Below are 51,261 nucleotides of genomic sequence, written 5' to 3' on the forward strand. Positions count from 1 at the left end.
CTTTGTACTATTTTATTCTTCAGATCTAAGACTACAGGTATAAGTGAAAAATTAAGCCTTAATGTACACAGCTACCATGCTGGGGTTGCCTGGTCTCATAAGCCAAAAAAAGTTCTCATACTTAAATCTAGTATAATGTAGTAACCCTGGGCAGCCAAACGATTTTAATTGAAGATGTGAGCAGACAGAAGGTATTTTACACAAACCCTCTTGAGCTCTTGGATCAAATGCCAGCATATTGAGGGCCCGGAGAAGGGTCTTCCCATGACTCTGGACCTTTGGCATCTGCCATCAAGATAACTCCTCTTGATCTGGTTTCTGTTCACCAGCTGTGCACAATTTGGCAGGATATCCTATCAAATAGCCTGACCAACTCCACATGGCCTGTGATTAGTGCGCCTGTGCAGAGGAGCATTTACTAAGGTGGCAGTTGGGATTGCTAGTTTCTAACCCTCGAGAATCGGTGTGTTCTGTCCCAAAGAGCCATGTATTCAGAGGGCTTTGTCACATGATGTGTGAAATCCCAGACAATGAGGAGCCATCAGTACACACACTGTGGTTTCCTTCTCTATTAGCACTGAGTTCTCCTGCTCCACTTCAGCCACTGAGTCACCTGTTTTAAGACTCTGGGTGGGGAGGGCTCCAAACAATGTTCCTTGATAAGAATTGGGACCAAATCGTAAGTAAGCCCATCCTGAGACAACCTTTTTCCTGCAGCTCTGAAAAGAAAAAGAACGCTGACACCAAAATAACCAAGATGAAAAGGAGGGAAGAAATACAGCTGAAAGTGAAGAAATGACACAGACCTCCCACATACACACTTTAAAAACTTTATTTATATAAAAAACTCATTTGTTTTTAAAAGCATTAATGAGAGAGAAAGAAAGAGAGAGAAGATACAGAGCAGAAGACATGCCCCTTAGTAGTGTTCGGTGGGAAGGTAGGATTTTTGGTTTGCTGAAATTGAATGTTTAGTGTTTTTATAAATGAAAGCGGAAAAAACAAAACAAACAAACAAACAAAAAACAGTTAAAGGTCCCCAAAAGCCCATGGCTATTCTATTACCCACGCCCCACCGAGAGAAAGAGCACCAGGAAGAGCAGAGGACAAGAGAAACCAAGAATAGAGCCAGGTCTGTGTGGGGGAGGCTCCCTGTGCAGTGTCCTCTGAGGGCCATGGGAGGAGAGGCTCTGTTTGCCAGAAAGGGTGGACTGGGCAGGAAGACATGGGAGGGATGGGGGTAAGATCTGGGAGGGAAGCAAAAGGTTTAAAAAAAAAAGAGTTGTAATGCATAGGGGAAGGGGTTGGTGGGCTGTGCACTTTTCTCCTACCCCATAGCCTCAATATATTAAGGAACAGGACAAGAGGGATAAAGAATTCCAGTTGCATTGAATAGATTTAATAGATTAAGGAATTGAAGGTAAATCAGGAAAAAAAAGTTTACAAAAAAAAAATACCCCACATAGTAGCAGATTCCAAATTGTAGTAGTCCCTACAACTGGAAAGGGTGTAACAAAGGCTAAAGAACTGGGACAACTAAGGAGCAGGAGTCACGGCACTCCTACTGCTCGCCTCGCTTTGAGACTTACCACGATGGGATATTCAATCCCAACTGTACACTGTTAAGCAGAAGCCTGCTGTGGCTAAATCAGAGGCTACAATAACGCCCAAGGGGACTTGAGTTTCCTTAGGTCACCACTCCTTTCCTTCAGCTACCGAGGGTCAACAGTGGGTAAGAAAATAACAAAATCTAACTTGCGAAATCATGAGAAATGAGACTGCAGAGGCAAAGAAAGGCACGTGGAAGAGAGGAAGGAGATGCACCCCAGGCCAAAGGCACGAAGAAGAGGCAAAGCCAGGGCAACTCCTACCGTAGAAGGGCAGAGGGGCAGGAATTATGTACAAGTCTGGTAGTTGGCCAACAAATCCAGGGAGGGGGAGAGGGGAGAAGGAGGGACAAGACCATAAAGAAGAGAGATGGGGAGGGGAAGGTGGGGAAAGCCAGCTTGAAGCTTCCTGCCAGCTTCAGACTAACCGCTTCATGTACATTCCTTCTACTTCCTCCCAGAAGTTCATCTTCTCCGCAACAATCGCTCCATTTCTTCTCAACCAAAGTGGTCCATGGCATTCTCTTTTCACACAGCCTTGCAAACAGCCAGGTCATTAGCAGATTCATCACAGGGTAAGAGAGGAGGGTTGAGGACAGCCTTGGTCAGGGCAGCACCCCAAGGTTGGCCTGAAGCTGACAGAGGAGATGGAGTCTGTAGGTCCTTTGTGGTCCCTGCCTTGGACAGGAGGAATAGGAGTTCCTAATCCCAGTTGAGGAGTACCTCACTTACTTGAGGGCCCTTGCCAGGTGGAATGTGCCAATGTTTCCAGCTTGACTTCAAAAACAGCCACTGGATAAGGGAAGAACTCACACTTCCCATTACCCAACACAAAATTAAAAGTTCCCTCTCCACCGAAAAGATAGTCTTGATTAGAAGTCATCAGTTTGTCAGAGTGCTGACTACTGCATATACAGCGTGCAATTTTCAGTTCTTCCCATGGCTTCCAGTGAAGAGTTCCACTCTCCCCTCCCTCCACACAGGCCAAGAGTCCGGGGAGGGCTGGCAAAAAGAGCTAATCTGCAGCAGTTTCTCAAGATACGCAAATAGCTGAGTCAGGTTTCTTGGGGAAACGAGGTAGGGGATGGAAGGACAGGACAATTAAACTTCAGTGGAAGATGTTGGGAACTGGTGGAATGAAGGCAGCCACTCTGGGCTGTAGGGGTAGGAGGCAGCCTGGCAGTTGGCACAATAGTCCAGCGAAGAAAGGAAAAAATCATCAGTCCATTTCACCACCAACAAATAAAAGTAATATATTCTAAGCCCAGATGCAGCAGCAGAGCGGTGCTAAATCTTCTGCTGTAGGGAAAGAGAGAGAGGGCTGTCAGTAAGGCTGAGCACAGAAGGCCTGGAGGAAAACAAGGCAGCCGAGCAAATCAGGAGGCAGGAGAGCAGCACACAGCAGAGAACCACATCACCCGCTGCATCCCAGCCTTTGAAGAGGTCAGGATCACAGAAGCAGACATCCTTGGGCCCCACGTGGCTCAGACAGTGTCTCAGGCCTGATCAGGTCAGCATGATTGGAAAGAGTAGGCACACAGAGGCCTCCTTCTTGAGGACCATTTTAGGGGTGACTGGAGGACATACCATGGGGGAGTAAGACACTTGGTCCCCCTCATCATCCAAAACCAACACATCCAACTCTTCCTCCAAAGATTCCTGCCCCTCGTCCTGCTGTGAACACATGCAATTTGTTAGTAAGAGAGCCGAGATAAGAACTCTAACTGTGTGCCAGCTAGGAAACCCCCAAGTGTGTAGACAAACACTGCTAAAGTAGAAGGGTGAGACCCTCGAGGTTAAGTGAGAACAGGGTAATGTATAGCAGAACAGATTAATGTTAGTCTTGTCAGTAACGCTTGCAAAGACGTCCTCCAACACAATCAATGAACAACACCCCAAGAAACTTCAAGATGTATCAAACTTCTACTTTTTTCCTGAAAACACCTACCAAATAAAGATATTACCTTTCTCTTTTCTTTCCCAATTTCAAGTACCACACAGTTTCAAAATACTATCAGCCTCATAGACACAGCTGTGTATAGCAAGGATTTACCATCAGGGGTGCTCCCTTCAATGGCTCCATATCACCCAGATCCCCAGATCGATCCAGTGTTCTGTTGTGGTCTCCTCTTTCATTCAGTGTGGAATAGTTGTTATCTAGAGGGAAAAAGTAAAGAGACAATATATTCCGTGTAGCATACAATGTATATGAATTAGGCACCTCAGTAGAGAAGTAAGCTGTTTCCCATGCTCCACAGCATTAAAGACTGATGCTTTAATATTTAAACATGACTTGAATATAATGGGGAAGATAATGTATGTGGTGGGCACACCCAGTACTAGGGATGCGTTCAATGGTAGAGTGGTTGGCCTAGATTCAATTCCTACCACTGCAAAAGCAAGAAAAGGATAACAGTGCAGGACAACACTGTGCCATGGTGGGTGACGTCAGGGATCAGGCTGCTTATGACAGCCCTGAAAGGAGAAGACAGAAATGAGTTGCAACTGGAAGGAACCGACAAAGCAAACACAGCGGGAGTTCAGCCTAGGGGAATGAAAAGAAGTTAGAAGAGCAAAGGGGAAGGACATTCCAGCAGAAGGCTTAATACACCCAAGGCTTTTAAATAATGCAGTGTTAGGTGCTCTGATGCAAAACTACAATTGCAGGGCTGGGGAGGTGAAGGGTGAATCCACAGGTGCTCAAGGCCATCCTCAGCCACACAGTGAGTTCAACTCCAGTCTGAGAGATGGGCAGAACCTAAGAACAAGAGAGTAGGACAACACAGGAGGCCCAAGAGTTCAAGGTCATCCTCAGTTATATTGTAAGTCCAGAGCAAACTGGGGCTATGAGACCCTGCCCCCCCCCCCAAAAAAGGAGGCAGCAAGTGATCAGCTGAACTGAAAGTAGAAGAAAGCACAGAGAGCGGTCAGGGCAGATTATATGGATACATCCAGACTTTCTGAGAACATATGTTGAAAGAGGGGCATCAAGAGTGCAAGGTCAGGGCTGGAGCGATGGCTCAGCAGCTAATTGCTCTTGCTCTTGCAAGGCTCTGGATGCAGCTCCTGTCACCCACACGGTGGCTCACAACCACCCCTAACTCCAGTCCTAGGGTCTGACCTCTGAGGGCATGAAGCACCGCACATGGTAAACAGACACACCAGCAAAATACTTACACTAAAATAAATAAAATACACTAGGCGTGGTAGCACAGGCCTTTAATCCCAGCACGGGAGGCAGAAGCAGAGATCCCTGTGAGTTCAAAGTCAGCCTGATGTACAAAGTAAATTTCAGGACAGCCAGGAACACACAGAGTGATCTTGTTTCAAAAAATAAAAAGATTTTTAAAAAAAAATTTTTTTAAAGAAAATTTAAGAAAGGTCATTTCATCCACAGAAACAAGTAAAAATGTAGAAAAGACCAGCTTGTTCAAATTTTATTATATTTTCAGGTAGCCTCTCAAATGAAGATTATTAATCACAGTCCTTCAGGGATGGCAAATGGCAAGGGTGTTTAGAGGGATAAAAACAGGCAGGGGAGAGCTATCTGTAATCCCAGCACTTGGGAGGTAGAGTCAGGAGGACCAGGAGCTCAAGATCAGCCTCAAGTACACTGAGTTCAAGACCAGCCAATGTGAAGTGAAACCCTGTCTCAAAAAAGAAAGGAACACAGAAAAGGAGAAAACACCTACTCACCCCAATTAAACACTATTCTGCAACATTAGACAGGAATTCATCACCTACCTAATGACTTTGTGTTTGACCCCATATTGCTCATTGGAATTTCTTCCCGGTCAGGTTTCTTATCTACATGGAATTAGAAAGTTATCCAAATGAAAATTCAATACACCAAAATCTATATAAACAGACATTTCTCTCTGGCATGCCATCCTTCCCTAGCTTTATTCAAATAAAGCTTTATTCAGCACATACACTGTGGCAAGTACTAACCATAACTACAGTTGTTACAGGAAAGACCTCACAGAACTTTGAACTCTTTCCTATAGAAACCTAAACACAGGAAACATTTCAGAGGCCAGAGACGGCTCAGAGGATAAAGGTACTTGCTACCAAGACTGATGGCCTGAGTTTGGTTCCTGAAAAACCTTGTGGAAGCAACTGACTCGTACAAGCTGTTCCGACCTCCACCCACACAAAATGCTCTTCAGCAACCTGAGCTGTTATATCTAAAAGCCCTTTTAGTCTTAAAACTTATGACAGTCAAGACTGGAAATGTGACTCAAAAGTAGATAAGGCATTAGCCTTAGATTCAGTCCCAATCACTGACACACACATACAAACATACACACAGGAAATAAATTAGGGTGCAAAGGATTTTTATCAGTGTGGAATAAGTACATATTACTATATTCAGAAATGTAAACATCTATTCCACTTAGAAATAAATTTATTACACAATCATAAACTTCTTCAATTTAGAAAGCATTGTGTGTGGACAGGCAAGGTGGCTCAGCAGACCAAGCACTCGCTGTGTACGCCTGACAGTCTGAGTCTGACACCCAGAAACCATGCAAACCTGCAAGAACCAGCTCCACAGAGCTTTCCTCTGAGCTCCATATAAAAGCCACACTGTATGTGCCCACAACACATATCATGTATATAATAATAATACTACTACATTTAAAAGACAAAAAAAAAACCAAAAATAAAGTGGGGAGAGCACTGTTTAACATTTTTGTACGCCTCTTTTAACTTTTAATGTCACATTCCCACGATTTTGGCACCTAGAAGGCAGAGGCAGGAGATCAATGCAAGTTCCAGACCAGTCTGGTTCTACAAGAGTTCCAGGTAACTGTGGGGGCTCATGGCAAGACTCTGCCTTAAGAAAAACAGAAAAAATAGATGGGTTACCCTGTCTTGCCCTTTACTCAGAAGATTTTGAATGTCATGGCACTGTCTCCCTGCAAGATAATGGTTTACAGAACTATGCAAAAGTTATAAAATTAACTCACTTAAATATGCATGCATATTTTAAAAACATTTATATCATATTATTACTTTATAATCATAAAAGCCATTGTTATTTCTATTCTTAACACCTTATTTTTTAATTTTTCTATTATTACGTCTTGTGTGTGTGTCTATCCATACTATGACATGGATTTGAAGGTCAGAGGACAACTTTCAGTAGTCAGCTCTCTCTCGGGAAGGAAGTTAGGTTGTCAGGCGTGGAAGAAAGTGAGTTTACCTGTTTAGCTACCTTGATGGCCCTAGTAAAACCCTTTTAAGTACTGGGAAGTCATCAAGCTCAATAACATGGGTATAATTCTCTTTGTTTTTGTTTGCTTGTTTGTTTATGCAGACAGGGTCTTATTCCACACCTCTGGTTGGCCTAGAGCCCCCTATGTAGCCCATGTAGCTTCAAACAAAGGGCATCATCATACTGTTTACTCAGGTAGCAAATACTGAAATACTGTCCAGTTTTTGATTGTTTTTTTTTTTTTTTTTGAGACAAGGTTTCTCTGTGTAACGCTGGTTGTCCTGGAACTCACTCACACCAGGTTGGCCCCAAACTCAGAAGAGGTCCACCTGTCTCTACCTCTCAAGGGCTGGGATTAAGAGTGTGTGCCAACACCGCCCAGCTGGCCCTTCTTTTTAACCAAAGTGATAAGATTTCCACATTTATTTCTGAGGAAATGCTTGCCAAATAATCATGTCTTAGCTGCGCCATAGGGTAAAGTAGTACTCTTTAATAAAAAAGCAGCCAGTCTAATAAGTAGACCTACAGTCTGCCTCTAGACATCACAAGTGCTGCACATGTTCTCATTCGCACTACACATCAAAACGATGTGCACTTGGGGACACTAGTGTCTACAGTTCCATCAAGGATGCTCTTGAGTGAAGAGAGCTTTTTATAGAGTATATGGTAATGAAAGTAATTTGTTCAGTAATTTGCTGCTATGCTTCTTCATGCTGAGCAACCAGCAGCAAGTACCACTGTTTGTATGCCATCTGTGGTGTTTGCAAGACATCACAGCGGCTGGAAAGATGGCTCAGTGGTCAAGAGCTCTGACTGCTTTTCCAGAGGTCGAGAGTTAAATTCCCAGCAACCAACCACATGGTGGCTCACAACCATCTGTAATGAGATCTGCCACCCTCTTCTGGTGTGTGGGCATACATACTTTCAGTGAAAGAGGTGTGTGTGTGTGTATACAATACAAAATATATAATTCATGTATGGTAAAGTGGTTTACAAGCTCTAAGTCAGTTAGGGACATAGAACACTTGCCTAGAAGGCCTGAGTTCAATCCCTAGTACCAGACAAACATGAAACACAAGCACACACACAGTGCTATAACCTAAAGTAGTAATAGCGGTGTACTAGAAGTAATAGACTTTCTAGTTGTCAGGAATGTTTAGTTTTTCAACTGGAAAAACACTAATAATTGCCCTAGCACTTTAGTCAACAGGACACAGAATTTTAAAAGAGAAAGAAATTAAACAGAAAAACTATGCCTCGCTCTCTGAGTCCAAAGGGAAATAAAGGAGCCACAGTCAAGCTCACCTTTTGGTTGTTTTCTTTTGAGACAAAGTTTCACTAGTCAAGTCTGGCCTTGACATACTGATCCTCCCTCCTCCACCTCAGTGTCCTGGACTGGGATTACAGGTGCGTACCACCACACCCTTCCCTGCCTGTTTTAGTTTCTAAGTGCAAACCTCTTCTCTTTCACATTAGAATCCTGAGGCAAAGCACTCTTCAGGGTCTAGCTCATGTAGAAATAAATACACATCCCACTTCTTGGTCAACAAGACATTAAGCAATGGCGGGAGCACTGAAAAGGGAAGGGTGCACTCTCAGTTACTGTACCTGATTTCTGGTTCCGGTCAATGAGAGGGAGAGTGCTATCATCGTATGAATGGCTGCTCTGGCTTCTCGATGCATTGTTTAGATTCACCTGGAGGCAGACATAAAACCCAATGTCATAGAAACCTGAATATACCCACTTCTTTCTGCCCCTCCTCCTAACCATGCACCTCCTGTTTCAGAAGCTCTTAAAGACCAATGATTTCCTTCTCCATGATCGCCTGCCCAAGCCCTTACTCACATTCTTCCTCTGATGGGCTTAAATCTCTAGGTTCCTACTGACAACTATAACTCTTCAGAACAAGAATCTGAGGGTAGGCAGTGGCACTTATCTATAATGCTGGTACTTGGGGGACAGAGGCAGAAGAATCAGAGAATAGTAAGTACACAGAAGGGTCAGAGTGTATGGGGAGGGGTCACAATGGCTGTGTATCACCTCCACCTGCATCTACTGCGTGTTCAACATCAAGAGAGCAGAACTACACCAGCAAAAGTGAACTGGGCACCACTGGATGAAGGTAGTGTACCAATAAAGTCTTCACTATCAGAAAGACTTGGGTTCAGAAGAAACCAAAGACAGAGGCACAGCTGAGGACCAACGGGGAAGAAAAGTCAAAGCTCTGGTCAAGAGTATTGGACCTGGAAGTCTGATTTCTTCCACCCTTCCTTTTCCAATGGCTTCCGAAGCTCCTTGTAGCCCCAGATCGTCTGCAAGACAAGAGCTGCTGCCCGAATTTCTTTTTCTGAGCGATTCCTATGGAGGAAAGTAAAACCATACACAGCTTGGCTCCAAGAACAGGGAATCTTGAACCTGTACCCTCTAACACAGTGGTTCTCTTCCTAATACACAGCCCTTTAATACAGTTCTATATGTCGTGATGATGCCCCCAATCATAAAATTATTTTCGTTGCACTTCATAACTGTAATTTTGCTACTATTATGTATCACATTGTAAATATCTGTGTTTTCTGATAGTCTTAGATGACCCCTGTGAAGGCTCATTTGACAACCTCAAAGGGGTCGTGACCCATAGGTTGAGAACCACTACTCTAACAGCACAAGAATATAAAAATGTAAAAATGGGTGAAATCAAATTTTCGCCAAATTGTATATTCTGTCTGAAACACTGACAAAGTTTTGGATAATGGATGTAAGAGTCCATTATCATTGTAGAGACCAACATTAAGAACGAAAACAGACCAAACCCTCTCCACATGTCACAGGGTAATGTAAGGGAATCTGCATCAGTAGAGGGCAGCTCCTTTCAGAAAACTCTTCTCTTGTACTCAGATTCTCCCAGCACTGATCAAGTATAAACTCACCCTGATTTGTTGATCAACACCAGCTTCTCAATGCCCTGGGTCTCTCGAAGCTTTTTGGCAGCTTCCAAGTTCTCAGCAATAACTTCATTGATGGTGTTCAAAATAGAAACCACAGTGTCTTCAGAGAAATTCCAGGAGGAGTTCTGCTGACCTCCTGGCAGATTCTTTACCAAGTTAGGAATGGCATGTTTGCCTATAGCAGAAGACAAAAGTAGCCCAGGAGGGAGAAAAGGCAGTCAGGCCAGGAGGGGCATACAAGAGTTAGGAGGAGCCTTACAATACCCTTTAGAGAAATCAGGTCAAGTGCAATTTCTAGCCATACAAATCAACTTCATTATTATGTAAGATTCTATCAAAAGGACAAAGAATACAAGATAGCCATGAACTCACTGCCCTTCCTCCTTCCTCAAAAGTACACTAAGACAATGTGATGCTGGCTATTAAAATATACTGTCTGGTCTCTTCACATATACTAACGAAAATAGTATGTCCAGTATTATTATACGATAATTCAATGGGACAGAGTTTTTATGAATTTAAAAATATCGATAACTTGGGTTCTGCCACTACCTAACTGTATTAATCTTGGGCAAATGAAAAAAATAGAAAAATTCTTAACAATACCTAGAGAGAAAGAAAAAAGCAGACAGTCAACAAATAACCATGGCTACAATGTTTTTGAAGAAACATCCCCACCTTGTGCTCTTTTAAGAACCACTAAACCGTAAACTTTCACTAACACTCAGATACATAAAGGAAGATTTACAGAATCCTTTTCAGTTGGGCTGAGCGCTTTCCAGCACTCAAGAAGCAGAGGCAGATGGATCTCTGTGAGTTCAAGGTCAGCCTGGTCTACAAAGCTAGTCCCAGGACAGGCTCCAAAGCTACAGAGAGAGAAAGAAAGAAAGAAAAGAATCCTTCTCTTGGGTGACATCAACAAACAACTAAACATTTTGCTGTGCTAGCACTGATTCAAACCCTTACCAATTAACTCTTTGTTCCGAGCATCCACAGCCAGGTTTCTCAGCGCCCCGGATGCAGCTTTCACTACTCGCTCATGTTCGCTGGTCAGGAGGTCAGCTATGGCAGAGAGAGCCTTCTCCTGACGCAGAGCAGAGCGGATGTATCGACCATACTAGGAGCAAGCGGTGAAAAGATTACAAATGGCAGCAAACAACTGACCTAGTTTCCTATCTCCAAATCCGTTCTCTCAGAGGTACTCACTGTCCAGCGTCCAGCACACAAATTCTGGATGGCTCCAGCAGAGGCTTCTAGGATGGCAGGCGTCTTGCTCTCCTTAAGGAGTGAAATGTATATCCGCACCACTTCCGGCTGAAATAAGAGTTCATAGCCTGTACAAGAAAGGGCAGGACAGAACATGCTGACCAATGCTGACAACCAGCTTCTCCATCATGGTGCTCCTTCCACTTCCCATCAACTCCAGAGCAAACTCAGAGGCTTCATCCCACATCTCTTTCTTCTCAATAAATAGAAGAAATAGAGGATGTCACATTACATCCTCCTCCTTCCTCCTTGACTTGTATTCATGGCTAACTTAAGCCTTGTTTTCACCTTGAGCAATCAGGCTTAATGATTCAACCTGTCAAACAAATTACTTCTGATTTAACTCAGTAATTCTCCCCACCATGAAAACACCTAAATGAAAGGGACAACCTGAGATTTAAAATCACTTAATCAACATCTTTTGTATTTAAGGAAAGCTAGCAAGTTTATTTCATCAATACAGTGGGTCCAAAAATCTAAGCTGTGATAGAGATTTCTTCTAATAGTAAGATTCAAGATCAAAAAACTGCACTTGCCACTTAACTAGCTAAGTCTCTGTCTTTTCTTTTTTGAAGCATTCTCTCACCCTCTATCCCACCCTGGTTTTCAAGTCACAACAATCCTCCTGCCTTAGCTGCCCAAGTACTAAGTTTGCAGGCATGTACCATTACATCCAGCCTAGCTTCTGACTTGAGATTAAATACTGTGAATTTTCCCAATACCTTCAATAGCACTTCAAATCCAACAAGAGAGAGAATTGTTAATATAGTGCATAAAACATGTCACCACGCGCAAAAGCCTTATCTCAGATCTCTGTGGACTGAGGAGAAGGATAACTTACCTCGAGCAGGACTAGTTCTTTTAGGGAAATCCACGGTATCATTTGCTGGATCCTCTGTGGGCTTTTTCCCTATAAAAATGGGGGAAGGGTAGAGAGAATTTGGTAAGGAACTTTTAAAGAAAGTAAAGATTTCATCTCAAATAGTTTTTCATTCTTCAGTCAGAATCTTCATATCAGGGATGCAGCATCAAAAGAGTCAAAGGGAACCCCACACACACCTGCCCCAACAGGGGTGATGCAGAAACTAGGACCAAAACCAGGCAGTAGACTGGTACAAAAAGGATAGCCACTCTTGCTGCATTAACTGAGTTCTGCTAACAGAGACTGCTGTCTAGACCAGCATGTCGAGACCACAGCCCAGAAGAGCTACACTTGTTCCAGTGCTTTTCCTGCGTGCATCACAGGGAAGGTTACACAAGGAAATATTAGGGAAGGAAAAAACCCAAACATGCAGATTAGAAGGAGACAAGCGCCTTAAAAGACTGCACTCACCTCTGGAGAACCACTCATCTTCCAGCGCATCACCAAGGTGGAAAGCGAGGAGAGAAGGGAAGGAAGAAAACGCAGGAGAAAGATGTCAACAGGATCGTGGGCGAGAACACAAGAAAGCAAAGGAGGAGGAATAGGGAGGAAGGCCCCAGATTAGTTGAGTTCTTGTCCTTCACTGCCCCATATACCAATTCACTAAAAACCATCACTCACCACCACCACCACCACCACCACCAAAGCACACAGCACAAGGGAGCAGGAGCAGAGCAAAGGGACATGCCTCCACTAGGTAGACGTCCGGGCGATTTGTAAGAGCCTTAGAGCTAAGTGTTCCTCCTTGTCCCACACTAAAAACAGAAACTACGACTCACCTTTACCCTTCTTGGCCCCAAAGCAACTGGCAGCATGTGGCCCAGTATTGTTAGCCACACTGGGGAGTGCCTCTTGGTAGCGTTCTGCCTGTGGGATTTCACGGTGAACTTGATATGATAAGTTCCGAAGCAGGCAAACGCAGTTCTCCACAAGCTGAGAGAAACCAAACGAAAGGTTCAGTTGAAAGAGACAACACCTGTAATGACTTCCAAGAAATTCTGGCTCCATAATTTGAATATTAAAATAGCAACCCTAAAAGGTGTCCCAGGCTCCTCAAAACCCCTGCTATCTTCAGAAGGTCCAACTACAGACACAATGGCTTCTGCAGCGATTTAGTGACGCGGCATCTAGTGATGTTCTCCCTACTTAAGGGGGAGGGGCTAAAGAGACTATCTTTGTATCCGTCCGGTTGCTGGACAACAAGTCAGGCATGGTCCTGAATGTACCTGTAAACCCAGTGCCATAGGAACAGAGACAGGATCGCTGGAGAGTATTTGCTGCCAGCCTAGCCAGAGAAAATTACCTCAAAGTGAGATCTTTCCTCAAAAGAATAAGGCAGAGAATGCCTCAGTGAAAAGGACACCAATGTTCTCCTGGCCTCTCTTGTGTACTTGCAAACACACAATCTTCTCTTCTTCTAAACTAAATGCGCATGTTAAGGAGAAGGGGTTGGCCTGAGTATTTTATACTATCTGACAGCCTGAAGTGGTAGATCTAAACCACAGTTGCCATGTGAACAAAATTCACTCAGTCAATAACTTACCTTGCTGTCTGAATCCTTCTGCCCAATTTCTGCCTGAACAATGAAAATGAGGGCATCAACTAAGCCATCGCATTCCCGAAGCTTCCGGCGAGCTTCACTCCTCTCTGAGCTTACATTTCTAAGAGAAAACACAAAGTTCTGAAGATGACTCACGTCCCTGAAGTCATCCCTTTGATATCTTTCCCCATCTATTCTAAAGCTTCCTTAATGCTTTTTCTATTTCGTACAATAAACAGTTCGTACTTATTAAAAGCAAGGCACTGCAGTTGGAAATTGACTGCTAGTCTGTCTTCTAAACTTTTTATAAGCTTGCGGTCAGGTTGAAAAATGTATATCAAGGGCTGGAATGGGCAGTCAATCCCCAGCACCACATGGTGGTTCTAGCCCCAGAGGACCTGACACCCTCTCTTCAGGCATCATCAGACACCAGACACATAGGTGGTGAACAGATAAATATGTAGACAAAACACCCATACACATTAAATAAATAATTAAAAATTGTATACCACAGCCCAAAATGATAGTCCACACCTGTGATCCTAGCACTTGGGAGGCAGCAGCAGGAAGACTGAGACTCTGAGGCCAGATTGGACTTATTACAAAGCAAACCCTATCCACCTCCTCCACCACCACACACAAGTGTGTGCATGCAGGCATGTGCTTGTGTGCACTCACATGTGAGTAAAAATCAGGGGTAGGAATACAGCTAAGTATAAGCTTACCCAAGTACATACAAGGCAATGGATCCAATACCCAGCACCACAAAATGGAGGTTTGTGGTGAGGGAACACCAACATAAACGTCAGTAAATCCAGACAGAAGAGTCATTTATTACACAGAAGTACAAATCTAGGTAGTGACAAGGTGCCTGATTGGAAATGCAGATAACTGAGACAGGGACTAAGACACACTCCAGCCCAGAACCAGATAAGAACCTTAGATGTGGGAGGTTCTACACAAGCATTTACCTAATTAGATGAACAAAGTCAACGAGAGCGGGAGGAAGAAGGGAGGGAGTAAATACAGGAGTAGGTAAGCAGGGTGCACACAAGAAAGCAGCAAAGGCAGGTAGGCTGAGGTCAAACACAGCTCAGAGTGGAAGCTTGAAGTAGAGTAAAAGCTTGCCTAGCAAATGCAATGCCCTGAATTTGACCCTCAGTACAACAAAATAAAAAATAAAAGAAGCAAACAAAAAGCAAACCATCAACTTCTAATTAAAAAAAAGAAAAAGAAAAAGAAAGACATTATATCACTCCGCAAAAATCAACACTGTGATGTGTATGTGCGAACCCAGGCTGCACCTTACCTGCCTCCAGACTATTCCCTTTTTGAGACAGGGTTACAAAGTACCCAGCTAGTCTTGGGCTCACTCTAGCATAGGCAGGCTACTAACTCAGTCTCAGAGAGGTTTACAAGCCTGTACTACCAAGCCCAGCAAGTATTCAATTTCTATAATCTCAAAAACAAACCCTTCACTTACCTAAGGCAGCCGGCTGTGTTAGTGAGCACCGACTCCCATTCAATGTGCCGTGGCTTACAATCCTCATTGGGTTCTCTCTCCCAGCCAGAGTGTGGAATGATCACTTCGTCCGTTAAGGCGTGCAGCGCATGGTCCACAATCTCCATTTTGATTGAGTCATGGGATGAGAGATTCCACAGGGTTCCTGGCAGGGACAAGTCATCAGAGGGCTCTCCAGCGCCCGAAACAGGAGTCTGAAGAGTGTCCGAGAGCGCCCTGTCCTATTCCTTCTTCTATGCCCATTACAGAGTCTACATGACTCCATGGAGTGTTAGCTAGGCTTCTTTCTGCTTATGACCCACGGTAAGATATATTTTATTCTGTAGTTCAATACAGACACACAGGCATGAAATAAAGGTTTACAAAATCATATTTACCATAATTCATGCTCAACAGTCTATTCCAGCTTCTCTACCTCAGCAACACTGTCACTTGTCACTGTGGTCCACAGAATTCTTTGTTGTGGGATGCTGACGTTGTTTGTCTATTGCTGGACGTTTACCAGCTAACTAGTATCCTTAGCCTTTATTCATTACATGTCAAGGACGCTCTACTCCACCCCAAATTATAATAGCCAAAACAACTCCGACAATGAAGATGTCCTCTGGGGGCCAAAATATTTTGCCAATCAAGAATCTGCTATTTATCTTTCTTTCTTTCTTCTTGTAATTATGATCATGGTCCCCAACACTGTGCTCAGTTCACACTAATGGATCACCCCCTGTACAATCTGGAAAATATTATTCTAATTAACGGACCACAAGCTCAAGTTTCTAAATGGAACAGGCAGGTTGAATCAAGACAGGCACACATTTAAAACAAATTATAAGACTGTGAATAAATGGCAACTGACATTCAGTTTCTGTGTTTGGAAAACAAACTCCTCTACTACTATAGTTGATCAAAAATAACAGAATGGGGGCTGGCGAGATGGCTCAGTGGTTAAGAGCACTGACTACTCTTCCAGAGGACCCGGGTTCAATTCCCAGCACCCACATGGCAGCTCACAGCTGTCTGTAACTCCAGTTCCAGAGAATCTGACATCATTATACAAATAGTTAAATAAAGTTTAAAAAAAAAATAACAGAATGTGTCAGATATGGTGGTTGCATGCCTTTAATCCCAGAACACAGGAGGCAGAGACTAGTAGGTCTCTGTGGGTTGAGTACAGCCTGGTCTACATAGTAGTTCCAAGACAGCCAGGCAAAGACCCTGTCTCAAAAATCCAAGAGAAAAGGGCTGGAGAGATGACTTAGCAATTAAGAGCATTTGTGGCTCTTCCAGAGGATCCACGTTCAATTCCCAGCACTCACATGGTAGCTCACTGTAACTCCAGCTCCAGGGTACTCAACTTACTTATACAAGCACACATACAGCCAAAACACCAATGCACATAAATCAAAAAACGAAACAAAAACAAGAGAAAACACACATGCATTCAGAATGTGCCGTAGATTACTGCATGTATCATGTGACATCCAATCAAATCTGTGAAGCAGATTTGACCCAAAGGCCACTACTCCAGAACCTATAATCAAAAGTTAATAGACTGGTCAGGCATGGTGGGACATGCACTTGGGAGACAGAAACAGGCAAATGTTTTCAAGTTCAAGTCCTGCCTTCATAGTGAGTTCTAGGCCAGCCAGAGTTACACAGTGAGACCCTGTCTCAAAATTAATCAATTAATTAATTGAAAGGTAATGGACTGGAAACCTCTAGATGCCTGCCTCTCTAACAGTGACTCCCAACCCAGCACTCACCAGTAATAACTTCGGTCAGGTCCATATCACGAGCCTTCCGCAGCAATCGAACCAGGGCAGGAACACCATCACAGTTTTTTATGGCAATCTTGTTATCTTGGTCACGTCCGAAAGAGATATTCTTGAGAGCTCCACAGGCTCCAAGGTGCACTTCCTTTTTGGGATGGTCTAACAATCCTACCAACACTGGGATACCCTTGAGCTTGCGCACATCAGTCTTCACCTTGTCATTGCGATAGCACAGGTGTTGCAGGTATGCGGCAGCATTGGACTTCACAGCATCCAAGCGGAAGCCTAGCATGGCAATCACCTCCGGCAGCTCAGGCTGTCTCCAGTTTGAAGGTGGGGGCATTCCCTTTCGCAGACTATCCAAGCTTGCTAAACTTCCTCGCTCATGCTGAGCCAAAGGAGCCCAGTAGTACTGATCTGGGGGCACCTCCTCACCAATCATGTCTTCATAGCTCCTGCAGTTTTGAAAGAACCAAGAACCAAGCAGTTAAATCAGGCTTCTTAGACATTCCTGTTACCCATCATCTTCAAGATAGGATTAACTCCAGACTACACAGAGACAATATATCTCTTTTGTATGGTCAATTGTAGTAATTTTGTGTGTGAATGTTAAACATTCTTGATGGCCCTCCTTCTTATTTTGAGGCAGAGTCTCTCACCAAATCAGAGGCTCGCAGATAAGCTGGACTGAAGGCCCTGAAGACCCAGGACCCTCCTGTCTGCTGTCCCATGCTGGGGTCAGTGTGAGCCACCACAGAGCTAATTCAGCACTGAAAATCAAACTTCAGTCCCCATGCTTGTGGGGAAAGCATTCTACCAACTGAAACATCTTCCTGGTCACAATTTTAATTTAAAAGTAATCTGTATTGAGACTAAAACTTTCTTTCCCTTCTTTCCTGTGAAGTTTGCTGGCTGAGAAAGCTTGAAAACATTAATCACTAAAACAAGTCCCGAGGCCTTAGCATTTACTTGAATGACATGTGACAGCTATTAACTTCTCCATAAGGAATGAAATAAATCCCTGGGCAGAAGAGCTAAGCAAGGTGACTGGTTCCATGTCACCTAAGTAAGTCAACAAAGCCTGAGAACAGGCAAGGCTTCTGAGTCCACCACTGGGGAGGCAGAGACAGAATCACAGACCTGAGCCCAGATGGGTCTATATAGTAAGTTCCCGGTAATCTGGGGCTACAAACCAAGATTCTATACGGTCTCCTCCCACCTCCACCCTCCAAAAAAGAAATAATAATAATAAGGAAGAAAGGAAGAAACTCTGAGGATCACTCTTAAATCCTAGCTGAACAGGAAACAAGGCGCTATGCACAGGAAACAGCTAGTAGAACAAGACCATTAAGCATATTTCATATTAAGCTTTTCCTTGCCCTATTTTGGAAATTACAAAGGAGGATCTGATCAGGAAAAATGAAGGGCTTCTTGCTGCACTGTTGAGGACTTGGCTTTAGCACTAATGAGGTATAAACTTAAACATTAAATGTCACACACGTTTCAACACAGACTAGTATGTTCCACAACTTTTCCTGCTTCAGTACCACCATCAACCACTAGAGGGGGAGCCTGCCATACTCGCCTTCATTCATTAAGACCAGGAAGGAAGAGCCCCATTATCTGTGCCATCTCACGGAGTGGAAGCCACAAGGGAGAAGAGAATCTATTGTGCGGGGAAAGCTAGCCTGATCAGATGGCCTGCCCAACAGGTACCAACACTGACCATTAAACAATGAGGAACTTAGTGGGACAAATCATTTAGTTAAAAAATAAATAAACCTTAAGTCACTTTAAAATTTAAAATGTCACTGAAACAAACTAAAGGAAGTTGTTTTAAAAGCAAATTACTAAACATTCTCTGAAAGAGGACTTCCTCTGAGTAAGAGAAAATAGGACACATGTAAGAAAACCAATCTGTTCTTCACGAGAGGACGGTGTTCCAGGCTGTGTATGTTGAGCAGATTTTGCTTTTCTTGTTTAAGCGCCAGTTCTAGAGGATCTGACATCCTCACACAGATACACATGTAGGCAAAACTCCAACACACATAAAATAAAAATAAATAAATTAAAAAAAAATTCTTTCCTTTTACAAATAACAAAACTGCCCAAATGATCAGATAACTTGCTTAAGGCTACACAGATAATGGCAGAGGAACAGCTAGAAGCAGTTTTCAAGTTCAGTGGCTTTCCCACTAATTACTGCCTCACTGTCTACGTTTGACCTTGCAACCGTTCTTGTAGGCCGGACAGGAAGCAGAAGATGTTTTTGCTAGTCAAGCAGGTTTCTAAGCCCAATGCCACCCTGGAACAAACCCAAGAGCCAAGCCCCAAACCCTCTCTATGTGAACTGCCACTTCAAGGGACAACAGGGAATGGCTTGGCCATCCACACCCAACTGTGTCTAATCTCTCTGCTAATGAGGAAGTCCAAGCAAGCAGACCTGCACTCCAGCCCCACTCCCTGGGCATACTATTCCAGTGATAGCTGCTATCTACCCAGGCTAACTAACACCAGCTGAGAGCTGGTGCCCCATCAAGAATAAAAGGTGAGTCACATGGGAGTTGAATTTGCTAACCACAACGTCTAAAGAGTGTCAGTGACTCAGGCTTAGATAATAGGGCCTCTACTCCTGTCCCCAGACTAATTCAGTTTATGGTTAGCCAATACTACCTAATATATTCGGAAAGCAAGTGCCAAGACCTTTGCTTTGAAAGGTCATGAACCTACATGCAGAAATTGAGCAACAGCTGCCAGGGCACCCTCACTATATCAAGATAAATAAAAATCTTGCCTTAATTTTTGACTTAGAAAATATAGACCCTGATTTATTCTAAACTAATGTTTTCAGCCCAAGACCAAGCATACTTTTTGTACACAAGAACTAAGAATTTTTAGAATAACCTTTTATAAATATGAAAATCAAATAAGAGATATGACAGAAGTACTAATGCATAGCACACAAAGCCTGAACTGGGTCCTTTGGGGGGGGCCTCCCAGTCAGCCAGCCAGCCAGGTTGACACATGCCTCTCATCCCAGCACTCACAGTGATACCCTGTCTCAACAACAGAAATAAAGGGAAGGGAAGAAGGAACAATGGAGGGTGGTTGGAGGGTGGGAGGGAGTCTGCATCTTTCAATCACATTCTAAATGCGCTTCCAAAGCAACTGCTCAAACAGTCACCCTTCACGCCCCAAAGACCCCAAGGAGTAAGTCCCCTCAGCATAGACAGCTAGCTGCTCAGGGACCTTCGGGAGCATCACTAGTGGACCAGGGACCATTCCCTACTCATTACCTCATAAACCTAACTAAATACAAAGGGCCAGGGCTTCTGTGACGACAAGACTGACTGTTTATAAACATCGGGATTAGAACTCCAGCAAGGACAGTCCTCAAACAATCTTAATTGTGTCTAACACCAAAAAAGTAGCTCAAACAGTTCTCAGACGCAGGACTGTGAGCGCTGCCCGGCGCCTGGCCTCACTCTTTGTGCTGCTCCGTCCTCCATCACCGAGAGATCTCAGGCAAAAATCACAGCGGAGCAACCAAGGCTCTTCTTTAGAACAATAACTAATCACTTTTTGGATTTAGAAATCTACAGGATAGTCCAAACCGGCCTTGAACTTAACTGCAATCGTCCCAGCTCAGGCTCCTCAGCAGTGGAATTACAAGTGTAAGTCATCACACCTGGTCACAGATCACTTTCTCACCAACTGTGGTGACAACACTTGTAATTCCAAGACTAAGAAGGTGGAGGAAGAAGGCAAGAGTTCAAGGTCATCCTTTACTACGTAGCCAGACTGGAAGACAGATTGAGACCCTGTCTCAAAAAGCAGTAAAAAACCACTTAGTGTAACTAAAATGGCTCTAAGAACAAGAAAGGAAGACGGCAAGTCTACGTGCGATGAGTTCCACGGAGGAGAGAAAGTGGTGTCCAGAGGTGTCGCTGACCCCGAAAGCTCAGAGGACAAAGGAGCCTTTTGTCCCCACTTCCTACACACCTGAGGCGTCGGCGAGGATCCGAGGGTGTTCCTGTCCGGCGAGCAGTGCCGTAATCGGACATCATGCCGTAATCTAGGTCGTCATAGCCCATGCTGCGCTGATCATCCTCCAGCCCGTAAGGCTCTGGATGAAAGCGATGCAGATCCACACTGCTCCCCCCTACTCGAACCTGGGGCTGGGGACCATAGACATCTTGTCTACTGGGTGCTCGGTAGCCTTCCATGCTGGGTCTATATCTCTCCTCAATCCGGGTCACCCGGGACAGACTGCCATAGTTATCACTTCCGCCCGGATAGCCGTCTTCGTAGTGCCGGCCGTACCCATCTGGAGGGTAGTGGAAGTTCCTAGGGAGAGTTGCCGTGCCCGCCTGCCCCACATAGGGACCAGGTCCCCCATTGCCATTCTTTCTGAAGTCACGGCCCAGAGTCTGGATATAGCTGTTGGAGACGGAGGCATCCACAGGCAGCCCATCTGGTCCCATGGGGACTGGCTGTACTGTCCGTGTTGTCACCGTCTTCACAACTTTCTTAACCTTCAGATAAGGAGTGAGAAAAAGAAAACCAATTATTGAAGGAAATGAAGAGTCTAAGTTTAAATACTACACTATCCTAAGAAGAAAAAAGAAACCTCTATCTCCTATCTTTACCTACACATTTCTTTCACCCCACAGACCCCCAACGTGGGAAGCTGATCTAGCTGTCATACTCCACTCTCTTCCCCTCCATCACATGCCCTGCATTTCTTTACCTTTTCTGGACCTGAACCCACCCACCTGGTTAACTCTCCACTAAACACCACAGATGGCCCATCACTCTACGACATGTAAATCCCAGCTTACGGTAGTCTCCGTTCGCCGAGTGGTCCCATCGTCTGAGGTCTCCACAGAAACAACAGACATGGCTCCTTCAGGGTCCTCCTCTGTGTAGGTTTCCACAATCTGCCCTGGCTCCTGCATCCTGGGGATAGTGCTATACAGAAGGTGGTTGTGATCCTACAAGAGAGAAGCGACTTAGAAACAACTAAATCTATGTAGTAACAATCCATCCTAATAAGAAACGTTAGCACTCTAGAGATAGGACATCTTCACGCATCTCACATTGGCCCCGGAGTTTTCAGAAAGACTGGTTGTCCTCTTCTAAACTTGTAAATGGCAGGGCATGGTAGTTCACACCTTTTAATCACTGCACTCAAGAGGCCAAGGCAAGCGTATCAGTGAGTTTGAGGCCAGCCTAACTTATAGCCAGCCAGGACTACACAGTGAGTCCTATCACAATAAGGTAATAACTTGTATTTTGAGAAATGGAAAGAGGTAACCGAAACCATGCTGACATTCTAGTGACAGAAACAGCAACAGCAGCTCTCACTTCCCATTCTGGTCACCTACTCGAATACAAACTGTGTTAACTGTTACATCTGAGTAACACTTCAAGAGAATAGCATACTCAATAAAGATCTTTTAAGATTTAAAAAGATAATAAAATAATCAAGAGGGTTTTGTTTTGCTTTAGGTGGCACCAGTAGCTGCACCTGGTGCAGGCTAGGCGAGCACTCTACCAAACCACTGAATAGTCCAGAACCCTCTTCTTACTTTTACTCTGGGACAAAGTTCCAGTAATTCCCCAGGCAGACCTTCAACTTCTGATCCTCCTGCCTCAGCCTCCCAAGAGACTGGAATTAGATTTGCACCATCAGCAAGAGTTATATTTCAATTTGTTTTATTATGTTATTCATCAGATACTCCTCAGTCAGATTGCAGGTAAGCATCCCCTTTCCTGTACCTCTACCAAAAAACTGCAGTACCTGAGCATCAAATGAGGATACAGGAGTACCATGATAAAAGCCAATGATTTTTTTTTAAATCAACAAAACTATATATAATTTGGAACAGAACCTTTTTACATTCCTAAATTAAAGAACTAATTAATGAGTATTTACAATAAGCACTCCAGCACACCAACATGATCACAAAGCCTGGAGAAGTAAAAAGATATAAATGAAGCCATCCAGACCTTAAGTCAAACAATTACCTGGGGTCCGTTGAGTTTCAAATCTGAAAATTTCTGTCTCTCAAGGTCAGCATCGCCCATAAACCGGCCGTTCTGAAACATAGCCCACAAGACAATTCATTTTCTGGCCTTCCTTTGTTCTTTCAAACACAAACATCTTTCTCTCCAAACAGGAAAAAAAGAAAGAAAGAAAAGGAAAACAGAAAAGGCTTTCAAGAAGGTGCTTGTGTGGCCTCAAACCCTTGCATCGGTATTCAAAGACCCATAACACTTCTTAATCTGAATTTACCACGTTCTCAACACTGGACAAGGCTACAGTTCTGGAAGACGGGGGTCTCTGGAACATAAGAATGCCAAATGTCATGAGCACACAGGGTTTGAGGTCAGGAGTTTCACGGATGTATCCCTAATGTCTTAGTGCTTGGCACATGAGAAGCATTCAAAAACCATGTGCTGAATAAACAGCACAGAGTCCTCCTACACACAACCTCTTTGGAAAGTCCTAAGACTATAAGAAAAGTGGGGAAAAGCTATGTTGGGTGTATGTGTGTGTACCAAAAAGCCTTCTTTATTGTTCTAGAAATCTTCATGCATTGTTACCATGGGAAACCCCCATTCCAGGAGGCTTTTTAAAGAAAGAAGAGTTAACTCTCCATTTCCAAATATGAAGGGAAGAACTCAACAGTCCCCTTCAAGGAGAACCTTCATATCTTTATCAAGTCACAGCCCCAGAACACACCCTAAAATGCTCTATCTTTAGCACCAAGAAAGACACAACCTAATGACACTGTACACACAAAAGCGCGTTTCTTGTTCCTTTCCCAGCAGAACACAGAAGACCCAGCAGCTCAGGAGACTCTTCCTCCACCCATTCCCCCTTTACATAGACTACAATGCTGCAGGGGTAGGAAGTTAAACATGGCTTTCAGGAAGAAGGAAGGGTGTGGTTTCATTGCTGAGCAGAGGTTAAAAATAAAAGAACAAGAGAGAAACCACTAAAGCCTGGGATTCCCCACCTCTAAGCCTGAGCAGCCCGACTTTCCTTCAATCTATCTCATTCCTAACTCTCTACTCAAGTTCCTGTAAATTTCCCTGAACACTGCAGTCTCTTCTAAAATCCTGGTTATTCACAATTCAGATTACGCCCACCAGTTTAAGGATTAAACAAGCAGCTGGACATGATTGTAATCCTAGCACTAGGAAGGCAGAGGCAAGAGGATCACAAGTTTGAGGTCAACCTGAGCTACATACCAGTATCTTGTCTTCAAAAAATCAAAAGTCTGGAAATGTTGTTTAGTGGCCTGGCACACAAAAGACCCTGGGTTCATCCCCTCCCCTCCTCATACGTTAGTGAATAAATAGTCTAGGATGTAACTCTGTGGCAGAGCATTTGCCTAGCATGGTCAGAGCTCTAGAGAATGTCCCTAGCACCACCAAACAATCTGTTAGCAAAGCTGAGCCATAAACTCTGCTCTAATTCCACTCAGAGAGCTCTTTAGAGGCAGTCACGCATGTGTGTGCACACGCACGCACACACGCATACACGCACGCACACACGCACACGCAAAACCTCAGATAGATTACATCACAGTAAAGTCAGACCTAGGCCATAGGAAACAATATACTTCTTGTTTCTAACAGCAGCCCTTCCAAGTCCATCACAGAGTCAGTCTATCCCAGAGACCACCAATGGCTCCCGCGGTTACCTGGGAAATAGTAGCATATTACTCCCTCTTCAACTCCAATCCATAAAGATTAACAATGACTCCTCCTTCCAAAACACGTTTTACACACCCAATAAAAAGCACACAAGTAAAATCCGGACCAGGAATATACAATCTACCAACACTATAATGCTTTCTGAGAACAAACTGTTCTCTGGATGAGACTGAACTGAGCTAGAAGCTCAAGCTGCCCATTTTCTCCGACCACTAAGCAGACATTCTTTCCCTAATTTTTGACCCTAAGAAAAAGGATATCTCAAAGAAAACAGAAGTGACTTGAGTGAAGCTCCAAACTGTATTACCATAACTAGACCTGCATCCCTGCCCAGAAAACCCACTCCAGCAAAACAGGAAGTCTCTCGGGTTCTAAAGTCCCCCAGCTCAGAGCAACAACAAATCCCTTATCTCTTATTCATTGTTTATCATACCCCTGGCACAGTTCATCAGAAGTATACACACTGGACAGCCCAGGGCCAGAGGTGGCATCTCATTAAGGATCCATAGGCTTCTCTTATGACCATGCCAAAGTCCTACCTGAGGGTCTGATGGAGAGAGGGTTACCTGATGCCGACGGGTGAGGGTGCCGTTGGCCATGAGTGTGTTGGCATCTTGTGGTGAGACCCGGACGCGTTCCAGTTGCGCCGAGACATGGCGCCGTTCCTCCTCCAGCGCCCGGGTCAGCTTCTCAAACTGGGCCTCTTGTTCCTTCACAGAGGCCAAGATGCTGGCGGTCGACTCCACCTCTGAGTCGTCCATGAAGGGCAGGATAAAAAGTGAGGTGGACCACAGAGGGAGTAGGAAGGAGGGAGTAGGCCCCCCTCACTTCACACTAGGGAGGGGCAGTAAGAGAAAGAGAGAGATGAGAAAAGATCACAGGTCAGAGAAGACAGACGCATTGTTAATCCCCAGTGCCAAAGACGCCCTCTGTAGTTTTATTGCAGTGCAGATAGCAAGACACCGTCAACCAAGCTTGAGAGCCCATCACCAGCATCTTCTCAGACAGAGTCCTTGGCCTAGCCTCTTCTATACTCCACTATCAACACCAATTGGAAGAAACGGTGGAAGCTCCACCAAAGTCTCTACGCTGTTGGCAGGACAGGGAGACTCTGGCATGGGATTAAAATTAGATTATTTCTCCCTGGAAAATTTTGCAGGCTTTATTTTAATCAAAGTCTTAACTCCCTGGTACAGGTAAGCACTGACTGCCCTGCAGGGACAAGCTCCTCGAGATAACGGGGCAGCAGATCTAACCTCTCCCAACCCTGAACACTACAAATGTAGGAGAGTGGGGAACTATACTAAACTAAAATCCAGTTAGGAAATGGAAATGTGCCGAGCAGTGGTGGTGCACACTCAGCACTCAGAAGGCGGAGGCAGGAGGAACTCTGTGAGCTCAAGACCAGCCTGGTCTACATATCGAGTTCCATCCAGGACAGCTAAGGCTACAAAGAAACTCCGACCCCAGGGGGAAAAAAAAAAGATAGATAAGGCCTCTATCATGTTTCATGCACTTCTGAAGAAGTAGGTCTTTCTATCTTCCAAAACTACATAGCATTATAGAGGGCAAATATGTTAACTAAACAGCAGAGTGACAGAAATCATGTCACTGCATAAAAAGGTTTAGCCTCTAGCCCTGTCTGTGGTGTGTCCTGTAATCCTACCTTTTCAGAAGGCAAACGATCACAACCCAAGGCCTGATTGAGCTACAGAAATTTGTGGCCAGCTTGGGCAACTTAGCAAAACCTTGTCTCAAAAAGTTTTTTTTTTGTGGCCAGGTGTAGTGGCTCATGGCTTTAATCCAATCACCCGGGAAGCAGAAGAAGATGGATCTCTATGAATTTGAAGTCAACCTGGTCTACATATCAAGTTCCTGGACAGCCAGAACTACACAGCTGTCTCAAAACTAGTAAATAAAATGTATATTGTTTAATGGCAAACTAGGAGGAATTTTTTTCCTCCTCCTGTATTCCCTTTCCTCTTACCAATACCCTAAGGAGAAGAGGACGCCTAAAATTTTACTTTTTAATTCTTAACAAACATATATCCCATACACACCTGTTAAGAGAAGGGTCGTAATTGATTGGTTTAGCACAGAGAACAGCCCAGTCTAGATTCACATAAGTCATGGAAGCATCCCGGCCACCTCAGCAAGCAGCAAGCAGGAAGGAGAGAGCTGCAGAAATACGTGGAGGAACATGAGAATGGGGGAAAATAAACTACACCCAACTACACCTACCAGAGGGGTAAGGGAGAGCATTAGAAATGACAGGGAGTTATTTAAGATACAATTTGGAATTGCTTAATGTAACAATACCCTTTAAACTTTGCTGTGTTCAGATGTCTAGGCCTTGGATATAGGTAAAGCACAGATTGTACTGTTACCTAGAGTGTCTCTACTTTTAATTCCATGCAGAATCAGACCAGGTTATAATGTAGATAAAAACCCACTGTTGCCCTCTGTTCCAGGCAACCAATTTGGGGGTGAAATTTGTTGTTGGAATGCCCTTCCCCCTCCTTGCCACCCTTAAGGCAGAAACCTCAAAGCCCAGTCCCGGCATGCCCACAAAGACATTGAGAAACCAATGCAATAGTCATGGTGGGGAGGACATGTGGAGACTAGCCTAGGCTGGGCCTTCTGCTTAGGCTCTTTCCCACGCTCCCCAGAGCCCCACCAAACACAAAAGCTTGGGCTTATTTGCCTTAGAAAGTATCCAGCACTAAGCAAGCAAGGAACCCAGAGGAAACTGATAAACAGGTGCCCAGTGAACTGAATTAATTCAGTCACTAAATAGAGAACATGCCGAACTGTTCCTAAATCCCTCCTACCCAGCCCTGTGCTCCCACAATCACTTATCAACTACTGTTTTCATTCAGACCAAAGCCCAACACTACTTCCTCCTACTCCTACCCCACATTCCAGCAGGCCACCCAAAGGTCTTTAGTAAGTACTCTTTTTTTTCTTCTTTCTTTTGCTTTGTTTTTTGTTTGTGACAGTCTCCCAGGCTGGCCTCAGACTCACTATAAAGCTGAAGCTGGCTGGCCTTGAATTCTTGACCCTCCTTCCTGTCTCTACTTCCCAAGTACTGGAGAATAAGAACTTATCACCATTCATTTAAACACTTGTTCTGGCCTCCTGTGTGCAGTGACCTATGACTCCTCTTCCAGTTACTGATTTTACAGGGCCTGTCCAGTGACTGCACTGCAGTTACCGCTGTGGCAGCCTCCACCCTGTAATCTTCTTGCTAATAAAAGCCCAGGCGACCACTACTATGGGGCACACAGAAACAACACTCCCTGCCGCAGAGAGACGTTGTTTGTCACCATGCCATAAATGGCCACTTTTTGCCCCCACAACTTTAATTCGATACAGGGAGCCAGAAGGAAAGTTAGGGAAAACACTGAGGGATCTAGGTCATAAACCAGGTCTAGAGAAACACCAGCTTTCAAGCAGACCAAATGTCTCTGAGCGGAAAGAACAGATAAGTAGAAAATGAGGTCGCATTCTTAGGTCTTTGCATGGATAGATGTTCTGGAGAAAAGGGGTGGCTGTGTGAAGCAGGATACAACTGGCAAGACAAGCCTGGTCCCAGTCCTGACTTCTGGGGGGGAGGCTCCTCCCACCTGCCTGGTGTCAGCTTCACTCCACTCCAAGTCAGAGCCCTTGAAGACTTGTGAGACAGTGCTCTACAAGGTGAGGTAGTGAGTTGTTTCAAGAGCTACATGACTTCATGGTGATGTCTCAGCCCCAAACTATTTTGTGAGTAGTAGATGAAATTAATCGGATCAAGAACACAACTGGATTCTACAGAGTAGATGAGCTGGTTTCTCTACTCCAACTCTATACAGTAGGAGGTCCTAACCTAACCAGTGTTTCTGGGACAGGGATGTTTTCTGGTACCTGGCAGTCCCTGCAGCATACAAATCTCTTACACTCATTCTTATTTCTTTCTCAGAGCCTTACAAGTTTGTTAACTCAGACGAAGAGAACATGAAAAATTTAAAAATTAGCAATGACTGAATGGCTTACATTTATTGCCCTGGAAATCACAGAAACCATAAGGAAGTTAGGTTTTACTGTAAATGTGAAAACAGACTCATAGATGAAAAAAATTAACCAAGTTTCTAGAGTTCATAGCAAATTTAGAATTTAAACCTCGGTCTAGAATATTTTTAAAGCCTAAATTCTCTTCTATGCCATGCTGTCCAAACACAAGTCCAAGCAGGGCACATTGGCAAATGCCTGTTTTCCCAGCACTTATGAGATTCAATGAAAGAACCACAGCCTGGGCTACATGACAACAAGACCCTTCCTCAAAAAAGAACCAATGAATGGTCAACCCAAGGCCCTTAGACCTATACTTTAGGAACTTTCTTCCTACTGATTACAGGGAAAGAGAAAAGGAAAGCACACATGGGAAGCTACAGACATGACACGCAACAGCAGAAAATCTCAGAACTTGATGAATCACCTCTTCCTGCCACATACCATAAAGACTGTGCTACAGACCAGACTGCAAACCACTGACTGACTCTGGCTGGTATCAAGAAAAGTCTCTCCAAGTCTTTCCAAGTTTACCAATTAATGTTGTCAAACAGACATTTTCTCCAAGAAAAGATCATAAAGGGGGATGTTTAATATTGTTATTCTCCTAAGATTATGTTTTATGAGAGTAGCTGTTTACTTTTAGAAAGTCACAGGTCTTTGCTGGATGGAAGCCACCCATACTAGAAAGACCTTGTAAGTCTATAGCTTACTCACATTCAAGCAATGGCAATGATTAAAAAGTCAGTATCTTCTGTCAGAACTCCAAGGTAAGTTAAATCAAATCAAATGTCCAGGAGGGCCAAAGAACTGGACAGGGCCAACCAAATAACAGAGCAATAAACCAGTCATAGCCGCACAGCCCCTGGAATGATTTGCTCTTCTATAAACTGGCTAGACAGATCTATTTGGGGGCTGGTGAGATGGTTTGTGGGATGAGACTGTTGTGCACCAAGACTGAAGACCTGAGTTGACTTCCTGAGACTACTTGGCAGAAAGAGCAACCTGCTCCCTACAAATTGTCCTCTGACCTCCTCACAGGAGCTACAGCAGTCATGTTCCCAGACATATGCATGCATAAAGAAGTGTAACTAAGAACATTCTTACAGGAATATAATTTGAACATAGTGACTCACATCTATAACTGCAGCACTAGGAGGATGAGGCAGGAGAATTGATAGCACAAATCATCATTATCATTATCATCCAAGAACATGGACTTTTAGATCTTGACTATATTCAAGTCCCAGATCCCAACATTTACATGATACTGGACAAAGTGCCATTTTGCCACTAAACCTCAGTTTTCTTCTCTGTTAAGACGGAAAAATAAACACATAAGGGTAGTTATGAAACTAAATGAAACAATCCATGTGAAGTACTTAGAGAAAGTCTGAGCATATGGGAAGCCATTGGCCAGTTTGAACACAGCAACCAGTGCGGCAGCGTGCGGCAACCACATGCCTTCCTTGCTCCCATCACTTTACTGGAATTCCTTACTTTCTTAACAGTAAAGATTAAATGAAATCCCTGACTTCAAAAGATCTAGGATCCAATCACTGGTTCTGCCAAAAAAATAAAAATAAAACCATCTAGAAAACCTGGGAGAAGTAATAACTCTGTTTAAATATCAATTTCCAATACATTCTGGAGCGTCAATAAATGACTATGCCTATCACGCCCCAAACACCTACACACACACCTCACATGCACTTCCATGAAACTCAGGTGGATACATCCATACATGGCCAGACCTGGGTGTGCACTGTGAAAGAAAACCCAATTTTCCCGGAGTTGAAGAGCTCTCTAAACTTCGATCTTCAGGCTCTGGGGAAGAGATTACAATCTTCTGTAACCAGTCCCAAAGTCTTCTCTTTTCTTCCTGTTAGTACATAACATAAACTCAAAACATAAAGTCAAAACTTTATGTTTAAAGTTTAAACATAAGTCAAAACTAATGCCACAAATGTATGTTCTCCCACTTTGCTATCTTCTGGGGCTATAAAATGATTTTTTAAAGCACCAATCCTCCCACTGAACACCAATCAGTAACACAGAGCAAGCGAGCACCTGTAACCCTGCAGCACTGTGCGACACAGCCTACGGCAGAAAAGCAACATCCAAAACTCACAGTTCAATGTTCCTGTTTGAGCACACAAACAGACAGAAAATTATCATTAGCTTCTAAATCTCAAAGAATCATATTCCGTGAAAACTTTTTCTAAGACTCCGCATTAGGAAGAATGTTTGTACCAGAGTTCCCAGTCCCAGCTCTCAACCCAACCCTCATGAGTTTCCAGCTTCTGAAATCCAGTCAGACTAACAGTATTGGTGCGGGAGAATTGTCTGTATTCTGTCAATCATGTATTTTAATAAAACGCTGATTGGCCAGGCAGGCAGGATAGGCGGGAAAGCAGACAGGAAGTAGAGGTGGAGCAGAGACTGGGAGTATTCTGGAAAGCAGGAAGCTCCCTCTGTCATTCCTGCACAGACCACCGAAGAGGAAGCATGTAACCTGCCCAGCTGAAAAAGGTACCAAGCTATATGGCTAACACAGATGAGAATAATGGGTTAATATAAGCTATAAGAGTTAACAAGAAACCTGAGCTAATGGGCCAATCAGTTTATAATCTTATGGAGTCTTGTGTGTGATTTTCCTTGGGAGTTGCCGGCTGTGGGGTACCGGGCGGGACAGATACCCCAACAAGCCGGCCCTCATGCTACACAGTATTTCTCACTCCTCTGTTAAGTTCACATCCATACTAACCCCAAGTCCCTGGAAGGTCTATGCCTGTCATCATAGTGAGCTGAGTGAGACATAAGGACCATAATTTAAGGCATAGTTGGGCTACAAACAACCTCTCAAAACAAAAGAAAATTAAAAAGAAACTTCAGGGCTGGGGACATGAACTGAGCAGTGACAGTGCTTGCCTAGGGGTCCTGAGTCCCTAGTCTATGACACACAAACCAAAGACCCAAGGACAGAAGAGCACGGCAGTTCCAGTTCAGCCTGAGTACAAAGAATGACAATAACAGTGGTATTAATAATAGTCTAAAGGGGACGCTGCTTACTTCACAATTTCATCTCAACAGAAAACCACCGAGTCACAAGATTTACACCCCAGAAACTGCGGTCTTCCCGAGGCTCCAAGGCTCCACTTTACTGAAAAGGCTAAACAATAGAGTCTTACTGTGTCCACCCTAAGGTCACTCAAGGAACTAATGGGCCCTCTGGTCCTATCATCTTCCTCTGGGGAAAAGAACACATCTGATTGCAGTGTGTAACATGAGGGGGCCCTGCTTGTTTGTGTTTTCTGTTTTGCTTGGTTCCCCCAGCTGGCAGGCCCCAGAGAAAATCAACCACACAGAGATTTCTGTAAGTTATAATGCTGATTGGCCCATTAGGTCAGGCTTCTTACTGGCTAACTCTCACATCTTGATTAACCCATTTTTCTGATCTATGTTAGCCATGTGGCTCAGTACCTTTTTCAGTGGGGCAGATCACATCCTGCTGCTTCGGTGATCTGGGCAGGAGTGGGAAGAATCAACTTCCTCCTCCCCAGAATTCTCCTGTTCTCCTTGCATCATTTCCACTTCCTGTCTGGTTTTCCCACCTACACCTCCTGCCTGGTCAATCAGCGTTTATTTAAAACATGATTGACAGAATACAGACAATTCTCCCGCACCAGCAGTGCCAAGCAAAAAGAACTTAAAACACATGAAGAGCTTTTTTTACCCCTAACTTAAATTATTGTCCACATGGGGCTGGAAGGATGGCACAACGGTTAAGAATGCCTGCTGTTCTTCCACAGACCAAGCATGGTTCCTAGCACCCTAGTCAAGAAGCTTTGCTGGACAGATGGCTCAGTGGTTAAGAGCACTGGCTCCTCTTCCAGAGGTCCTGAGTTCAATTCCCAGCAACCACACAGTGGCTCACAACCATCTGTAAGGATATATGGCATCTTCTTCTGGCTTGCAGGCATAAATGCAGACAGAAGAGGAGGAGGAAGAGGAAGAGGAGAAGAAGAAGCAGCTTACAACTGCCTGTAACTGTAGTTTCCACTCTAGTTCCAAGGGATCTGATACCTTCGTCCGGCTTTCAGGGTACCTGTACACATGTGCACTTACATATATACATATACAAAAAAATAAAAATAAAAATAGTCAGGCAGTGACTCTGGAGGTAGAGGCAGGTGAATCTCTGAATTCAAGGCCAGAGCTAGTTCTAGGACAGCCAGAGAAACCCTCTCTCAAAAATAAGGTAAAATAAAATAAAAAGAAAGAAAATAATACATAAAAGGTTTATCTTGTGCCTCTGTGGTTGCTCACACCTGCAATCTAAACACTGGGGAGACTGAGGCAGGGCGACTGATCCTTGGGAGTTGCTAAGTGAGGCCAGCCTGGGCTATATGAACTCCAGGACAGCCTCGGTTACACTGTGTGATCCTGTCTCCTGAAAAAAAATAAAACAGCCACCTTCCCCTGGCTGGCATGGCCACAGGCTGTGTTCTGGAGCAATGGACCTGTGCTGCACTAAATGCTCCTTGAACCTTAGAGGATATAGCCAGACTTAGGATAATCAGAGTCACAAGGGTTTCTGGGTTAGGGACTTCTGAAGGGTCCGAAGGGCACAAATACATAGGCACAGAATGGCCACCTTGGCCTGACTCAGCTCTAGGTAGCATGTGGCCAAGCAGAGAGATGAACCTGGCTTAGCAATACAGCCCAAGCTAGCTTAGAACTCGGCATCCCTCCTTTCCTCAGATTCCTGCTGATAGGATTACAAGTGTGCAATACATCCATTTTAGAACTTAATGTTTGGTCTCTTTTTCATTTTGCTTGTTTGAGACAGGGCTACTCTGCAGTCCAGGGCTAGTGTGTAACTCTATATAGTCCAAACTGTCTTCAAACTCTCATATCCTGTGGACATTGGGTATCATACATGATAGATTTGAAGTCCCTACTGTAAATTTAAAATTTCAAAAAGTATATGGCAACTGGGTAATACAGTTTAGGGGTACAAAGCTGTCTAGGATGCAGGAAGTTCGGCATTCCCTCTCCTGGCTACATAGGCAGGACAATCACTGAAGCCTAGGAGTTTAGGAAACCATACACTGAAAGACATCATCTCAAAAGGAAGAAAAAAAAAAAAGATCACTTCTACCATCATGGCCTCCTGAGGTCAGACACTATATAAAACATCCTGTTCTTTTCCCCCTTTCCTAAGTATCCTAGGAACCCCAAACCCTAGCACATTAACCTTGGATAAAACTGGGCGGCTTTGAAGTCAAGGAAAGGTGTGACTCCTATTGAGGAGCCCAGGACTGAGAGGGCAGGGAAAGAAACAAAACCTGCTTCTCTTTGGAGTCGTCTGACACACACAGGACTGGTCTAACAAGTCCTCTAATCACTCAGGCCAGGCCAACTCCCTCGGCTCTCCTCCCCCATTAACCAGGTGCCGCTCAAAAGGCTCTCTCTCCACTGGGACAAACACTGTGTTTTCTCTCGAGACATTGACACAGCTACTCACCTAGATCCCTCTGCAACTCTAGCTGAGGGACCTTGCCTAGCCTTATAAGGAAAAAGCAGGGCTCAGGGAAAAGCCGATAAGGAAACAAAGATAAAAGGGAGGTGTGGGGGAGGTGTCAGACTAGAGGAAGGGAAGAGGCCAAATGCCTCTCTCCTTCCTGAAAAAGGAGGGAGAAAAAGGGAAGGCAGTCTACAACGGAAAGTGAGAAAAGTAGCAGAATTCCATGATACTGTTTAACTCTCCTCATTTAAAGGGAAATACTAAAATTAACTGTGACACCTTACACCCCCAGGCAAAAAATAAAAAAATATCCAGAGAAAAGCTTAATTTTTGGGTTTAAGAGAGGTCATCCAACTGTCTGAACTCACGTTCTTTAGAGACAGCGTCTCACCCAGCGTTTTACTTCCTATCTACAGCACCCCCATGTCTTTTGCTCATCATTTGGAAAGAGTGTGGAAAAGGTGGAAGCATGTAACAGTCATATTCGCCAAGTTCCTACTCCTCAAAGCCTACGGAGAAGACAACAGACATTTAGGGAACACTTGTCTTTATGACCAACAAACACTGAACCTGAGTGAAGAAAGCATCAAAGTTTATTTTGCCTAGATTAGCAGGTAATAAATGAAACATTTTTCCCATCTGAATGAAAGATAAAATACAAACCTAGAGTAAAGAGTACAGCAACCACCACCTAGAAATTATCAGTAGCATCTTCTCAGTACCAGTCTGCCTACCTGTGAGATGGGGTCTAGCTAGTATCTCCTCGAGTGTGTTCCCTAGGTTCTTTGAAATCCCAGGTGGGTTCAAGTGGTTCTTTGCCTCACAGTAGGTATGTGCACTAATAGCCCCTTCCTATGGATGAGTAAACTACTCCTCAGAAGTAGCATTGTTGATAAGTAGTAGAAACATCTATATTCCTTCTTGATACAGAAGAAAGTATAAGAGCTTTCTATGCTTCTGGAGGTTATGAGTCATTCTAAGTCCACAGAAGTTAAAACAAGAGTTTTTGTTGTTATTTTTTAAGCAGAACATGATAGCACATACACACCTGTAATCCAAATACTGGTTAGGCTAAAAAAAGAGAATTTCAAGACTAGTCTGAGTGCGTGCGTGTGACACACAGCACGTGTTTGAGGAAAGAAGGTGGGGAGTGGACATGGGCTTACGTTCACTTTAAAAGGCAAAATGTTCCTCAATTCTGGGGACAAGTGGCTTATATTCTATTTCAGACTAAGTTTCTTCTTCCTTTTTTTTTTTTTTTTTTTTTGGTTTGTTTTTTCAAGACAGAGTCTCTCTGAGTAGCTTTGTCTGTCCTGGAACTCACTATGTAGACCAAACTGGCCTCAAACTCAGAGATCCACCTGCCTCTGCCTCCCAAGTGTTTGATGACTAAAGGCTTTCACCACCACCCCACATCAGACTAAGTTTCTTTGTATAAGGAACAAGAACTCAAAGTAGAAAGGTAACATAAAATAAAAACATCAGAAGAAAGGCCGTGCACACAGAACAGAGTACTCTGGACTAGTCACCAACTTTCCTATTGGCAGTCTCACCTAGAAAGCTGGCAAAAAAAAAAAAAAAAAGCCACACTGTCACCCCTACCCTACCTCAAGAAAGAAAAATCTCACTAAAATATTTTCATTTTTAATGTGACATCTAAGTCAAAAGCAAAGATCAGAGTAGGGGTAGAGAAGAGAAGGAAGTAGAAGCAGGGAAGACTGTGTTGGCGAGCATCAGAACAGAGGGGAGGGATTGTTCCAGCGGTATGCAAGCAATCTGCCTCTAGGGCAGCTGTCCTCCTGGGCAATCAAAGGCGGATCTGTGTGTGCGCACAGGGGCTAGCCAGCTTAGCAAGAAGTTGAGGACTCAGCCACCCAACCCACAAAATGAGAAAAGATGCCTGTTTTCCAGCTGTAATAAAAAGCAGGAAAACAAAACAAGGGAGAAAGGGGCCGAGGACAAAATGTCGCAGGTACTACAATCCCAGGAAACCACCAACCCTCCCGGTTATGGGTGAACAGTGGAAGACTGCAAAGAGGCGACGCTGAAATTAAACTGTGTGGCGCTGAAACTGAATGGGCGGGCACCTGTGTGTAGCAAGTGTCTAACTGAAGGTTTCCAGCATTACCAGTCTCTTTGTTCCTTTCGGACCCAACAAGGTTTCGGTAACATACATACATAGTACATCAACGTTATCTAACATCGATGCCCTTCTAGAATTCCATTCATAATTAAATCATAAAGATCCATAAATAAGCACACACAAACTCAGTAAGTTCCTCAATGCTAAGAGATCAAGGCCATTTATATAACTCAAGTGCTAAGATGTAAAAGGCGACAGTCAGATCTCATACTCTCTAATCCCACAGAGTAGCTAGATGCCCTGAGACCCATCAGTCAGATCTCATACTCTCTAGTCCCACAGAGTAGCTAGATGCCCTGAGACCCATTAGACACACAAAGGCTGCTCTCTTCTCAGCAGGGCTCTATGGCAGAGCTGCTCTCCAGGGACAAAGACATCACCCTCTCTGTCCCCCACTCCCAGCTTTTCTCACTTCCTGTCACAGGAGCACCAGACCACAGTCTCCCAGAAACAAACAAATACAAAGTGCTGGATTCTGGGCTGCAGGCCAACCACATTCCAGGGCACCCTGTCTACCAATCACCAGCTAGAGCTCCTGCTTTGCCCTGCTCAGTTCCTTATCATGTTCAGGAAAACAACCCTCCTCTTAGCCTCAAGCCAACGCTACAGAGGACAAAGCTCAGGCCTAAAAGAATCAGCAGAAAGATACTATGTGCAAAGACCTAAGTAAGAGTCTGGGGGCAGGAAAGGGTCTCCCTGTGGAGACCCCGAAGTGGGGGTGCTGGAAGCTGGAGCGGCTCTTGCAGGCAGCACAACCACAAGTGGGCAGCCCCAGAAAGCACCACCAATGGCAGGCTGATCACCAACAAGAGACTGGGTCCCCTGTCACATTCTTTATCGCCCATTTTTGTTGCCTTCAAAACTTTGAAATTTCTCTACATGTGGAATTAATTCCAAAAGCCAGTTCCACAGAGAACAAACAAAGGCAGCAGACTCCACTCTACAGAAAGGCAGTTTATCAAGTTCTGAGGGCAAAGTTCCCGACTTCCCAAGAGAACAAGAGGAGGGCCACTAGGAATTGCACTGTAGCCCAGGCAGCAAAGAGGTTGAGACAGCAACCTCAGCTTTTCCTACAGCCTAGTCAGAAAAGAAAGCACTGGCTGGCTCCGAGAATGGGCTAAACTATACATTTTCTTTTATCCTGTACAGCCCATTGGAAGTAATCCTAACCCCAGAAGCAAACTTTAGACAGAGGTCAAGTTCCATCAATCAGAGATTCCTGAGATCCAGAGAAATAGCACCCTTTGCCCAAGGTTCTGTTCACTGTGCATAAACAGCCAAGCTCAGCAGATACTTCTAACCGGAAGAACATTCCAAGCCAAGACTAGTAAAATGCCATCTCCCTCATCTTTTCCTCCTTCCTTCTCCTAGCCTCCCTCCCAAAACCTGCTGGAAACTATCGGCTAACTCCCGAATCTCGGGCTAAACGATCTCTACAACAAAGATCAAGGGACGCTGAGTGGAAAGCGGCACAACTGGGAGGAATTTCGTCCTGATCTGGACCTGAGACAATCAGATGAGAGGCCTGGCAAGAACATATACAAGTCAGCTATCCCAGGTCGACAGAAAGCAGTACTTAGCAATTCTGTTTTAGAGCAGCCATTTCAAACCCTGTCACTGACGCACACAAACAAAAGTGTCCAATGTTGTACCTAGCACCAAAGTTCATTCTTTTTCTCAAAAATTTTGAAAATGAAGTTACAGTGCTCCCTTGCTCATGGCCCAAACCAAATAAATGAGAAATGGACCTGCAAAATGAATTCTTAAAAGCATCTAAGGAAGTTTTCTGAAATAAAAAGAGAAAAAACTAGTTGTAAAAGACATTCCCCACGACAGCACTAAACACCCCATTCATGCTGCTGCTGCTGCTCTGAAAAGGTGTTGGGCAGGTCTGCGTCAGACTAAACAGGTAAACTAGGGAAGCAGTGTCGACTCAGGACTGCATCACCCTGGAGTGTGAGCCAGGGAAGTACAGTCCAAGTACAATTAACTTCACTAGAGATCCTGAGTTCAACTATTTCTGACTCTTTCAGACATATTTGGAAAACTCAACCAAAGGGTGCGTTAACGAGAACATCCCTGGAAGGCTCAGGACCTTTGGTGAAGGATGAATCTGTTTGCTATCTGGCTTCCTGCATCAAGTTCCAAAGCTGGGAATGGAAACTCACATCCATAATCCCAGCACTGGGACATGGAGGCAGGACGAATGCTCTAAGTCCAAGTCAGCCTGGACGACGTGATGAGACTTCACAAAGCATTGGGAAGGCAGAGGAAGGGGAGATAGAATGTGTCTCATAGAGTCAGGCTACATTCCAAACAGCGGGCATCCCACAGAGTGAAGGGTGCCTAGGAAGCCGGGCCACTCCACTACCCAGTTCTAGCTCCCGGGCGCTCCTTACTCCAGAACGGTTTTCAAAAAGAATTATTGAGAGGGTTTGATGAAGCCACCAGCTGTTCCCACTACTTTCCCTCCCCCTCCTCAAGCTCACATCAAACAGTGAATACAATTGACCGGTCAGTAGGAAGGAGGAGCCTGGATTAAAATAGCAGGAAGAGTGCCAACTGGCCCCACTTGGAATTCTTGCTTGGCTCAGTTTAAAAATAAGTAACTTTTGTCACCCACTCCCTCTGTCCAATTCTCTCTACAATCTGCCTTTCAGGGTCCAATGAGTTAAGTATTCCCCACAATTCCTTGTCAGAGAACACAGGGGAGTGCACATAAACAGGTTGGATGTAAAATTATGTCTGAGGGGTGGGAAGGTTTCCTGAACTGCAAAAACAACCTCAGTACAGGTTCCCCCCACACACACACACACAAAAGCACAGAGGCAAAGGGAACACCACAACTCAACATAAACATTATGGGAACTATTTCTTAAGGTTTTGATAACAGGTGAGATCAATAGCGCATCCCGAATGAATGCAACTCCCAGTGGAACAGTTGCCTAGCATGTATGAAGTACTAAACCAATCTGCAACACTGAAGAAGAAAAAGAGAAAAAAAAGACTACATGACCAGCTCCTCCCCTCCTCCCCCACCCATATTCCAAGTGGGCCAGAGTTGGCCAAGAAGGAAGTTAAGGAAGCCAGCATTTCCCTTTCAGACAGGAAGTAAATTAGCCCTTCCTGTGAGTTTTAAACAAATTGTACAGCTGGGGTTTCAATGTTAACATCCTTTCTTGAATTTGTTCCACAATTTCAAAATTGCAAGGGGAGGGAGAACGGAGCCATGGTCTAAGTTTCCTTTAACGGGCAACTTGAATTCTCCACACCATGCTACATATTGGCATAACCTTCAAATCAGCATTAGCATGCAGTCCCAAAACAATACTGGGTAACACAAATAAATAACATAGATAAACTCGAATTAACCGGCTCCCACTCCAAGTCTACCATCACAAGTCAGTTAGTAGTCTACTCATGCCAATTAAATATCCATCCACCTGAGACTTCAACCTGGAGGTCACAATCATTTGAAAATTAACATTTTCAAAAAGGCTACACAGAGATTCTCACAGCTGTAGAAAACCATGTGGCCTATTCCTGCCAATCTAACCACAACATTCCTTTGACGAAGGGGCAGAAGTTAGAAAATACACTTGGGTCTGCTTTGCTGCCCACTAGGCATCTTGGATTGAACTAGAAGCTCTGTGAAAGCAAGAACTTAAGTCAAAGTCTCACTGAATAGCCCAGTTTGTTGTTTGCTGGTCTGTTCCTGCCTCAACCTCCGGATTGCTGGGATTACAGACATATCACCAAGCTCAGTTTTAAATCCTATTTTTTTTAAAACTCAGAACCTCAAAGAACTATTTTGCTTACCAGCCCAACCGTCTATAGACTCCTGAGCTGCTCCCTAATGGACTTGCCTATTTACAGGGCAGACAGAACAACATTTTCAATGTTTTAATTTCCTGCAAACAAACGTCTACACAAATTCAAAGACTGGTTCCATATTCTACTGCAAAAAGGCCAAGTCCTAAATCTTTCAAGCATTCGTGACCCAGCCTACTTGATAACAGATGAGGAATAACCAGAAACTCAGACATCGAGCACTACTGCTGACATTTTTCCAAGTTAAGTCACTTCAACTTCTGATTTGAGATTTAAAAAAAAAAAAAAAAAGTAGCAAAATGTCCTTAAAGAGCTGTGGAGAAAAGTATTCCTATGGGAAAGTGAGTGAAGACTTGATTAAAAAAATATGAACAGCATTACATGACAGTCGTGACAATTATAAACACCTTCATCATCTACACATTCTGGAGAAATAGTAATCAACCAGTTACTTAAAGCAACTTGAAAATCTTGCAGAAATCTGTGATTACCTGAAGTACTGCAAACCTAAAATGATACAGGTAGGAGATGGGAATTGGGAGGCGGTCCTTAGTCATCCCTCAAAGATGGTATTAAGTAACAGGAGGACAACCAGATAATTACAAGTAGAGGGAAGAAGGAGTAACCAGGTCAAGGACCAGGACTAAAGCCTCTAACAAAAAGAAAGGGAAAGCTGGGTGTAGCAGCCACAACAGGGTAAACCCAGCCTGGGGAGGCTCAAGCAGGAAAACTGTTCCAAGTCCAAGACTAACCTGAACTGTGCTGCCAGCTTAAACAGCCACAGACACACAGGGGAGGGGGAGAGATGTCTTTAACTAAATAACAGATTTGCTAAGTCAGAAATCGTGAGAGGGAAAATAAGTATGGGTGATTCAAGACACAGGGTGTCTGGTGATTGGGTATTATCTAACTATAAGGGTTGCCAAACAAACACCAAATCACCAAATCAACAAATAGTTGGCTATTCTTTTTCAGTCCCATCAAAATCACCAAGCAGAGTAGTTCAGAATATGCTTTGATAACCCCTAATAACTTAAATTTACATATCTTGAAAGTGAAAACTGAGTCCTACAATTACTGAACAAGGATTATCAACTCTGATATGCAAGATAGAAATATGGATGGGTATGGTAGCTTATAAAGTGACTGTGATCCCCAGTGTTAGGAAGGGGATTCCAGAAACCATCAAACCCCAACATTAAAGAAGGGAGGAACTTCTAACCAGGCTTGGTAGCCCAAACCTTTAATCCTGGCAGAAACAGGCAGATCTCGGTTAGTTTCAGGCCAGCTTGGTCTACACAATGAGTTCCAGGGCTATGTAGAAAGATCTTGTCTCTGAGCATAAGCAGCAGCAAGTGAGGCCTAATACACCTAAGCAAAACCAACAAATGTGGACAAAAGGAAACTGTAGCAGATCTGTGCTAATTTTCTCCTTTTCCTAGACTACTATGTAAATAAGAAAAAAATTATCTTTACAAATACATACAAACTTATTTTAACTAACAGCACTGTATTATGGTTCTCCGAGACAAGAATCATCAACCTATACAAATCGCTATTATGAAAATCACTCTCACTGGGAGAAAAAGGCTGGGCCTGCTGCTGCCTCAAGTTAATAGGGAAACACAGCTGTTGTCTCTAGGTCCTAAAGGTAATTTCCCTTTGTACGTCATAGTGCCAAACAGGATCCTGTGCCAGGACACACCAGCCCAGACAGGTCTCATACTCACCCCCACCATCTCTTCTGACCAGGGTAACAATCAGTCTAGGGAATGGGCCCCTATTCCTCTTACCTATATGACCACTCACTTATTTTGGTCTCGAGTCTTGTAAAACACAACCCTAGGCATTTGAGAAGTGGAGGTAAAAGGATCGGGAGTTCATGGGCCAGCCTAGGATCCATGAAACTCTGTCTCAAATAAATAGACAGACAGACGGACAAACGGACAGATGGATGGATGGCAGCAACACACACACAAATTTTCTCCTCTTGGCACCATCCTATGTACTATACTTTTTCAACAGATTGTAACATATGTGCTTATATACTCATTACTTATTAAGTATATCTGATTTATTATTATACACAAGAGCATGGCATGCAGCAGATTTTTGTGTGTGCTAGGGATCAAACCCAGGGATTTGTTTTTACCAGATAAATGTTCTACTACTGAGCTACCTCCTCAGCCCTAGGTTTGGTGTGTGTGTGTCTGTCTGTCTGTCTGTCTTTCTCTTCTGTTCTATTTTGCCTTTCCTGATTTGCTTTGGGAAGAATGCTGATATCTAGCCCAGCTAGTTCGCATCTCCTCTCCTACATTAGCCTTAAGTGCACACCTGCCATGTTCAAGAAATACAGGTAGTTAAACTTCAGAAAAATAAGTTAGTTTCATTTTGTTTTTATTTTAATATTTTTTTGTTTAGTTGGTTGCATTTGTGTTCTTTTTGAAACAGAATCTCAAGTTCCCCATGCTAACCTCAAACTCACTACCTACCCAAGGAAAATTTCATTCCTGAGCCCTGCACTTCTCATGTGTTCAGGTTAGTCTTGAACTAGCATGCACCACCTGACTAGCTCTTTATTATTATTATTATTATTATTATTATTATTATTATTATTATTATACACTCATTTTGCATATGCATGTATGTGTGTGGAACCTATGCCATGAGGCACACATGCAGAAGTCATCGAGTTTGGCAGCAAGCACCTACTCACTGCGCCATCTAACCAGTCCTATTTGTCTATGTTTTTAGCAAGGTCCACTATGTAGCACAGGCTAGCCTCACACTCCAGCTCTTCCTGTTCAGCTTCCCAAATACTAGGATTACTGGCACGTGGCATACCAGGTTCTCTACATTTTTTCTAACTGTGATCCTCAGGTCTGTCTATGATTTGGGGGCTTCCACACCTACAGCCATGCCTGCTCCTTGGCTGCCCTGCAGCAGGGTGAACACTCTAGGGTCCAACTGTGTCCTAGTTTGCAAAGTCAGCCATGGAGGGAAAGCAGAGGGTTACAGAGTTCCCCCATCCCAACAAAGAAGCAGGAAAGAAATCAGATTGGAATCAATTTCCCTTTTAAAATCGACTCCTCTATTTGAAAGTGGACTGAATATACAGCAGCTACTTCATTCAACAGACTGACTTCACTGGCCATGAGATGGAACTGCAGGTGCTTTGAAAGGTACTGAAAAGTCGACCTACTTTCTGTAACAATGTCTATGTCCTCAGACATCAGAATAAATTTTGGTCTCTTAAAATATAAGCTTCTTCAAACAAGTACCTTTTCATTCTACAGTAAGAAACATGCTTCTCCACTCCAGTACAGAACAACAGGTCACACATACAAACATGGTCATTTATTCTGGGGAAAGTAAACTTCTTTTGCTCTACTATTGGCTAGGCTAGAATGGGTAATTAATTAGATAGATGAGATCTAAAAAAAAATATCAAAGATAAAAACTAACTAAGGGCCTGGGAGTGGTGTCCCAGAATTAAGGAGGCTGAAGTAGGTGGAACTCTGTGGATTCGAGGCCAGCCTGGTCTACAGAGTTCCAGGACAGACAGGGCTACACAGAGAAACCTGAAGGCAGCAGTGGGGAGGCACTAACTGACTCCCTAGATGGTACGTACCTTCATGTCAATCTAAGGCAAGCAAACCAGAAGCAGTATTCTACACTTGTCTTTTGCACCAATACAACTAAGGACAAAAATCAAAATCTTGAGAAGACCATTAGCTTAGGGATATGGTGCAGAGAACCTGAAAGCAAACACCAGGGGAAGAATCAGGAGAAACAATAAAGAACATAGGCTAGAAATTGAGGAATTTGAGTAACTAGCCATCACAGAGGCTGAAGAGTACCAAATAAACACTGTTCAGAACCCTGGTGGCATGGTACACAGCAAGACCCTGTCTCTGAAAGGTGAGGGCTTCGTCTAAGACATGCAAACATCCCAAGCCCAGCCAGACTTTTCCTCATATGAAAGCCAACTTTTCATAGGAAGCACTCAAATCAAACCAAAATTTCTACATAGTATAGTTTTTCAAATGTCCATAGATACGGGTTGCAAGTGGCATGTTTCCCAAGAGGGAGCTCCCTCCAATAAAAAAGATAGCAAAACCCTGCTTTAATTTCTGTACAAGCATTTATAACCTGACATTAGCTTAGCAACTTCTGGTTGGAAGGCTTGAGGTAAAGAATCTGGCTCAAAATGGCATGTTAAAAAAAAAAAAAAAAGGAAAAAAAAAAAAGAAGAAGAGGTGTGTGGTACATACCAAGAAACTGAGGAGGCAGAGAGGAGGCTCTTAGCAAGTTTGAGGGCGGCCTCAAAACGGAAATCTGGTTCAAGAGCTGATGATAATAAACCCAAACTGTCTCAGTCCACTCCGATTAAATTACATTTACCCAAAATTCTGTTTCTGCTAGACACAAAGAAGGGAGTAACTTTTTTTCTAAAGTCTTTGATGAAATTATGAAAATATTCAAACAGTGCTACCTGTTTTGTCTCCCCATCAACACCTCCCTCAGGAAGAGACAAACCCCACAACTCTCCAAAGTTGCTGCCTACTACAAAATAAAATGCCTCCTCTCACCCCTCCACTGACAGGATTTTTCTATGTAGCCCTGGTTGTCCTGAACTTGCAGGCAGGCCTTGAACTCAGACATCTGCCTGATTAAAGGTTTAAAGGTTTGTGCGGCCGTCACCACCACCCTGCAAAAATTCTGCATATTTAAAATAAAAACTTTTTTAACACCACTTTCCCCATCAGATGAGACTTAGGAAAACTTTAACCAAATTACCTATCACTGATCATCACAGAACACTTGAAGAAAAACTCTTTAAGACTAGATGTAGTCTAGGATGTAGGATGCAGTGGTAGTGGTACTTGTCTTTAATTCCAATACAAAGGCAGAGACAAGAGGACCTCTCTGAGTTCAGGGCCAGTCTGGCCTATATAGCAAGTTCCAGGACAGCCAGAGCTCCAAACCAGAGAGACCCTATCAAAGGGGAAAAAAAGGGGAATAAAGAAAGACTAGAAAAGAAAAAAGACTAGGGATGTAGCTCAATTGACAGAGTGCTTTCCCAGCATGCAAGAAGTCCTAAGCAAGGTCAAGGCCAGTCTGGGCTACTTGAGACCCTGTCTCAAAAAAAAGTATTTAAAAATAATTACACAACTAAATACAAAACACTCCTACTTTAATTTCCCCCTTTTAAAACCCCAAGCAGGACAGTGTTCTCCCTTCATCCGTGCTTCTCTATTGACAGTCTTGGAGGTCAATCAATTCCTATTTCAGCTTCATGTAGCTAGGATTGTTTATTTCTATCTTATGCGTACGGGTGTTTTTGCCTCAATGTATGTATGTAGACTATGTACGCCTAGTGCCCAGAGGTCAGAAGAAGGTCTCACACTCCTCTGGAACTGGAGCTACAGCTTATGAGTCACCATATGGATACTGGGAATGGAACCTGGGTTCTCTAGAAGATCAGTCAGTGCTACTAACTATTAAGCCATCTCTCTAGCCCCCAAAAGATATTTTATTTTTGTTTTTATAAACCCTTATTTTAATCCCTTTTCTGAGCAAATACAAAGGAATATTTGTAGTTTTTCCATATCCTGATTACCTATGCTCATTCATACTAAGTTTCCTCTTACTACAATCCTGAATTATACATAAAAGTTAATTTATGTTCTTTGAAGATATCTTTACCTTTATTTAGGTGTGTGCATCTATGTGGGTATATGTCACAACTTCGCAGGTGCTCACAGAAGCCAGAAGATGGCTTCTATAACTAGAGTTACAGGCAGCTGAGAACTGCTTGACTTGGGTGTTGGGAATCCAACTCAGTCTTTGGAAGAACAAATGCTCTTATCCACTGAGCCATCTCGCCAATTTCCATAATTTAAGTTGTTAAATTAATAGGTTTTCTAATATAGTTCCATGGCTGAAAGGGTGATTAATAATAGTAATCATAATACTAACAATGGCTGCCAAGTGTGATAGCTCACATTCTGATCCCAACACAAAGTGACACTGAGGCAGGAAACCACTTCCATTGCGTGTTATCCTGTGCTAGACCTGCACACACACACACACACACACACACACGCACGCACGCACGCACGCACGCACGCACGCACGCACGCACGCACGCTTAATCTACAGCAAAAAAGAACACGTAGCCAGGCAGTGCCAGCACACGCCTTTAATGCCTTTAATCCCAGCACTGGGAGGCAGAGGTAGGCGGGTCTCTGAGATCAAGGCCAGTCTAGTCTACTGAGCAAGTTCCAGGACAGGCACCAAAACTACAAGAAATCCTATCTCAAAAAAAAACAAAAAACAAAAACAAAACAACAACAAATAACAAACAAACAAAAACAATTGGTATCAGGCCGGTGTGATAGCCTACTCCTATAATTCCAGCACTTGGGAGGCAGAGACAGATCAGGACAGGAGTCCCTGTCTCAAAATGAGACCTGGAGGAAGGAGAAAATGTTGCCAAACACATTTTCTTTGAAGCACTCATGTCTAGAATCATCATCCCAAGCTCTTCATGTTTTTGTTAGTAGTGGTATAAAAACCAGTGGCCCAAGCAGGCCTGGTGCCTGAGGACTGATCAGGTCCTCGCTGATGCCCACATTTTTCCCCAGAACATGGATAGGCAAGTTTTCACTGATGGACAGCAACAGTTGCCTAAGCTACGAAAGGCACCTTACCTCTTACACTGTTCTTTAGACTGATTGTCAAGAAAAGCTAAACCTTAGAATCTTCCATTATTTCCAGAAACTTTGTTCTGAAGCTAGCTGTGATGACACATGTCTACAGTACCAGCAACATAAAGAAGGAAGAGGCAGAAGGGTCAGAAGGAATCACAAATACAAAGTGATTCTCACTACGTTCTCAAGTTTGGGCCAATCTCAGGCAAATGAGATTCCCCCAAAAAATGATAGTGTTGATGAAATGTCTCAGTGGATAAAGGCACACGCCACCAACTGTAAGGACTGGAGTTCAATCCCGAGAATCCACTCATAGGAAAAAGCAGACTCTCTCCCTGACTTCCACATCTGCCAACTTAGCTGGAACAGGTGCAGGCCCCTCCCCAACGCGCACAAGGAAATAAATGTAAACAAAAAATGTAAATTAATTTTAAAAAAAAGATCTAAACTAACAAGCTAGTGAAAATGTCAAAATTACATTGGAGTCTAATTCATGTTGTTTAGCTTCCTGTCTCACCTTGCGCCTTCTCAGTCCCCACCAATTCCCTCCTTAACTAAAGACGAACGAGCACCTCAGCTAGTAGCAGACACTGAGACAGGTGATAAGGGGATAGAGACAAGGCAGTACCCACTCACAAGCAGCTCAGTCTGGGTGAAAGACATAATCTTTAACACAGTATGATGTATTTATTAGACACATGATAATACATTTATAAGAACTACCTCCTACAAGCCTGTCACTGGAAGGTGGTATCATTCAATCCAAAGGGCTGAAAATTCTCTGGAAGAGGAAATTTCACTAATGAGCAAATGAAGGTGGAAGCCAATTCTCAGAAGTTAAAAATGAATAAAGCAGCCAGCAGTGGTGGTGCGCACCTTTAGTCCCAGCACTGGGGACACAGAGGCGGGCAGGCCTCTAAGTTCAAGCCCACAGAGAGTTCAAGGACAACCAGAACTGTCCCAAAATAACTAATGAATACAAGAGGACTGGTGATGAGCTCAGGGGCAGGGCACTTGCCTGGCCTGTGTTAGACGCGAGTTCTAGCCCCGGCGCTCGGTCAGAGCTCACAGGTACCTGCACAGCATATTCAGCCCAACTTGCACTAAGGACACTGGTCTTTTACACATACTACTCCAATTTCGTCTCTTTAGGTAAGGACTAAAGCACTCCTCCCGTAGCAAGGCTTCATTTATTTTAGTTCCAGCTGTTATGTCCATTCTCTCCGGGTAATGGCAATGTATCCCTGGTTAAATCCATTGACTTTGTAGTCAGACCAGGATAATCCATTTAGACAGTGAGATATTCTGCAAATCTCAGCTTCTGAGTACCAAATTCTTTCTCAAAAAATGGTTATTAAAAATTAGATAGATAGTCTATGCAAAGCGCTTAGCACACAATAAAATAAAACAATGAGAGAGGGTGGGGAACAGGAGAACCTAGAGGCACTAACAGGGGCCAGCACCTACCATAACATAAAAAGAAATCATACAGAGTTAAATATTTTGCTAGTGCAATTGATAGTGATCTAAGCTGAATCCTGTCTCCTCCATCCCTAAGAAGCTAACTATTTGATAAACCTAAGGCTGGGATGTAATTATAGGAAGCTTTCCTTCTTTCTTAAGATCTCCAAGAGTCCCAATTTTAGAGAGCACAGAACGTGTCTGTACCAGAGTCCTCAGAAAGGTGCTAGAGCTCTAAGCAGCCATGAGACCCACACACCTGAAACAGACCACTACCTCACTCACCTAACAAAGACACTAAGCAATTTATATAAAAAGCAGACAAGGAAGTAAATCTGTACAATGCATACTTATTTGTCATCATTTTCACCCCAAAATCAATATAAAAAGCATAACAAATAGTAATAACAGCAAAACAAAAGATTACTTATCTGTACCCTTTCCTATGATTCCTGAAAGAACCAACAGAGGTGAAGTAAAAGACAATAATCTTCCATCTTATCACCTCAAGACGCTCTAGACTTCACTGCAGGCCAAACAATGACTTAGTTTGTAAAAATAGTCCTGGACCCTAACGCTGTTCAACACAGCTACACAAAGCCCAGTTTCGGACCGAACCCGGATCACCAGCAACCGTCCAGCACCGATCTTCAAACTGCCTTTGTACTCCTCCTTCAGACGCTCATCCCTCCCCCTAAGGGCTGCGCGAGAAACCCACACTCTGGCAGCACCAGACCAACCCTCCACAGACCCACCAAGAAACCTCCCCAGATCAGCATTTCAAAGGAAAATTGAAAAAAACTAGAAATGAGAGCTATAGCCCAACTGACTGTACACGTTGTCTTTTTTCTTTTTTTTCAACTACTTCTCTTTATTCCGAGGTGCAGACGTCAGATTCTTTCCTGTAATCCTCGCCCCAATGATACGGAAAGGGAAAGAGGAACAAAGTTGTTTCCTCCAGAAGCCACAACCTCACAAGGATAAAATCATCCTGCAAGGAATGTCTTCACAGAAGAAAAAAACTCAAGGAAGTGTTCCAGTCTAAAAAGAATGGGGGCAGGGACTACAAAATCAAAAAATAAAAAGATTCATAACAATTTAAAGGTAATGAGCAGCTTATATACATTAAGACCCATCTACAATTAGAGCAATATCTATTCCAGCCCAAATTCCCATAATGATTCCTATTTTAAAAGAGGAGAACCCTATTTTGCAGCTACTGATGAGTTGGCTATATAATTATCTGGGATCAGTACATTTGCAAGAATGTATGTACAAAAAGCAAAACCAAACAAATCGGAAGACCAATTATAAAACGTGAAGCAGAGTCACAGGCCTTTAACAGTGCTCTTACTTACTGCCAAGTTAGCCAAGCAAACACACAAACAAAAGACAACTCTAAAAAGCACCTTTCCAGTTGCTTAAAAATGAAATTCCCTTTGTGCTTTCTCAAGTGGGTTTTGCAAATTCACGTTTTCATTAAGTGGTTTCTCTTCGCCCAACCCTTCACAACCTAGGGCCCTCTCAGAAACCGAAAGGGCTGAAGACTTTCAGGTGTTCTGCTGCTTTACTACAGAAAGCACCATTATCATATTTGCAGGTTTAACATACAACACCTTCACAAATCTCTGCCATCCAAAGTAACTTTAGGTTTAAAAAAAAAAAAAAAAAAAAAAAAAAGCTGTGGCAATTCAGTTACCAAAGATCCACTCGTTTCCCAAGGCAAAGCAAAGAGGCTCCTTCAAACAGGCGAGGCTCCCACCCACCACACCTGGAGAAGTAAGGGATCCACCCAGGAACAGCAGAGCTGAAACCGTCCGGGCCGCTCAAACTCTCAGGAGGAAACAACAATACTATTTAAGCTCTAAAGCTCCCTGCAACTTTCCACTGCCGCAGATTCGAAGGTGAGGGGGCTGGAAGTTTTTAAACATGGTAAGAGCCATCTGTACAACTCTCCCGACCAGGACAAATCCCTTTCACAACCCACACACAACATGCCAGAAAGTAACTTTTTGAGTTATGAAAACAGAAGTATGTTAGCTTAACCCAGAAAAATAAAATAAAATGAAATAAAAGTACATACAAAAATGTAATCTACACAACTTCTACCTCTGGTTCTAACCAGCTTCCGGTATTACACCTAGTACATTTACCTTTGCCTTAATATAAATAAAATACCAAAATACGTCCAAACTATTAAAAGTAGAAAAACATAACTGATTAGAAATTGACCGTCAGCATTAACAGGCTCTCTTGCCTTTTTTAAATTCCCTCCAGTTACCATTAAGACAAAAATTCCACTTGGGTTAGCCTTTCCCCAACTGGTTATACACACATTTTTAGAAAAGAAAAATAAAATGAAAAGAACACACACCTCAGATGTGGACTTCTAAAGCCAATCCTTTACGAACAAACCCAAAGCTTCACCAGTGTGCTGAGAAAGACAAATCCAACGAGGTTCGCCACCTCTTCCTCTTCCTCGTTTCAGGATCTTTCCTGCCTCTTTCCCTCTCCCTCCGCGTCTGTCTGTCTCTCCCTCCCTTCCTTCTGCTCGATCCCCCCCTTTCTCTTTCTCTCTCTCTCTCTCTTTCTCTCTCTCTCTCTCTCCCTCTCTCCCTTTCCCCTCAGATCCAACACCTAAAATGGAAGTTGCACCCAGCCAAAGGCAAGGGAGCCTGGGTGGTGACAAACTGATCTGGCAGCCCTACCCTAGCTTTCCTAAGTGATGTCAGCCCCTGCGAGCTTCCAATAGGAGCCAGGCATAAATCAGGGAGCTGACCTTATCCAATAGGAAACTTTATTATAGGAAATTAAAAAAAAAAAAGAGGAGAGAAAGACGAGGAAGTTATATATATATATTATATATATATATTTATATTTAAAGCGGAGACTATACGGTCTCTGAGGAATTACTGCAGAGCTCGGCGGGGAGGTGGGAGGTGCTAAATAACAAAGCTTTTCAGAACGGCACGCCTAAGCCTCAGTTCTCTTTGATGAGGGTCTTGCTCCCTT

The 51,261-nt window shown here is 43.6% G+C and overlaps 1 protein-coding gene across 14 annotated transcripts; it reads right to left on the reverse strand.

The window, feature by feature from the left end:
* Positions 1-814: 814 nt before the first annotated feature.
* Positions 815-50,949, reverse strand: Ctnnd1 (catenin delta 1). Of its 14 annotated transcripts, none has more exons than XM_085680891.2 (21): positions 50,624-50,949; positions 26,582-26,699; positions 25,088-25,355; positions 22,824-22,895; positions 21,635-21,787; positions 20,796-21,328; positions 16,785-17,248; positions 14,986-15,169; positions 13,506-13,623; positions 12,742-12,895; positions 12,374-12,391; positions 11,882-11,950; positions 10,981-11,108; positions 10,741-10,891; positions 9,757-9,949; positions 9,073-9,187; positions 8,437-8,524; positions 5,352-5,414; positions 3,661-3,764; positions 3,195-3,278; positions 815-2,903 (listed from the first exon to the last, which is right to left on the reverse strand). In XM_085680891.2, exons 3-21 carry the CDS (start codon positions 25,280-25,282, stop codon positions 2,895-2,897), a joined length of 2,895 nt encoding a protein of 964 aa, XP_085537017.1. In that variant the 5' UTR covers positions 25,283-25,355; positions 26,582-26,699; positions 50,624-50,949; the 3' UTR covers positions 815-2,894. The 14 variants fall into 14 exon arrangements, with proteins under 14 accessions (XP_085537017.1, XP_085537016.1, XP_085537015.1 ...); XM_085680890.2 differs by having other exon boundaries at positions 815-2,906; XM_085680889.2 differs by having other exon boundaries at positions 3,195-3,281.
* Between the last annotated feature and the right edge of the window lie 312 nt (positions 50,950-51,261).

This window comes from Myodes glareolus, chromosome 21 (genome assembly GCF_982192425.1).
Source record: "Myodes glareolus chromosome 21, mMyoGla1.1, whole genome shotgun sequence".
Classification (NCBI taxonomy): Eukaryota; Metazoa; Chordata; class Mammalia; order Rodentia; family Cricetidae; genus Myodes; species Myodes glareolus.

What these genes read in the sequence shown, in the direction of transcription:
- Ctnnd1 (XM_048426290.3), bottom strand. Translation starts at nt 25,282, where the DNA reads ATGGACGACTCAGAGGTGGAGTCGACCGCCAGCATCTTGGCCTCTGTG. An exon ending in TGACCGGAACCAGAAATCAG is followed by an intron (nt 5,415 to 8,436) that starts GTACAGTAACTG and finishes AATTCCATGTAG; the next exon opens with ATAAGAAACCTGACCGGGAA. An exon ending in GTCAAACACAAAGTCATTAG is followed by an intron (nt 3,765 to 5,351) that starts GTAGGTGATGAA and finishes TTTTCCCTCTAG; the next exon opens with ATAACAACTATTCCACACTG.